The following is a 66,553-nucleotide window of genomic DNA, read 5'->3' on the forward strand; positions in this document are numbered from 1 at the left end:
CAATAATATGGCAACTTTGGTACCTAAGGTTGAGAATTGGGCATGTATCAATGGGTGCAATAATGACACAAGCAATTTTGATCACTCCCAAATAAATTGTGCCCTTTTCATGTCACTGCTTGACGACTCACAAGGCTCAAAGGATGTTGACCCCGAGCGTGATTAGATCCCTCGAGGCTGAAATTGATGGTCAACAACTACTCAACGGTCACGATTTGCTTTAAAATAGTCATCAAGGGAGTACCAACGGTGAAGATTGGCAATTGTGGCAATCTGATCAAAGTCAAGATTTTCTTGAATCGGATGGTCTTGATTTGAACTGGATGGATATAGAGATGGAGATTGCTCCTTCTTGTGATGACATGAACTTTTGGTACATGGACAAATGTTATGAATATGATCATGAAGCTCATGATGTGTATGAATATGGTTATGGTGCTTTTCCCGTAGAGAAAAATGATCAGAATTCTTGGGGTCAAGAACAAAATTCATCAGCTTTAACAACACAAGGATAAAACTTTTGCCAAAAATTTTTACTTCAATTTTAGCATGTACAAGAAAGATATTTTTTTTCACTTGTGAAATATTGATTAGCAAGAGGGTTAATTGCACCTGAATTTAGATGTATTAGTAAGGGGGAAAAAATCAATAAAATGATAACTTTAGTCATGCTCCTAATCTTTGGTTGCAATATTCATTATTCCGGCCTCCCTATATTTTATATGTCGCTATTTGGTTAGGTATAAATTTTTATTTTTATTTTTATTTTTTTGAAAGGACTTTCCGCACTATCAAAAATATCTAAGAACATATGTATGAGATCATGTAAGGTTTGACATTAGCTTGTAATTCTCAGATTTTTAAGAGGTGTGAATGAAAAATGAATAGGTATTTTTTTTCGAAAAGACATCAAGAGAAAGAATACAATTTAAATAGACACCTTTTCGACTAGGATGGTTATGACCTTTTCAATGGGTTGTAACTTTTTTAAAGAGTTGCACCTTTTTCGAATAGTTGCATCTTTTTTTAAGGGATGCACCTTTCTGAACCATTGCTTCTCTTCATGAAGCAATGCCTTGATGTCTATAAATACCTGAATTTTTTCTCAGGTACGACATGAAATTTTGAAGTAAAAGCACTTTTCTTTCTTGAAAAACTCTAGTGTAAATTGCTACCGTTGAGTGCGTTCATAGTTTAACAGAATTTGAGGTACCGCTATTTTATTTAAGTGATTCATTTTATCTTGGGAGGATATATTCCAGAACCTCGGGTATTTGCGGGAAATAATTTTCTTAATGATATACTGTGAATTTGGTGGACTTGAATCTTTCAATCTTCATCTCTTTCTAAATATTTGATTTTGCTATTTTCAAAAAATAGTTGAACTTCATATTGTTGATGTTTCAGAAGTTGGGTTGAACTTATTGTTAAAAGTTCAAAGTTGTAACTATAGAGTTACAACTTCATTTGATTGTTCATATGTTAGTTTGAACATGTGTTTGAAATTATTATTAAAGAATACGGATTTTATCAAACCCAAAGAATAATAATCTTAAGAAGATTATATAATGAAAAAAATATATTTAGTTTTTGTGCTTGTTTGGTGGAAAAAAAATTTCACCATTTACAAATCAAGTACTGGGTTAATCTATATTGAGTCTAATTTTGTGGAGACTAAAATCTTCTGATTTCTACTCCCTCGATTAGAAGAATATAAAAACTTCACTGAGAAATCAGTGTGAGAATTTGGTTTGAAGAATATAAAAACTTCACCGATTCATTAAAATATCTGTGTTGGTATCTGGAGTTTAAAACTCGTGGGATTTCACTTTGTTTGAATTTGATTCTGATTTGAAGTCATAAAAACTTTGTTAGGTTTCATACTTTATTCGGTTGATGATTTGAAGATATAAAAACTTCATCATTGACTAAAAACAAGTTGGTTAAATATTAAAGTTTTTATTGTTATTATTCTAAGATACTAAAGTGTATGTCAAAGTTTGGCAAAAAAATGATGAATAAAACTGAACAACAAATTGATTCGGTTGTGAACGTTATTGTCCAGAAGGCAACAATGTTGTGTCATTAAGTCATTCAGATATTGCTCTTGCAATGAAAAACGATAGAGAAATCAAAAAAATATTTTGGTGTAAACTTCAAAGAATGAAAACAAAATGATATCATTTTGGCTGATCAAACTTGAAATACAAATGTTCACAAGTAGAGATCGGCATGTTTCAAAAAAAAAAAATTGAAAATCAATTATCTAATTTGAAAGATATTATGAGGCGTCCCAAGATAGAAGAGGATAATGAGAAATCATCAATGGTGGTTGTAAATCCTATTAAGGATATGCTTCAAATAATAAAAAGCTAAAGAAATCTTCTAGATAAGAGATAGAGCAGATCAAGAAAACGTTCAAAGGCAAGTGCTGCAATTGTAGTGATATTGGCCATAAAGCTTTAAATAGTCAAGCTATGAATAGGAACAAGAAAAGAAATCAGATAAACATGTTGGAAACAATTGAAAAGATTGAAAATCTATGTGCTATGATCATTGAATGCAATCTAATTGGAAATTCAAATGAATGTTGGTTTGATTTAGCAGCCATTGGACATGTTTGTGCAGATAAATAAACTTTTACTACGTATGATACCACTGGTTATAAAGCAGTGATCTTCATGAAAAATAATGTAACATCCAACATTAAAGAAAGTGAGAAGATATTCCTAAAAATAACTTGTAACAACGTGTTGACTCTCAATAATATTCTCGAAGTTCCTACTATTAGGAAAACTTAGTGTTGACAACACTTTTTTGTTAAAAACGGGTTTAAGTGTGTGTTTATTTTGGAGAAAGTTTTAATAATAAAGAATAAAACATATGTAGGAAAGGAATACCTCAATAAGGTTCTTCTCAAACATGATGTAATGGCAGTTGAAATAAAGAAAGTTGAGTCTTCTCCTTACTTGCTAGATTCAATTAATTTGTCGCATAGTTGTTTAGGAGATGTCAATTATAAAACCTTGCAAAAACTGATTGGTTTGAAATTATTTTCTAACTTTGAGTGCAATGAATCAAAGTGTCAAATATATATGGAATCTAAGTATGCTAGGTATTTGTATAAGCCTGTTGCAAGAAATTCCAACCTCATAGACTTAATCCACACCGATATTTGTGATTCAAAGTCAACACCATCTCATGGTGGGAAAAAGTAGTTCATAACTTTTATTAATGATTGCACTAGACATTGTTATGTTTATTTGCTAAATGGTAAGAATGAAGCAAAAAATGCATTTAGGTAATATAAAACTGAAGTTGAAAATCAGTTGGATAAAAGGATCAAAATCATAAGAAGTGACAGCGGTGGAGAGTATGAATCTCATTTTATGGATATATGTTTGGAAAATAGAATTCTCCATCAAACTACTGCCTCATATTCACCTCAATCAAATGAAATTTTGGAAAGGTAAAATCGAACCTTGAAGAAAAAGATGAATGTCTTACTAATAGTTTAGGCTTACCGCAGAACTTGTGGAAGAAAGCTATCCTTACAGCAAATTGAATACTCAATAGAGTATCTTATATCAAGACATAATCTATTCCATATGAAAATTGGAAAGGAAGAAAACCAAACTTAAAATGTTTCAAAGTGCCTGGGTGTCTAGCCAAATTCCAAGTTCCTATACCTAAAAGAGTAAAAATAGAATTAAAAACTGTGGCCTGTGTTTTCATTGGATATGATAAAAATAGTAAATTATGTCAATTTTTGATTCATAAATTCAAACATCTAGATATTCATAAGAATATGGTAATTGAATTAGATAATGTTGAGTTCTTTTAACACATTTATTCATATAAAACTGGACATGAGATATCTAGTAGAGGGTTTAAACGACCTCGAGATGAATCAACGAAGAATTTACTCAATGATGAGAATACAAGGCATAGTACACATCAAAGAAAGTTGACTTTCTTTGGATCATATTTTGTAACATTTCTTCTTGAATATGAGCCTCAAATGTTTTAAATAGTGATGCCATCTTTGGACTCATCCTTTTGAAAAGAGGCAGCCAATAGTCAGATTTATTCAATAATGAGCAACCATACTTAGAAGTTGGTTGATCTTCCTCCAGAAAATAAAATTTTAGGTTCTAAATGAATCTTCAACATAAAGATGAAATGTAATACCCTAAGTTTCCAAGCTCTAAGTTCTCCAAGATAGGTCATAAAATTTTTGTTCCAATGCCACAAGTCTCACCTTAATCTAAAGTGGTGAAAAGAGTTATAGAAAATTTTTAAAGGACCTGTCTAACTATCGTGATAATGAATCTGGTAATGAGTTGTTACAACACGTGAAGATTCGTCATGTGTGAGTCGTAGTCACTCCAATAAAGGCCCCAGTTTCTATCTTAGTGATAACGAGTCTAGATCACGACTCGTTAAGGGACATAATGAGTCAAGGTGTGGACTCATTATCAAGATAGTGAAAGATACATATCCTCAGCCCAGAGAAAATGAGTCCAGCCTATAACTCTTTATAAGTCCTAGCGGGTCTTTAGGAGGACTCATTACCATAATAGTGATCAACACAGAAAACTAGTCTAAACTACGACTGCACCTCACGACTCGTGGTCAGCCCCAAAAAGTTGTAGGGAAGGAGTCTTGTCAGGACAGTGAAGGCTTAGATTCAAAGTATCAGGTTATGACGCAGACTATGACTCGTAACCACTCATGATGAGTCGTAATGAATGGGAACCCAAAATTCCTGTATGGTTTAAAAGGGGATATTTAATAATTTTCACCCCTTCTTAACCCAAACCCATGTTGTTTACCCTTCAAAAATATCAGCTATCAATTGTAAATATTACCTTAACCTCTCACAACTTCCGAAATTACTTTCCTTAGCAAAATAAAATGATTCTCTTCTTCGTCAAAGCAAACTAGGATTCATCAAGCAAGTTTAGGTTCCAAGAAAATCTCTTCAAAGGGTTGATTTAAGGTAAGTGAGATTTCATCAACAGGTCCATTCCACCCATTGTGTCCCAAAAAATTCCCTAAATTTACAAATATAAATCATGTTGTCTTTCTATTAGGTTTTCAAGTTGAATATGAATTTTATCAACTCTCTCTCAGTTTTTTTGGTTATGTACCATGAAAATATGTTCCCTCATGAGAATTGTGTTTCGATATGTTAGATAATCTCCATTGTCCATGTCATAATCACTTATTGGTATACTAAGTACTATTCATAAATTTCCCATACTATGGTCAATTTACCATTTTCATGATCAGTTGCATTAGTTTGTGTTGGTGGGTTATGAACACCCGATACATAGGTACTTATACATATATCATCTTACACATAATTGAGTATTATAAATTATACATGTATTGTATTTTTCTCAAAATTCTAAGACTTGAGCATATCAGTGATGAATATATGTTTTACTTATATTTTAGATTCATTCAGTTAGGAATAATATCTAGCACCGAGTGAACGCAGGGATAGCGGATACCCCATCAGTTAGGCTTGAGTCATTAGTAGCAGATCATAAGTTCCAAAACTACATTGCCACCATAGGTTATAAGGATTCCCTCATTAGTAGAGGCATGACACCCTAGTCCTTCGGGATATTAGAATTAGAGGATCCACGCCAACCAGTGTTGGTATCCTTGGCAAGGTATCGACACCCTTCCAACCGGGGTTACAGGTTGGACCTCAATATCTCAGATTGGGCTATGTTAGTTATAGTTAGCTCTCACAGTTTTTGGTTCAGTATTCAGATAATGTTTTGTTCAGGTTTGCTTGGACAAGTGTTTAGTATATTAGTTATTCAGATTATTTCAATCTATGTTTATACTTGGTCTTGCATTCAATTTTTATGTTCATGCATTCATGCTCAGTACCTCTATGTATATCAGCTATCTTCTATGTCATATACCAGTACATTCAAAGCACTAATTGCATACTTCTTTCACCCTCTGTTATCTTATAACATAGGTTCAGACTTAATTTCTAGATCGTACTTAGTTCGTTCCTGTACCACTCAGCTGCAACATTGGTGAGTCTTTATCAGTTGAGGACTAGTTATTATATTAGTTATTCATCCCAGTATTTTTACTTTATGCTATTTTAATTAGTAAAATTTGGTCGGGGACCTATCCCAATAACTCATCAGGTTTAAAGGCTTTCAGATAGTCAATCAGTTAGATATGTTTTAGTGATGTATTTAAGTTACCTTTGATACTATTTTTTATTATCATGCACTTTTAAATAACTCCTGTATAGTGTTTTGCTACCTTTTTTCAGTATTTACAACTTGTGCCAGATCATGGGTTAGCTTAGGGTCACTTATGAACTTAAGCATCGTGTTACGACTAAGGGGTAGTCTTGGGTCTTGAATAACTTGGTATCAGCGCACAAGGTTTAAAGTGTCCTGGGGTGTCTGAAAGCCATGTTAAGTAGAGTCTTGTTCATGGGTGTGAACCACGCCACACTTATGGGGGGAGGCTACAAAACATTTTTAGGAAAATCTCTTTTTTTAAGTATTCATGTCGTGCAATTAAGTGTAAGCTCTGTTAAACTTTTTATTTTAATTCATTCTCTACTATTTATAGAAAATGCCTCCCAGAAGGGCCAGTGAAAGAAGGAATGGGAACCAAGCCGCACCACCACCTATTCTCGAAGACTTTCTGAATGAGCAGGTCTCTCACGCCGAATTCAGGGCTTCTTTCACCGCCTTAGCCCAATCTATGGCTGCCTAGAATAATCAATAGGTTGTTTCCCCATCCAACCCTATGTTAAGCAAGACAGAAGCCAAAATTTAATATCTTACTTAGATGAATCCTCCAGCTTTCTCTAGATCCAAGTATGAGGAAGACCCACGGGAGTTTCTAGATGTGTATAGAAAGTGACTGATATCATGGGTGTTACTCCGACTGAGAATGCTGACTTAGTTACCAACCAATTACTAAGGTTAGCCCATACTTATTTGAAGTAGCAAAAGGAGGACAGGGGTGTTGAAGTAGGGCCTATAGAGTGGGATGAGTTTGCTACTACTTTCTTAGGTAGGTTCTTTCCATTCAAGTTGAAGGAGGCCAAGGTGCAAGAGTTCATTAATTTGAAGTAGGGAAACATGAGTGTGAAGGAGTATTCATATAAGTTTACTCAGTTGGTGAGGTATGCTCCAAATATGATAGCAGATTCTAAGGCTAGGATGAGTAAGTTTGTATCTGATATTTCAATATGTTGTTAAAGAGTACAGAATAACTATGTTAATTAAGGAGATGAACCTCTCCAAGTTGATGGTTCATGCTCATCAGATTGAGGAGGAGAAGCTCAAGGAAAAGGAAATGGGGAATAAGAGGGACAAAACTGGTAGCTTCAACTTTTCTTAGCAGAGGTCAAATAGTGGGAATCGTTCTTAGTTTTGCTAGAAATCTTTAGTCCCACCTCATTTTCTATCAGTGCTCCGATGCCTAAGTTTAGACAGGATAATTGGGATAAAGCACCAGGCTTTAAGTCTCAGGGAAGCATAAATAATGGTCCCACCAAACCAGTTTTTAGGAGGTATGGTAAGAACCACAAGGTGAGTGCTTGGCAGGCAGTGATGTGTGTTTTGAGTGTTGCAAGACAGGTTACAGGATAAGGGATTCTCCAGCAGGTATATGGAAGGGTAGGAATGATCATCAATGGGGATAGACTAATGATCATTAATGGGGATAGACTAACTCTTTATTAGTCCTAATAGGTCACCTAATTTAGCAGGGTGCCACTTTTAGCACCACCGGTGGACAGCGCTAGAACCGACTCTACGCCCTTCAGACTTGATAGGATCAGAAAGGTTCTCCTGATGTGGTTACTGTACATTACAAATCTTTCATATTCATGTATATGCATTGTTATCCCTCGGAGCCACACTTTTATTCGTGACTCTCTATATAGCAGTAGACTTTGGTGTCAGTTCCAAAATCTTAGCAGAACCCTTCTCAGTGTCTACCCAATTGGTAGTTCCATTATAGCCAGATCGGTGTACAAAAATTACCCAATCTTAGTATCTCATAAAATCACCTCATCCGATCTTATAGAATTAAAAATGACTAATTTTGATGTTATTCTTGGTATGGATTGACTTCACTCTTGTTATTCCTCAGTTGATTATAGAAAAAAAATAGTTCAATTGTAGTTACCTAATGAGCCATTCATAGAATTGAGGGGCATTACCTCAATGCCTATAGGTCGATTTCTTTCCTACCTGAGGGCGAGTAAGATAATATCTAAGGGTTGTATCTATCACCTTGGTCGAGTCAAGGAAGCAAGATCTAAAATTCCAATTCTTGATTCAGTTCCAGTAGTTAATGAGTTCCCGAAAGCATTTTCTGAAGACCTGACCGAAGTTCCTTCCAAGAGGGAAATTAACTTTAGAATAGAACTCCTTCCATACACCCAATTTATTTCAATTCCACCTTATAAAATGGCTCAAACTGAGCTTAAGGAATAGAAGGAATAGTTGAAAGATCTCTTAGATAAGGGCTTCATTAGGCCTAGTGTCTCTCCATGGGGTGCCCCAATTCTCTTCGTATGCAGGAATGATGGTTCCCTCAGAATGTGCATCGACTACCGTTAGCTGAACAAAGTCATAGTCAAGAATAAGTACCATCACCCCAGGATTAATGACTTGTTCGACCAACTTCAGGGTAAAAATTATTTCTCTAAGATAGACCTCAGATCTGGCTATTATCAACTTAGAGTCCGAGAATGTGACACCCCGAAGACAGTTTTTAAAAATTGGCATGGTCACTTCAAATTTGTAGTTATGGATTTTGGACTAACGAATTCTCCTACAGCTTTTATGGACTTGATGAATATGGTGTTCAAGAAGTATTTGTACATATTCATCATAGTCTTCATATATGACATTCTCGTCTATTCCCGTAGCAAGGGTGAACACGCAGACCACTTAAGGACTATTTTACAGACAATCAAAGATCACCAGTTATTCGCTAAGTTCATCAAGTATGAATTCTGGTTGAAATCAATAACTTTCCTTAGTCAAATCATTTCTGGTGATGGTATTCGAGTTGATCCTTAAAAGACCAAAGTAGTAAGAAACTATCCTAGACCTATCTCTCCATCAAATATCAAGAGTTTCTTGGGTTTAGTCAGTTAGTAGAGATGATTTAATGAGGGATTTTCTTCTATATCTTCTTCCATGTCCAGACTAACTCAGAAGAAAGTCAAATTTCAGTGGTCTAAAACCTGAAAGAAGAGTTTTTAGGATTTAAAGACTAGACTCACTTCCGCTTCAGTTTTAACTTTACCAGAAGACTCAGATGGTTTTATAATTTATTTTGATACTTCCAGAACTGGTCTTGGTTGTATTTTGATACAATGAGGCTATGTTATAGCGGATGCCTCTAGATAACTGAAACCTCATTAGAAGAACTACCCGACTCATGATCTTGAGATGGCAGCAATTGTCTTTGCCTTAAAGATTTAGAGGCACTACCTTTATAAGGTCCATGTTGATGTTTATACTAATCACAAGATTTACAGAATATGTTCACCTAAAAAGACCAAAATCTCTGTCAGAGAAGGTGGTTAGAATTATTGAAAGACTATGATATGAGTGTGCAATATTACCCAGGTAAGGCCAATATTATGGCTGATGCCCTTAGTAGATTTTCTATGGAGAGTGTTGCCCATGTTTGGGATAATAAGAAAGAGTTATTCCATGAGGTTTATCTGCTTTCTAGATTGGGTGTTCGGTTGGTTGATGAAACACTCCAGATTTTGGTCCTTGAAAATTTCTTGACCTGTGAGCTTACTGCCTAGACTACGACTCTCCCTATGAGTCGTAGGGTGTCTTAATGGGTCATAGGACCCATTCGTAAGGAGTCTAGTGAGATTTGTATGAGTTTCTTCCTTGGTGATGACTTGAGGTTATGATTTTTAATATCTGGGTATGAGTCATAAGGTACAACTCGTAACTAGACCAGTGTGGGTGCTCAAGATGTTCTATCTTGAGTACGACTAGAATGTAATGAGTCGTATGGACTCTTTATGAGTTGTAAGGTCCTTCTATAACCAGACTAGTGCTGATGTCCCTAGACAATGTCCATTCTACGACTAAGGGCTAACAAGCCGTAGGGTGACCCTACGAGTCGTAAGGTCACCCGTAGCAACTGGCGATAAATTTTTAATCTTTTATTTTAGGGAACTTTGGACATTTTCCTCTTTATCCACTTGGACCCCACATCCATAGCACACCTTTGGGGTAGTATTTTAACATTTTAACAAATTAAAAACCCTCTTTACTCACTCAATTTGTCTCAACCAAAGTAAGCTAGGGTTTCGTCAAGGTTGAGCATCTAGGGGTCAATTCAAGGTTTCTTCCCCATAATTGATAATCCTTCAAGCATGTTACTCTTCCCTAATTATTATTTTGTAAAAACATATTTTTTAAATAGTCGATCATATGATTTTTATGTTGATTTTGGAACATGGGTTGAGCATTTTGAATAATATTTTCCATGGTTTACATATAATTGTTCATGCTTTATTCATGGTTTTAAACTTGCAAGGTGCATGGGTATGGTGAATAAACTAGGGGATTGTGATTTCCCTCAAATTATGAATATTGACAATTGAAGTGGGAATTACCCCAACCCCATATTGTGAAATTAGTTTTGAATATGAAAAATATGCACATTGAACTATTCTTGAACTATTGCATAATATGAAAATCTTATGAAACATAGTGATTTTGAATTGAACCTTGTGGGATTGTGTAATTCCCTAAGCTAACGCATAATTAAACTGAGGGGATTGTAAATTCCCTCAAGTGATAATAATTGGTTTGGCATATTGATCTTATCTTGCAAGTGTAGTTGGTATGACAATATCGATGATGTATACCTAAATGTGTAATATGGTTCAATAAATGGGAACAGGTTATAAACGTTTTAATGGGGATTAAAGAGGTTTGTGCAGCTAGATCATGAAAGTGGCAGTCTCGAGGGACCAGAATTAGAAACTGTATTTGCTGGTGTGGAGGGCCAAAATGGACTAGGGTTCGAGTCCCTTCTCTTATGACAGGGTGGTTTAAGTCCACCTTAGTATATGATTGGGAGGTTCGAGTCCCCCATATTATATACATGATCGGGTGCTTAATTTACCTTAGTATATGATTGGGAGGTTTGATTCCCCCATGCATATATATAAGATTATTCTCAGGTCGTGCGACTACACATACTGGGCCTGACTAGGGGGAGAGCTGGGGCCCATATAGCCCATGGGTGCTGTTACATGATGGTTAAGCTACACAATCCAGGCTAAAGTTTTAAAGTGCATGTTAATCCTTGGTCCCTGTCCCAGCATTTTATATAAGTACATATGTATGCACACATGTATGTGAGCATGTACATTGAGTTGAACTAGAGTTTTAATTATTATTAATTTATCCTTATCCCTGAGTTACATTCTAGTGCTCAACCCACTAACTATCTCTGGATGATGTATCCCCACGTGATACAAGGTCGAAGGCAATCCTACTTTGATGTATCCCCACGTGATAAGGGTCAAAGGCAATCCTACTTTTCCTGCACAATGTTAGGTGGATCGGCTCAGTTTTGTCGATAGTTTCTGGTGAAGTGGTGAGCTTTTATTCTCCAAAAGGCTTGACTATTCCATAGGTTTCCCTTCCCTAAATTAGAAGTGAAGATTTCACGTTAACATTATCATTGTCATTATTATTGTCAGAGTCGGGGGCATATCCTAACGTAGGTTGCTTTTATGGTATAGAGGCTTTCTGGATTTCTGTGAATGGGTTTTGGTTTTTTAAATTCATGGACTTTTGAGTCACTATCTTTAACCGCTGCTAGGTGTGTTATGTTCTATTTGGTTAGGCAAAGGGAGTTGTCTTCGATCCTCGGTGGACTTGAGATACCCCGTTATGGTCAGGCACTTGTTTGGGTTATGACAGTTGATTTAGATAAAGGTAGTGTTTGGATTCAAAATGGTTCAAAATCTCCTTTGTCATCTGAGGTAAAGGTAACGAAATATAGATACCCTATTTTATTTAAGTTAAAAGAAATTGTTCGGGATGAGAAGGTTAAAGTTTTCTCCAACGGAGAGATGGTGTACTTCGTTGTCAAGGCAGGTTATGTGTTCAAAATATGGATAAGTTGAGACATCGAATATTAGCAGAGGCATATGGTTCATGATATTCTATTCACCCAGGAGACACTAAGATGCACCTCGATCTACGGGAAGTCTATTGGCGGAATGGTATGAAGAAGGATATAGCAGAATATATGACTAAGTATCCAAATTGCCTAAAAGTTAAGGTTGAGCATCAGACACCTAGTGGTACTCTTTACGAATTCAGCATCCCCACTTGGAAATAGGAAGTGGTGAATATGGACTTTGTTACAGGGTTACCTCGTACGCATCACCGGCATGATTTTATTTGGGTCATTGTTGACAGAATGACTAAGTCATCCGATTTCTTGCCAGTCAATACTTCAAATTCTATTGAGGATTATACTAGACTCTATCTCAGGGAGTTGGTAAAGTTATATGGAGTCCCGTTGACCATTATTTTAGATAGAGGAATTTTAGATAGAGGTACCTAGTTTACCTCTCATTTTTGGAACCCTTTCCAGAAGGGTCATAGTACCCAAGTTCATCTCAGTATGACTTTTCACCCCCAGAATAATAGTCAAGTGGAGAGGACCATTAAAACCTTAGATAAAATGTCGAAGGATTGTATTATCGAATTCAAGGGTAGTGGGATGACCACTTACCTTTGATTGAGTTTGCCTACAATAACAGCTATCACTTTAGTATTCAGATGGCCTCATTTGAGGCTCTTTATGGTAGGAAGTGCAAGCCTCCTATTGGTTGGTTTGAAGTTGGTGAAGCTGCCTTGATAGGGCCAGATTCAGTATATAAGGCAATGAAAAAAGTTTAATTAATCCTAGAAAGGTTAATGACCACTCAGATTCGATACAAATCCTATACAAATGTAAGGAGAAGAGAGCTTGAGTTTGATGTTAGTGACTTGGTGTATTTGAAAATTTCATAAATGAAAGGGGTAAAGAGATTTGGGAAGAAAGGGAAGTTCGGTCGCCAATATGCTCGCCCATATAGGATTTTGAGTTGTTTTGGGAAGGTAGATTATGAGTTAAAGTTGCATGCAGAGTTAGCATCAGCGCATTTAATATTCCATGTCTCATTACTAAAGAAAGGAATTGGAAAACCAGCTCCAGTAGTTCCTTTAGAGAGTGTGGGCGTGGAAGATAGACTCTCCTATGAAGAAGTCCTAGTTGAAATCTTTGACCATCTGATTTGTAGGTTAAGGAATAAAGAAGTTTCCTTAGTAAACGTTTTGTGGAGAAATCAGTTAATTGAGGGAGCTACTAGAGAAGCAGAAGTTGATATGTGAGTCAAGTACCCCTATCTTTTCTCTAAGAACCCAGTTTCAACATGAGGTAATAGTTTCCCTAACTAATTAATTCTCTTATTTTCTATCTCAGTCCATTAAGCTAAATCCTCATGTCATAGCATGCATTCAAAAATTTAGTCTAGTTTATGTATTAGTTGCAGGTTTAGGTGTAAAGCTCATAAGTGTTCAGTGCATGATCTCAATTTTTCCATATTATTCCAGTATAAACAATTTCATTTGGGGATGAATGATACCAATGGGGAGGAATTGTTATAGCCTAAGTTTTCAAGCTCTAAGTTCGCCAAGATAGGTTATAAAATTTGTGTTCCAATGCCATAAGTCTTACCTTAATCTTAAGTGGTGACAAAGAGTTGAGTAAAATTTTCTAAGGACCTGTCTGACTGTCATGATAATGACTCTGGTAACGAGTCATTACCACACATGAAGAGTCATCACATGTGAGTCATAGTTACTCCACTGAAGGCCCTAGGTTTCTTCCTTCTGAAAATGAGTCTAGATCATGAATCTTTAAGGGAGATAACGAGTTTTGGTATGGACTTGTTATAAAGACAGTGAAGGATCCCCAGCCTCAGCCCAGAGAAAATAAGTCTAGCCTACAACTCGTTATCAGTCCTAACGGTTCATTAGAAGGACCCTTTACTATAACAGTGATCAACACAAAAATGTAGTCTCAGACTACGACTTCTCCTCATGACTCATGGTCAGCCCCGATGAGTAATAGGAAGGGGAGTCTTGGTCAGGACAGTGAAGGCTCAGACTCAAAGTGTCAGGTTACGACTCAGGCTATGATAACCACTCGTGATTGGTCGTAGGGTAAGTCATAATGACTAGGAACTCAAAATTCCAATACGATTTAAAATGTGATATTCAGTAATTTCCAACCCTTCTTAACCCAAACCCACGTTATTTACCCTTCCAAAACATCAGTTATTAGGGGTAAATTACCCTAACCTCTCATAACTTCAAAAATTACTTCCTTCATCAAACTAAAGAGATTCTCTTCTTCCTCAGAGCAAACTAGGGTTCATTAAGCAAGTTAAGGTTCCAAGAAAATCTCTTCAAGGGGTTGATTTCAGGTTTGTGGGATTTCATCAATGGATCCCTTCCACTCATTAATTCCCAAAGAATTCCCTAAATTTATAAATACAAATCCTTTTCTCTTTCTATTGGGGTTTCAAGTTGAACATGAATTTTATCAACTCTCTCTTAATTGTCTTGGTTATGTACCATGAAAATATATTCCCTCATGAGAATTGTGTTTCCATATGTTTGATAATTTCCATTGTCCATATCACATTCAGTTATTGGTATATTGAGTACTATTCATGAATTTCCCATACTATGGTCAGTTTACCCTTTTCACAAACAAATTCATTACTTTGTCTTGGTGGGTTATGAACACTCGATACTTAAGGATTCATGCCTATATCAGATCACACGTAATTAAGTATTTCAAGTTGTATATGTATTTTTTTTTCTCAGAATCCCATGACTTGAGAATATTTGTTATCAGTACATGTTTAGTTATATTTTAGATTCATTCAATTGGGAGTAATATTTAGCACCAAGTGAACGCAGGGATGGCGGTTACCCCATCTGTTAGGCTCTAGTCGTTAAAAGTTGTTCGTTAGTTCCAAAACTACATTGCCATCGTAGGTTATAAGGGGTCCCCTATTAGTAGAGGCATGACGTCCTAGTCTTTCAGTATATCAAAATTAGTGGATCCACGCCAGCCAGTTAGTACCCTTAGCAAGATACCAACACCTTTCTAACTGGGGTTATAGGTTGGACCTTGATTAGCTCAGATTGGGGTATGTTGGTTGTAGTTATCTCCTATAGTTTTTGGTTCAGTATCCAGATAATGTTCAATTCAGGTTCGCTTGACCAAGTGTTCAGTATATCAGTTATTCAGATTATTTCAGTACATGTTTATCCTTGGTCTTGCATTTAATTCTTATGTTCATGCATTCATTCTTAGTACCTTTACGTATATCAGCTAGGTTCCATCTTACAACTAGTACATTCAAAGTACTGATTGCATACTCTCTTTTGTGCTATGTTGTCTTATAAAATAAGTTTGGACTCTCAGTTTCCAGATCGTACTTAGTTCATCCGTGTTACACTCAGTTGCAGCATTGGTGAGTCCTCATTAATCAAGGACTAGTTACTATATTAGTTATTCATCCCAGTATTTTTAGTTCTTGCTATTTTAATTAGTCAGAGTTAGTTTGGGGCTTGTCTCAACAACTCATCAAGTTTAGAGGCTTTTAAATAGTCAATCAGTTACACATGTTTTTAATGATGTATTTCAGTATTTGCAACTTGTGCCAGATCATGGGTTAGGTTGAGATCACTTGTGACCTTAAGCACCATGTTACGACTAGAGGGTAGTCTCAGATCGTGGCATAAAGGCTGATGAACTATTGAAAATACAAGGCAAGACTTGTTGCGAAAGGATTTAGACAAAAAAAAAGTCCTTGATTATTTTGACATATACTTTCCAATAACAAGAATAATGTCCACTTGGATATTAGTTGCTTTACATAAGGTATATGGCTTTGAAATCCATTAAATGGAAGTGAAAACAGCTTTCTTAAATGGAGAATTGGAGAAAGAAATTAGCATGTTATAATCTGAGGGTTTTATGGTTCTTCTTAAAGAAAGAAAGTGTGCAAAGTTGGTAAGTGTCTTTATGGACTAAAACAAGCAACCCAAACAGTGGCATACAAAGTTTGATGAAACCATGTTGGCAAATGATTTCATAATAAACGAATATGATAAATGTGTTTTACATTATAGACACTCCAAATCACAAAGTCATTATTTTTTTATATGTGGATGACATATTGATCATCAATAGAGATATTTCTGACATAAATGCTACCAAATAAATGCTTGAGATCAAGTTTGATATGAAAGACCTTGGAGTTGTTCATGTAATCTTATGCATAAGAATTCATAGAACTCTATAAGGGTTTGAATTGTCATTGTCTCATTGCATTAAAAAGATACTTGACAAATTTAAGTATTTGGATTTCAATATTGCTAAGTCTTCGCTAGATGTGAACTTTGCACTGTAAAAGAATAAAGGTGAAAGTAACTTATAGTTGGACTACGTAAGAATGTTTGGAAGTTTGATGTAATCATGAATTGTACGCAGCCAGACATAGTATGTGACATTAGTAAATTGAGCTGGTATACAAGTAATCCCTCTTAAATTCATTGGATGGCTATGAAAAGAGTCATAGGGTATCTAAAACATACTCAAGTAAAACATCCTATGATTTGGCCCTTAGAATTTTTCCTAGAATTTAGTTCTCCGAACCTAATACGACTCATGGGTACGAGATGTATATTGGGGTACGAGTGGTATATACCTATCGTATACTAACCAATGTTGATTGGTGAGATGGATGGGCTACTGGAATGATATAACTTAAGGGATATGAGATGTATGGTTGGATACAAGTCGTATCTGGTACTCGTATAGGGGATAATATTCAAGTCTCTTGGTATTCCATTCTGCCAAGGGTATGGATGGGAGGTACGGATTATATGTTGTGGATACGACTTGGTTAGATGAGTCGTATAATAGACAGTGTTGGGTACAAGGGTTGAGGCTAGGATACGAGTGGTGGGTACCACTCATATAGGAAGGGTATGACTCGTAATGGTCAGTCGTATCCCTCTAATGAGATTTTTATGCAACTTAAGTGGGGGTATTCTGGACATTTTCCTACTTACCTTAATGAGACCCCATGACCTCTAACTAACTTCTAAGAGTATTTACCTATAATTCTATTCGTTAACACTTAGAAACTATTCCTAAACACTCTAAAATCTTCTCAAGAGCTTTAGGGCAAGAAAGCAAGGGTTTCATCTTGAGGACTAACTTGGGGCTTGCTTTGGTGATTTCTTTCAGTCAATTCCTTGGTATAAGGCATGTTCTCTTCCCTCATTGTTAGTTCCAACAAAAGTCATTATTATGTTATTGGTTTTTCATGATTTCATTATTGTATGGTTTGTGTTTTCAAATATGATTTGGGGGTTTTGTTTATAAATACTTGGTTATGGTTTCTCATGGTTTTAATTATGTTTTTATATGCATTAATGGTGGTTTTAGATAATTGGAATACATGGAATGGTTATTGGTAATTGGAATTGGTTTTGGTTATATACTATGCCCCCAATATGTTTGACAAAAAGCTTATAAAGATATGTTCATTGCATTGATTACCTATAAATGGAACTCTTACTTGTTTTAAACTTGGTAAAAAATTTATGCATGGTTTAAATGGTTTGGAAAGGCAAATGGATAAATGGTTATGCTTGTTGGGTACAGAATCCCCCAAGAGGTTTAACATGGTAAATGGAAGGCACTTGAAAGTCCCCTTAATCTATAAATGGTTGGCTATGGATTGTACTTGAAAGTATGGTTGGTATGATGATACCACTACTAAATGAACTTGGTTAATAAGTGGTAAATATATTGGTTGGTTATTTGGAAATGGTTTTTATTGGGCATTAAAGGGGGATGTGCAGCTAAGCCATGGAAGGTGGAGGTCCAGAGGGTACTGAAACTGGAAACTCATATTTATAGATATTAGGTTTGGTCTTGGTGATCGTGTACTTGATGTCACACCTTATATTGAGGATGTACAAGTCATCCCATGGGATAATTCACTGATCATGTGGCTATACGCACTGGGGCCCCTTCAGCAGGGGGAGCTGAACCCATATTGCCCATGGGTATCTAAGGACAGCAAAGCTACATAGCCCAGGTAAAGGTTTTAAATGTATGCTAAAATCAGATCCCTTTCCCAACACATACATATATATGTATGATTGTATGCTTTATGGATGGTTTTTCTTGGTTTATAAATGGCATTATTTTATCCCTATCTTGAATTCATGCTAGCGATCTCTCGCTAACCTGTCTACTAGAGGTTGTCTACCCATGCTATGCCAGAACCAGCTGTTCTCCTCCTCCTTTCTAGAATTAAGATTTTGGTATCAGTATTTGGACTAAAGTAGTGAGCATCCATCTTTTAAGAAGGCTCCATTTCATGTTATGGACATCTTTAGATACTTTTATTTTAATTTGGATATTGGTTTTGGCCATGGTTGGGGCCATGTCCCAATTGGATATTTTTACTCTTTTGGATAAAGGCTTTGTGGTACTTCTGAGGATTGGTATATGCGGGATCGATATTGGTGTCGACCTTGGCATTGGAAGAAGCTGGGAGGCTAGCATCATTGGATGATATTGTTGATTGTTCCATCTATTATATTTTGGGATTGATTATCATTATATGTTTTAAAATCTATTTGGTTATAGCCTAGTTTATATCATTTAGCTTGGTTTGGTATGGTTGGATGGTTGGCTTGTTATAGTGGTTAGGTTGGGTAACAGGGGGCGATCCCTGATCCTGGTTCGACTTAGGATGCCTATTATGACTAGGCCCTGGTTTGGGTCATGTCAAGTTGGTATCAGAGCCAGGTTCATGGTTTAATGGGAGTCCATAAATCCATGTCGAGTAGAGTTTCCTTTGGGGGGGTGTAGCGCACCACACTTATATAGGAGAGACTGCAAGACATTTAGAAATATTTTACTTTCTTGGTATTCTATTTTTAAGCTTGGAGTCTGAGTCTTGGAATTTTCTCTAATCCTTGTTTATTCATATTTCATATCATGCCTCGTAAATCTGGAAAACAAAGAAATTCTTTTGTTACGTCCGACGATAGGTGTATATCTTTAATCTCAGAGTCCTATTCTGGATGGTACTAGAGTTCCTCTTAATCCTACCAGTTCTCCTCAGGTCCCTCGGGGAAATGTGACAAATGCAAAATTTTGTTAATCTATTCATGTTATTACTAAGTTATTGCTCAAGCTGAGAGGGATATATCTGGTGGGTTATCGGTTGAGGCCATAAGGGTAGGCCAATTTATGAAGATGGGTCCTCCTACTTTTACTGGAGTGAAGGTGTAAAAGAATCCATAGGTTTTCTTGGATAAAATAAATAAGATATTTTGAGTTATGAAGGCTACTAATGTAGAGAGGGTAAACTTTGCAGCTTATAAGTTCAAAGATATTGCTTATCAATGGTATAAGGAGTGGGATAGAGATAGGGGTGATATAGATAAATTCGATTTGTGGGAGGCATTTTCTAATGCCTTCTTAGATTGTTTATTTCCTCAAGAGTTTGAGGGAAGCTAAGATGGAAGAGTTTGTGAATCTCAAGAAAGGGAGAATGACTGTCAAGGAATATGCCTTGAAGTTCCATCAGCTATCAAGGTATGCTCCTGATTTGGTGGCTGACATATGGGCGAGAATAAGGAAATTAGCTTTTGGGTTGAATAGAGATTTAATATTGGAAAGCAAAACTGCTTTGCTTATTAAGGATATAGATATTTCTCGGTTGACTATCCATATATAGTAGTAGAGGATGAGAAGAGGAGGCAGGTGGAGTTTAGGGATAGGCAGGGAAAGAGGAGTAGATTTTCTAATCAGAGAGGTGCAAGTCCCAGAGTGGTCAGAATAGGGGTAAGTGGCAGAAAAAGAAGTGGGAGAGTTCAGGCTACTTCTCTACTGCTAGTGCTCCTTACCCGAGGCAGTTGGAAGACAGGCTTCATTAAGGTGGTAATAATTTTGGGCACAGAGTGCCCAATCTCAATTGAGCGAAGGTCAGTCAATTTCTTTATTCCCTTCTTATCGATTTTGTAGTCAACCCCATTGGGGTTATTGTGAATAAAAGAGGGGCAAATGCTTCAAGTGTAGCTATCCAGGTCATCGGCTTAGGGATTAATCAATTAATAAGGTCACTACGAGCGCAAATAAGGTTCCTATAGCGTCATCTTTTGCTCTTACACCTGGTAGTATTTTGTCTGCTTCTTTTACTACTCCTGGCTCGAGTGTTGGTCAGAATAGGTTGTATGTTTGGTGACCCGACAAGAATCCAAGGCATCACCTGATGTCGTTACTGGTACGTTATAGCTCTTTTCTAATGATGTGTATTATTTTCTTGATTTGAGTTCCACTCATCCTTATATGACTCCTCATGTGATTGTATGTGGATTCTTTTATTTATTTTAACCCCAGTAAGACTCAGTTATTACTAGAAGGGTCTATAAGGGGTATGTGGTATCTGTTAGTGACAAGCAGACCCTGGTAAATCTGTTTGAATTGGAGATGGTGAATTTTGATGTTATCTTAGGTATGGATTGGTTACACTCCTGTTATGTGTTGTTAGATTGTCGAACCCAGAATGTTATCATTAAGCTTCCTGGTGAACCGGTTATAGAATGGGAGAATGGTTCTCTAGCTCCTAGGGGGAGATTTATTTCTTATATTAGAGCTTGGAGGTTAATCTCAAAGGGGTATCTTTATTACTTAGTTTGGGCTAAATATTCTAGCTCAAAAGGTCCTTCTTTACAGTCAGTTCAAGTGTTCAATGAGTTTCTAAAGGTCTTTTTGGATGATCTTCCTTGTGTTTCTCTGGATAGGGAAATAGAGTTTGGTATTGATTTGTTTCCAGACACTCGTCCAATATCTATTCCTCCTTATAGAATGGCTCCGGTTGAGTTGAGGAATCTCAAGAAGCAACTTAAGGATCTTCTGCATAAGCGGTTTATTCATCCTAGTATGTCTCTGTAGGGTACACGGGTGTTGTTTGTGCACAAGAAGGATAGTTCCCTTTGGATGTGAATTGACTCCAGGTAGTTGAATAAGGAAATGGTCAAGAACAAGTATCCTCTCCTAGGGATAGATAATTTGTTTGATCAGTTGCAAGGTCCCAAGTTTTTATCTAATATAGACCTTCGGTCTGGGTACCATCAGCTTAAATTTAGGGAGGTGGATATCCCTAAGATGGCTTTTCATACTCGGTATGGGCATTTTGAGTTCTTGGTGATGTCATTTGGATTGACTAATGACCCAGCGATGTTCATGGATCTGTATACTGAGTTTTTAGGCAGTATTTGGATATTTTTGTCATTGTATTTATTGATGACATTCTGGTTTATTCAAAGAGTGAGGTGGATCATGCTAATTACTCCCGTGTGGTGTTGTAGAATTTAAAAGAACAACGGTTGTATGACAAGTTCTCTAAGTATGAGTTTTGGTTGAACATTGTGACTTTTTTAAGTCATATTATTTTTAGTGAGGGGATAATGGTGGATCCTCAAAAGGTTGTTATGGTAAGGAGGTGGCCTAGACCCACGACTCCATCCGACATTTAGAGCTTCTTGGATTTAGCTGGGTATTATAGGCAGTTTGTGGCAAGCTTCTCGTTGATAGATAATTCTTTGACTAAGTTAACTCAAAAGAAGGTCAAGTTTTCTTGGTCAGATGCTTGTGAGGGTAATTTTCAGAAGTTGAAGGATAGTTAACCTTGGCTCCAATTCTGACTTTTCTGGAAGGCAATAATGGGTTTGGTTTTTATTGTGATGCATCTCGGGTTGGGCTTGGTTATTTTTTATGCAGCATGGGAAGGTGATTCCCTATGCTTCCAAGCAGTTGAAGGTGCATGAGAGGAACTATCCTACTCATGATTTGGAGCTATTGGAGGTTGTGTTTTCTTTAAAAACCTGGCGGCATTACTTGTATGGTGTTCCATGCATATCTTTTCTGATCATAAGAGTCTATAGTACGTGTTCACAATGAAGGAGCTTAATCTTAGGCAGAGTAGATAGTTTGAGCTTCTCAAGGACTATGATATGAGTCTTTACTACCACCCAGGTAAGGCATGCGTGGTTGTTGATACTCTTAGCAGGTTATCCATGGGGGGTTTGGCTCATATGGAAGAACAAAAGTGGGAATTGGTGAAGGATATTCACCACTTAGCTAATCTTAGAGTTTGCCTCTTGGACTCTAAGGATGGTGGTGTGGTGGAGCAAGAGGTGGTTTAATCGTCTCTTGGTGCAGAGATTAAGGAGAAGCAAGTGTTGGATATTGTCTTAATAAAAATCAAGAGTGATGTTGATGGGAAAAGGTGGTGGTGTTTGACATCAGTGGTAATGGTACTTTACGATACCAAGGGAGGTTGTGTTCTTAATGTCGACTGTTTGCGACAAAGGATTTTGGCTAAGGCACATGAGTCGCGCTATATTGTTCTTCCCGGCTTGACTAAGATGTATCATGATCTCAAGGAGATCTATTGGTGGAATGGTATGAAAGGGAAGTGACTAATTTCGTAGCCAATTGCATAGTATGTCAACAAGTTAAGGTTGAGCATATGAGGCTTGGTGGGTTGTATCAAGAGATTGAATTGCCCAAATATAAGTGGAAGGTGAACAATATGGATTTCGTTACAGGTCTTCCTCGGACTCGGAACCAATTTGATTCAAGTTGGGTTATCGTGGATAGGATGACAAAGTCTTCTCACTTTCTATTGGTGAGGACTACCTTTTCAGTGGAGGATTATGTGAAACTATATCTTTAGGAGATAGTGAAGCTGCATGGGGTGACTGTTTTTGATTATTTCTGACCATGGAACGCATTTACTTTTCACTTCTGGCAATCTTTCCAGAGAGGGTTGGGGACTAAGGTTAGTCTAAGTACGACTTTTCATCCGCAGTTAGATGGGCAAGCAGAGAGAACTATTCAGACATTGAAGGATATATTTCGGGTGTGCATGATTGATTATGGTGGAAATTAGGTTGAGCATCTACCTTTGGTGGAGTTTGATTACAACAATAGCTATCATTCTAGTATTGGCGTGACCCCTTTTAAGGTGTTGTATGGTACAAGGTGTAGATCTCCTATTGATTGGTTTGATCTTAGTGAGGCAAATTGTTTCTCTTGAGTCTGGTTTATTAAGCTATAGAGAAGGTGAAATTGATTTGGGATAGGCTTAAGGTTGCCGAGAGTCACCAAAAGCCCTATGCTGATGTTAGACGTAGAGACATAGAGTTTGAGGTTGGGGATAAGGTTTTTCTAAAGTTGTCACCCATGAAGGGAGTAGTGAGGTTTGACAAGAAGGGAAAACTCAGTCCTCGTTTTACTGGACCTTATGTGATATTGGAAAAGGTTGGTAATATTGCTTATGAATTAGAGTTGCCTACTATATAGGGCTTAGTTCATCCGGTCTTTCATGTTTCCATGTTGAGGAAATGCATTGGTGATCCTTCTTTGGTTGTTCCCTTGGAAGGGTTGGGTATCTCAGATTCTTTGTCTTATGAAGAGGTCCCAATTGAGATATTGGATAGGCAGGTTCGTCAGTTGTGGACCAAGGATGTGGCTTTGGTTAAGGTTTTATGGTGAAACCACAGGGTGGAAGAGGCTACTTAGGAAGCGTAAGAGGACATTAAGTCCAAATATCCGCTCTTGTTTTGTGCTTCTGGGATTCATGCGAAAGGTATTTGTTCTTGAACACATCTTTATTTTGTGAGTTTGTTAAAGGAAATATTAATATCTTTGCCTCTTTGTTTTTGAACTTTGATAAAGATTGGGAATATATAAGATAATTCAAATGACTCAATGTGTGGTTACCCCTACGTTGTCCATCATTTGGGGATAAATGTTCCTAGTGGGGGAGACTGAAACATCCTATGTTTTGGACCTTAGAATTTTTCCTCGAATTTCATTATTCGGACCTAATACGACTCATGGGTACGAGCTGTATGTTAAGGTACGAGCGGTATAGACCTATTATATACTGACCAGTGTTGATTGGTGGGATGGATGGGTTACTGAAATGGATACAACTTAGGGGATATGAGTCATATGGTTGGATATAAGTCATATCTTGTACTTGTATAGAGACAGTGCTCAGTCTCTTGGTATTCCATTCTACCAGGGATACCGTTCTCCTCCTCCCGTCTAGCATTTGGATTTCGGTATTAGCATTTGGACTGAAATGGTGAGCTTCCATCTTTTCGGAAGGCTCTATTATGGATATCTTTTGACAATTTTATTTTATTTTAGATATTGGTTATGGCCATGGTTGGGGGAATATCCTAACCAGAATTTTTACTCTTTTGGATAGAGGATTTGTGATGCTTCTAAGAGTTGGTGCGGGCGGGATCGGTATTGGTGTCTACCTTAGCATTGGAATAAGTTGGGAGGCTGGCATCATTGGACGATATTGTTGGTTGTTCCATCATATTATATTTTGGGATTGATTATCATTATAGCTTTCAGAATCCATTTCGTTATGGCCTAGTGTATGGTCTTTGGCTTAGTTTGGTTTGGTATGGTTGGATGATTGGCTTGGTACGGTTGGACTCAATTGGGTCGGTCACGGTCGTGACCCTATCTCAAAGTTTTCATGAGAGCATTTACACTATCTTGTTATATGCTCAATATTTAGCCCATCAAAGGCTTTATAAGATAGTTGGGTTGGGTAACAGGGGGTGGTCCCAGGTCCTGGTTGGACTTGGGATTCCCATTACAACTAGACCCTGGCTTGGGTCATGCCATCAAGACTATACCTTGCATTATAACAAATATCCAGCAGTTATTGAAGGATATAATGATGCAAATTGGATCGTCGAATCGAATGAAGTAAAATCCACAAGTGGATATGTATTTTCTTTAGGTGGAGGAAAAATCTCTTGGAAATCATTCAAACATACATGTATGGTCCGCTCTATAATGGAGTCTAAATTTATTACATTAGATAAAGCCGGTTAAGAAGCTGAATGACTCCGAAATTTCTTGAAAGATAGTCCTTATTATCCCAAACCTTTGGCACTAGTATGCATACACTGTGATAGTCAAGCGACAATAGGTAGGGATGGAATCATGATGTATAATGGTATATCTCTTCATATAAGACAAAGACATAATACCGTTAAAGACCTACTCTGTAGTGTAATTATCACGATTGATTATGTGAGGTCAAAGGATAATGTGTCGGATCCATTACAAAAGGCCTTTCTAGAGAGGGAATTGAGAGATCATCTAAGGAAATGGATTTACGGTCTAGGACAACTCATCACGGCGGTAACTATACCTAGCAGACTGGAGATCCCAAGAGCTAGGTTTAAGATAATCAGATAAATTTGTGTCAATAGTTCAACATTGTCAATATACTCAACCCATTCTCATGATAAAAACAATATTCAAGAAACAAGGATAAGACTAATGGTTTGAAGCTTTTTAATTTTTTCTAAGTTTGGCAAGTTTAACTAAATAGTTTGATTTATAGGATTAAACGTTTAGGAATCACCTATGTGAGACTAAAGTAGATGTTACTTCAAGGAGAATAATAGTAAAGGACTATTCTCTAAGCTCTCATGAAGCCAGGCATGTTCATGGCTGAAACAAACAAAATCATGAGAATCATAAATGGTATAGGCTGGTCGTGTGACTTGTGTTGCCTAAGCGTACAGTAAAGTTTGATGGTTCAAATATATCACATATACCTATTTTGACCAAGTGAAATTTAAATTAATCTAGGAGTCTCATTAAACAACCACTATTTTGAATAGACCAAGCAAAAATCTCATTATTTTAGATTCGAAATAAGCCTTCATAATTCATAATTTTTTCGAATTAAATTAAGGGTTTATTCATTGTTTATTTGAGGCAAATTCAAAATTATTTGAATTGTGTAATCATCAATTAATGACATTGGTAAGCGACCCAAAGGATTTGATTATAATTTAATTCATGACGATCATTAGTAGAAAGTTCATATTCTTCGGTCATTGATAAACAATTTATTGGGCAATGTCAACACAATTACCACCCAATATACAGATTCCAAAATCAATACTGTATTAAGAAATTATTTCTTTCGAATATCAATTTCCAACTTCTAATCAATAATGGGTAAATCTATAGGACATACACACACATATAATTCACAAGTAATGTATTTATTAAATTCAAAGTGTATTCGGTAGAATAGGTCGACAATTCAACATTAGAGAAAGGGGGTAAAATTCTTATTTTTATAATTTATAATAAGCGACTAAAATTATTTCTCAATATGAGTATCCTATAGAGATAAAATATTATTTTGAAACCACCTCTATATTAACATAGTGGTCAGAAAGAGTACCATGCTGCATTTAGACTTCAAATAATTTGTTTTAACCATGCTAATAGTTTCATATAATTATTTAATAGAGAACCAAAATTGATTTACCAATGAATCGCAAAATGTTAGGGTTCTTATCTATAATTTCTAAATTTATACAGAAGTAATTTGCGAAATCATGCACCTCTATTTACTACTTATAATGGAAAAAGATACAACTAGTTGGTCCATCTTATCCTTAAAATAAACAACTCGCACACACTCTTTTTACAAAAAAAAAAATCAATACACCAAACACTACCCTTATATTTATAGGATTTGTTGCTAAAATATCAGTATTAAACTCAAAATTCCCAGCAGATGGCTAGTGGCACACAGAAATAAAAGAACCGATTATGTTTTTCATATGATATCCTCTTATAGATAGACTAAACTGATACAAGTCCACTACAAAAATTTTAATGGTTGGACTAAACCGATACAAATTCACTTAAAAATTAATGAAAAACCTACTTATCCAGATGTAATTAGTCTTTTCTTGTAGATTACACACTTGTCTGTAAAGTTTTTATAAAATAGATATTCCCCATTCATGTGGGGGATTGTTAGGTTTTTAAGAGGTAGAATGAAAAATGAATAGATGTTTTTTTTTAAAAGACACCAAGAGAAAGGATGCAATTTGAATAGACATCTTTTCGATTTGGATGGCTATGACCTTTTCAATGGATTGTGACTTTTTCAAAGAGATGAACCTTTTTCGAAGAGTTGCACCTTTATGAAGGTGTGCACCTTTCTAAACCATTGCTTATCTTCGTGAATCAACACCTTCAAGGCTATAAATAGCTAACTTTTTTCTCAGGTACGACATAAAGTTTTGAAGTTAAAACACTCCTCTTTTTTGAAAAACTCTTGTGTGATTTGCTACCATTGAGTGTGTTCATAGTTTGACATAATTTGAGGTACCGTTATTCTGTTGAAGTGATTCACTTTATCCTGGGAGGATATATTTCATAACCTCAGGTACTTGAGGGGAAATAATTTTCTTAAAAACACACCATGAATTCGATGGACTTGAATCTTTCAATCTTCATCTCTTTCAAAATTTTTGATTCTTCTATTTTCAAGAAAATAGTTTGAACTTCACTTTGTTAATGTTTATAATTTAGGTGAAACTTATTGTTACAAGTTTAAAGTTGTAAATACAAAGTTACAACTTCATTTGATTGTTCATATATTAGTTTGAACATGTGTTTAAAGTTATTGTTGAAAAATATAGATTTTACTTAACCCGAGTAACAACAGTAATATAGGTTTAGGGATGGGTAAGGTATCCATTGGGATGAAAATGACTAGTCCCTCCTTCAGCGTTGCACAATTTTGTGCTTTTAACGATTGTAATACAATAATTCGGCCAGTCAAAGATAATTAACTAGTTTATTTCTGAGCTAAGCAGGCTTATAATAAGGAATATCTTGAGCTTGGGAATCAAGTCCCAGTGATCCTTTATTTGTATCGACATCTTGACTTGTCTAGTTTTCTATTCACAACTGAATGTTTCAATTTGGTTCTATTCATGATCGCACCTGCAAACTTTAAGCTTGACAATAAATGAAATGATCGTTAATTCATTGCAAAAAAATGTTGAGTATCTGAAAAGACAAGTAGGGGTTCTTAATTATGAAGATAATGTTTATATATTAATTTATTTTGAAAAGTCGTCTTTCTACTATATATAAGTGAAGGTTTCAAGTACTACAAAAGGCATTTATGCAAATAAAGATAAATATAAGGGTATATTCTACTAATGAATAAGTGAAACCTCTTGTACTACGAAGGGTATTTATGTCAATACATAATGCTTTATCGCTTTATATTTTTATATCCACAAGCCATTTTATTCTTTACACTTTAAATTTCTGAGAGTACCATATTTGTCACATATACATTCAACTTCTCTCTGAAGGGTACATGCATTTCTATGCATGTAGGTGGATAAAGGAAAAAATGTGCCACTTTTTTAATTTACTTTTGCTTCAACATCTGGAACCCTCTGTTGAAACTTGAAGGGCATTTTTTTCCTTTTTTAAATCAAGATGTGCTAAAAGGAATTTGATAATGTCTCTTTTTCTTCGTTTTTCCGTCTTTATTTTTTTAAATATTTTTGGTAGAGTCTTTGTGGTTCTTTTTAGATGTTTTCAGTGGATTTTACTGGTCACTATTTCTCAGTTTCAAAATTTGGCTATAATTTAGGAGTTTAGTTTTCTTTTTGACTGCATTTTTAATTTTGCATGATTTGCCGTTTTAGTTATTGCGCTATTTCGGTTCTAAATGTCGATGGAAAAACTTCACTTAGCGTGCATTTTGCACAAAAAGGTGCAAGAGAAGGACACATGGTCTGTCCAAATCTTACTAGTTATTTGTTAAGGCCTTATAGCCCCCAAAACTAAAGTGAGAAACAACTAAAGAGATAGAGAAAATTCATCTTCAACTTATAGTAGTCAAATTGGAGGCAAGTTAGTTTACAAAACTTTGTTGTAAGGGTCAAAGGTACCATTTTGATAAATGAATATTAGAAGAACAAAGAAGATGATAAAACATAGTTTCTATCTATGGAGAGAATGTGATAATCGGGTAAATTCAGTATAGGAAGTTAGATAGACAATATACGTTATATATGTATATGAAATATCTAAAGGAGAGTTTTGTAACTTGTGCAGAGAAATTCAATTTGTATCATCCACAGAAGATTGGGCATAAAACAGAAGAAAAGGATGACTGGTCATATAAAACACAGCTAAAAAGATTTATATTTGTCGCATGTTTTTTCACCTATCGAGTAGAGCATCAAGTATTTATATTGTTGGCTTTCATTATTCAGTGCGAATTATAGGAAGATGAAGAGATTATTTTATGTTACTAATAATAGTTTATTTTTAATTGCTGCCACATATAGAATCTAAAATGAATTTCTAGAATAGCGAGTTTTGAGATTAAGGCTTTGATCCAGAGAACTTCTTGAATAAAATCTGACAAGCAGTGATATTCAGCCTCCGTTGTGGATTCAGATACTGCATGTTATTTCTTAGAGCTCACGCTACCAGATTTCCTCCCAAAACATATAGTAGCTCACAGTTGATCTGCAATCATGTATTGAACTACCTCAATCTGCATCTGAAAATCCTGTTAGCATTTGATGTCCTGGATCAGTGTAGGGTAAACCATAGTCCAGCATGCCTCTCAAGTAGAGTTAGTGTCTTGGTGTTGTATCATAATTTTAGGGTCTGGTTTTCATTATATTATTATCTATACTTGCATGTGTTAACTAAGGCTTTCGATTATTTGTGAAAGTTATGGCATCACTCTAATAATCGTGGTAAGTCCATTACTACTCTTTTCCACCTCTAATTTTCTTAATGTTCCATTGTGAAATTCATATTTGGAAGAAAATTATTGCATCACTTAAGTCTGTGACCCTAACTGTATGAATTTTTAATTAATTATAAATGTAAGGAGTCTTAATCATATAGACTGAAGCTTTAAGCAGTTTGAAATTTCCTTCAAGGTTCTTCTTAAGTAATGTATTCACGTCTGAATTACAAAATTTTGTTAACTTTATTTTTAATCTGAAAGATTTTGTGTTCTCATGTTCTAGATCTACTAAATTAAATATTAAAAAAGAGAATTTGCAATCTTCTTAGGATAACAATAGTAAAATGCTTAGCCTAAGCCTTTTTGTTTTTGCACCTTACAATGCTTTTCCACAAATCAGGAATTACGAGATCGAGAGTTACTTGTTCAGGAATTTCGCAGAAAAAATGGTAGAAACATGTCTCTATTCATGTTTGGAGACATGGTCACTTTAATTTGATTATTGGAATATTCATTTTTATTATATATATAACAAGAATATGTTTAAAATTTCTACAATTGCAGATTTATTTCATCATACTCCATCTTTAAGACTGAGCGGTGCCTTAATACATGCATATGATCTCACATGTATAATGGTATATATATTTTTGGGGAGGTAAGGTTTACTAATGATTGAGATGGTACTCTATGATGATTTTATCCTGACTTCATGTTCAACCAGTGTAATGATTAGCGGATATCTTTCACCTTATTTTGCAATGTGTGCATTTGTAATATGGGTCATGGGTTATGGGAGCAAGTGACAAAGACTTACATTGAATAAGATAGGCTAATTTGTGGCATGGTTCAGACCTTTAAATTAAAAATGAAAGTGGATCGATTAACCATCTGTTGAACTTTAAAACACAATAAACAGAAAAAAGGAGAAACAAAATTTATTATAAAAGAATAAACTAATACTAATCACTGAGTATGTGGATAAATTCTTAGTGTGCCAGCTAGTTAAGGCTGAGAACCAAAGATTATTAGGATATTTACAGTCAGTTCAGATACCTCAGTAGAAGTGGGATGTGATAGCCATGGACTTTGTCGCAGGATAGCTGAAGACTGCAAGGCAACATGAGCAATTTGCCACTGCTGATAGGGAACGACCAACTGATTATTCCAAGTGAGTATAAATTTAATTTTACCATTTTCAGGGTATATTTAAAGAGTTACATACATTTAATTTCTATAATAACACATGATCAACAGGGCGAACCAGAACAGATTGAAGTGAAGGTTAGGACAACAAAGATGGAATGTTTTCTATGATATGATTCTTCCTAAATGGTTTGTTCTCTCCTCTTATCTCTGATTGGGAAGTACCCAATTTCCTTACTTTGATTTTCAATTTTGTTCGATTTCAAATGACTTAGTACAATGCTTATTTGGTTGTGGCATAGGTAAATTGATTACTTCCAAAGCATCTGATTGTTAATGAATTTTTCTAATTCTATTATTTTTTAAAAATTCAAATGGCATGTTTTATGGTCCAATCTATGGTGTTCCTGCTAAGATACTATTGCTGCAATTAATTTGGCAGGTGAGAAAAATCGATAGTTAAGCATTGAACTTATTTGCTGAAGTGAATAAATTTGGGAGCTCAAGTTAAGGAGAACTATTATGCTGCTAAAGATTATGTTGATCATGTGAGATAGAATTCTTTATTCATCCCATTACGTTTACTATCTTAACTCAATTTAGTTTGTTGATACTTCTCCCTTTTCATCTACAGTCTGTTATATATCATACTATTCTTCATTTTCTTTTAACTTTTCTCAGCATACCACTTTACTATTACTTGTCAGCCTATCTAATGTGATTTTCTTCTCCTCCCAAGTAGTGAATGACCTGTGAAGGTTGTTATATGTTGGTTGACCATAAAACTTTCGACAAGGTAGCTGTGGAAGTGGAGTAACTTAAAGCTCTATTTGCCAAACATTGTTATCGATTACTACATAACATAATATTATTATCTAACCTTTAATAACCTTTAACACTTTCCTTTTTTTCCTCAGTTAATGCAGATGCAACCTTATTTTCAATAATAATTGAATGGATTCACATTTTCAACTTTGGCAGTATAGAATGAAGAAGAAAAAGATTGTACCAGTTCCTTTATAGCACATTTGTAGATCTTAAAGAACCAGCACCGTACAGAGGATTGTAAATGCTTGAATAAATTGTTACGGTCTAAAAATAAGAGTCATGATGGTACTTGTCTCCGCGCACCTTGACAAGTAAGCCTATCACTCAAACTGATACAAAAAAGGAAGAGATAAAAATATCCCAAGATAAGGCTTCTAGAATGAAGCCTAACCATATAAGTAATCATAACAATGCGGAAAGAACTTATCCAAAATACCAATCATGCCCAAAACTAGGTGTCAATAGTTTAAGAACTACTAATGCAATCCAAGAGTCAAATACATCAGAAAAATAACCACAAAGGAATGATAACTGTCTCTGAATAGTAAGAAATATATAACTACTATAGAAAGATAGAGGTGCACTTCGAACGGATGAATGTCCAATCGCTACCTTGAAAGCTCTAACAATTACCCGTGTCAACACCAAAAGGGCATAGTAGGTATGAGAACGGTCCACTTGTACTTAATAGGTATTATAGGTCGACCAAGCAAAATAGTAAATAAAGCATACAAGATATACACTAAGGGCACATCACCTGCAATTAGAAAATATCCCAATACGGTAGCCCACACCGTTTACACTAACAGTTCTATAATATCCATATATAATACAACAACGCACAAGATAGGGATAAAAATATACACAATATCACATACAGGTAGAACAAAATAGGTACATGTATAATCAAGATCATCAAGTACAATTAAAGGAAGATATAACAATTAGACAATAACAAACCAAGATATAGAACGAATAGGTAGATATAAGTCAACATAACAATTCAAACACAACATAAACATAATAAAGAGGGTGCAATGTATATGATGATGATGATGATGATAATGCATGGTATCGGTTCATAGGCTCAAGTTTGGCACACAGCCTTAAGTTTGGCACATAGCCTCAAGTTTGACACACAACCTTAAGTTTAGCACATAGCCTCAAGTTTGGCACACAGCCTCAAGATCACCAATATTCGAAACTCTTCTCCGGCATGATCCTTTGGAGATGGTCTATAAAATCTAATATTTGATACCAATATCCAGTATTCCAGTGCTTCCTGTATTTTCAAAGAACATACATAACATAAGACATAAATCAAGTTCACATATATAACAAGTATATATAAAGCAGTATAACGAACAAGTGAAATAATGCGTATGATGACATGAGAATGACGATGCAATGTTCACAACCATTCAAAATGAGTATTTCCACAATCAATCCATGTGATGTATTTTCACACCCAATCTATATGATGTATTTCCGCAACAACCACAATGTTACAATTCCACAACCACGTGAGCCAATATCCACTCATTACTTCCGTTTCATCCATGAATTTCCACATGTCTCATATACCAGTAAGTATGGATATATCATAATATACCAATGAAACCACATTATGCATTTCAACAAAACAATACAATTATTCACATGTATTCAAGGATATCAACACCACATAGGACCCCCACACAGTCACACATATCACATCATATCTCAATTTCAATAATTACATCACATATAATCCCCCACAAGGGCACAAAAGATAGATATCCATTTTTCATAATTAGTTCTCACCCTTAACATGCATTTTGTACCATCATTTACTACCCAGTCTGAAAGAGTTAAGCCATAACCTACCTCGAATACCGAAATTGGTCTGTTACACTTTGAACCCACGATCTTACTTTTCATGAACAATACCAAACTCCACTAAAAATATCAAACATGAAATTTACACATCAAGAAAAAATCAAAGACACCCATATTGACTACTTTTGGTTCGGGGTCAAAGCAAACCCCCGAAACTGATTTTCAAGAAAGAAGGAAAAAATTTAAACTTTACTTCAAAAACATGTTTTCCATATTTTTAGGAATCTAAAGTTGAAAATCCAAGTCAAATTGAGTCAAAAACGAGGTTCAAATTGAAGAAAAATAATTTTTGAGCTTTACTGGGTAAAATCTTTGAAATCCGAGTTAAAATCAAGAATCGAGGTTGTTTTGAAGGTTAAATAGATGAAAAGTAGTAATTATAAGATAAAAACATTATTCAAGTGAAAAAGAGTGAAATTGTGGTTTGAAATCAAGCCCTAAGATTTTTGAGGTTTTGAAAATTTATCAAGAAATAACTAAGAAAATGTGAATTTTACCTTAAATACATAATAAAAGCAATAAATATATGTTAATCTAGCATCCCAAGCTCCCACAAGCTTCACTTTTAAGCTCCTACGCTATTTTAGGGTTTAACTCTCAAGGGACAAGATGAAAAATGATTAAAATAGGCTCAAAAACTGGTATAAATAGTGTAGATTTTTCTGCACATATTTTGCAAAACACCTATTTTTTTTGTCTAATTCGGACTTCGATGGGGTGTTCAAAATTCGTTTGGACTCCGATACATGCAAACGAACTATGCAACCATACTAAATTCAATGTTCTGGACGCGATGGCAATATCAAATTTTCAAAAAAAAATATTATTTTCATAAAGTTGACCCCAAAATCATATTTTTTCAAATCGAGGGTCGAAATGAGATTTAAAAGTTATAAAATCACACCAAACAAGCTAACATCCTAAAATCGATATTTTAGATCTGTTGGCGAAGTCAAATTTTCCATCCGAGCTCGTTTCAACCAAATGTGGGTCCCACACCCATATTTAATTTTTTATTTTTCTGACCAATAGGTCGAACTGAGCTCGGGTGCACCGGGACCCGAACCAAAGGTCTACCCAGATTAAAATTGATATTCCAGAGCTGCTGGCGCAATCCGTTCGGCTATCCATCACAGGGATCAAAAGATATTCACGTAAGTCCAAAATATGGCTCTTGAAGCCATAAAAACCCAAAATATAGCATAAATTATATCAAAATGCATCAAAAATCATGTCAATCACTCCCACACCCTAGAAATACCATAATGCAATTACAGGGAAGGGTAAAATAGTCTAATCATACAAAATCACAAATTTCAACAAATTTTTAAGCCGTTACATTATCCACCACTTAAAATCTAGTTTGTCCTCGAACTAAGGCAAAAAAATACCTGTCTATGAAAAGTTGAGGATAAAAACTACGCATATCAGACTCGACCTCCCAAGTAGCCTCATCTACAGGTCGACGTCGCTATTGGACCTTAACCACATGGTTCAATCTAGAGCGCAACCGCCTAACATCCTTTGCCAAAATAGAGACAGGATCCTTAACAAACGATAACCGCTCATCTAATTGAACTGACTCCGAACGAATGACATGAGACTTATCATGAATATAGCGGCCAAGCATAGAAACATGAATATCTGGATGAACAACTGATAGATCAGGGGAAAATCCAACTCATAATCCACATCACTAACTGTCCGAAGAATCACAAATGGACCAATATTCTTGGGGATAAGCTTGCTCCTTTTCCCAAACCACATCACACCCTTCATAGGTAAAACTCTAAGGAAAACACGATCACCAACATCAAATCTCAAGGCACGAAGTCTACGATCAGCATAGCACTTCTGCCTACTCTGAGCCGTTCTAAGTCTATCCTGAATGACCCAGACTCTATCCAAAGACTTATGAAGCAAGTTCGTACCCTGAGGTCTCACCTCTGAAACATCAAACCAACCTACCGAGGAATGACAATGTCTACCATACAATGCCTCGAAAGGAGCCATGTCAATACTGGAATGGTAGCTATTATTATATGCAAACTCTACTAAAGCCAAATGTTGCTCCCGCTAGCCACCAAAATCCACCACAAAAGTGCGGAGTGTATCCTCTAAAACCTGAATAGAATAATCTGACTGACCATTAGTCTGAGGGTGAAACGCCGTGCTAAGATTCAACTCGAGTACCCAAATCATCCTGAAAAGTCTTCCAAAAGTGAGGTATGAACATAAAACCTCGATATGATATAATGGACACTTGCACACCATGAAGACGCACAATCTTACGAATGCAGATACGAGTCAACCTCTCAGCACTGAATGAGACTTGAACCAGAATAAAATAAACTAACTTGGTCAATCGATCCATGATGACCCAAACACTGTCAGAATCATGAGATGTACGAGGCAAACCAGCCACAAAGTCCAGGGTGATCCATTCCTACTTCTACTTGGGAATGAGTAACCTCTGAAGCAATCCACCAGGACTTATATGATCGGCCTCCACCTACTGACAACATAGGCAACAAGCCACAAAATATGCCATATCTCGCCTCATACCACCCCACTAGTAGTGTTGCCTCAAATCATGATACATCTTAGCCACACCTGAAGGGATAGAATATCTGGAACAATGGGCCTCCTCTAAGGTCAACCTAATGCAATCACCCACTCTCGGCAGACAAACTAAGCCCCCGATTCTTAAATCTCCATCTGAATCAAATGAGGTTTCCTTAGCCTCCCCGCTCAACATCTTATCTTAAATCAACCTCAATCCAACATCGGAACCTCTAACGCCAAAGGCTTTTCCTGGGTCAAAAGATGTGCCAAGCTACTCATGCTAGTCGATTTTTAGCTCAAGGCATCCGTAACTACATTAGCCTTGCCCGGATGGTAGAGAATAGTTAAATTATAATCCTTAAGCAACTAAAGCCAATGACGATGCCTTATATTAAGATCTCACTGGGTGAAGAAGTACTGAAAACTATGATGATCTGAGAAGATCTCACAACGAACTCAATACAAGTAGTTCCTCCAGAACTTCAAGGCAAACACAATTGCACACAACTCCAAATCATGCATAGGATAATTCCTCTCATGAAGCTTCAATTAATGGGATGCATATGCAATCATCTTGCCCTCCTGCATCAACACGACACCTAATCCAATACCTGAAGCATCACAAAAGACGGTAAACCCACACCCTCCTTAGGCAAAGTCAAGATAAGAGCTGAAGTTAACAAATTTTTGAGCTTTTGAAAGCTCGCCTCACCAGCATCGGACCACCAAAAAGAAATCTTCTTCTGGGTTAACTTAATCAATGGAGCTGCAATGGATGAAAAACAGTCAACAAAACACTAATAATAACCAACCAAGCTAATAGAACTTCGAATCTCGGTGGGTGAAGTAGGTCTATCCCAATCATGAACCGCGACAATCTCGGTTGGATCAACCATAATACCTTCCTTAGTCACCACATGACCTAAGAAAGAAATAGACTCTAACAAAAACTCACACTTAGAGAACTTCACATACAACTTCTCATCCCTCAATCTTTAAAGCACAATCCACAAATGCTCCTCATGCTCAACCTCACTCTTATAATAAATCAAGATATCATCTATAAATACAATAATAAAGAAGTCAAGATATGATCGAAACACCCAGTTCATCAACTCCATAAATGCGGCAGGGGCGTTGGTCAACCCACAAGACATAACCAATGACTCATAATGACCATATCAAGTCTGAAATCAATACTGAAATCAATATCTCGATCCAGAGGCATACCAGGCAAGTCTGTACCAAACACATCCATAAACTCATAGAAACACGGACAGAATCAGAGGAAGAAGGCAAAAAAACACTGGTGTTACAAATATGAGTCAAGAGCGATAAACATCCCTTCTCAATCAATTTACAAGCCTAAACAAAAAGATATAGTTCTCTTAGGACCCGAATGAAGTGCACCCTTCCAAGCTATTCTTGGTACACCTAGTGAAGCTAAAGTCACGGCCTTGGCATAACAATCTAAGGCATCAGGATACGGAGCCAACCAATCCATACCCAAAATAACATCGAAATCAACCATATCTAACACAACAAAATCTACCAAAGTCCCATGTCCAGCAAAATTTATAACACAAGATCGGTGCTCCTGATCCACCACTAATGAATCACCTAACGGGGTAAATATACCAATAGACATAGCAAGAGGCTCACTAACAGAATCAAAACTCAAAAAAATACATAGACACATAGGAGAAAGTCGATCCGAGATCAAATAATATAGATGCAGGTCTGAAATAAATGGGGACTATGTTTGTAATCACAGCATCAGAAGCCTCTGCCTCAGGTTTGGCTGGTATAGAATAACACTGACTACGACCACTAACTGCTTAAGTGGCCCCACGGCCACCCCCACAGCTCTACTACCTCTGCCCCTCACACCTCTGGTAGCACCCCTACCTCTCACAGCTAAAATAGAAGTAGCCCGAACCACCTAGCGGGGATAGTCCCTAACCACATGACCAATCTTATCACACACAAAGCAACCTCTACAACCAGTCTCAATAGGAAAAGGTACAATTGGGCCCGAACGGCTACCCTGAATCGCTGAACTAGAAGATCCACCACCTGAACTCTGTAAAGCCACCTGCACTGACCTACCATAGTATCCATGAGAACCTCTAAAATCTCTGCCTCAAGTGTCTGACTCCTAAACTCACCAAAACATAGCGCCTTCCTAGCACCTCCCTGAGATGCATAAAGAATTCCTATGCCATCTTAGCATGATCCACTATACTGTGGAAAGAAGCCCTAAACATAACCATCTGAGATGTAGCCAACTGAAGAGAGATACCTAAATCCTTCATAAACTTCTAAATCTTCTCAGACTCGATAAAATGCTATCATAGGAATATCTAGACAAGGCATGGAAGTGTACCTCTTATTCAGCAATTGTCATGGAACCCTGCTCCAAATGATCAAACTCGTCTCTCATACGGTCTCTCAAACTAAACAATATAAATCTCTCTAAAAAAGCCTCAGGGAACTGATCCCAAGTCATCTTAGGAGAATCACGGGGTATACAACTAACAAGCAACCTTCACCAATCTCTCGCTACATCTCTCAACTAATAAGATATAGTATAAGCCACACTATCCACGCAGAAATAGTGAAACCCAACTCAGAACATAAGGTGTGGAAGAACTTCACATGATAAAGAATAAAATGAGGGAAGTTTCTTAAAGTCGTCCTATAGCCTCTCAAAAATAGATATGGACGTCTACATACCGATCCGCAAGACTCTATAAGACATCCCGTTCTTACACTGTTGAGACCAATAAAACTTGGCTGCTCTGATACCAATTTGTCATGACCCAAAAATGAGGGTCATGATGGCACTTGTCGCGACGCACCTTGACAAGTAAGCCTATCACCCAAACTAATACGAAAAGAGGAAAAGAAAGAAATATCCTAAGATAAGGCTACTAGAATAAAGCCAAACCATATAAGTAATCATAGTAATACGAAAAGAACTTATCCAAAATACCAATCATGCTCAAAACTAGGTGTCAATAGTTAAGAACTACTAATACAATTCAAGAGTCAAATACATCAAAAAAATAACCACAAAGGAATAATATCTTTCTCTAAATACTAATAAAGACATAACTATTATAAAAAGATAGAGGTGAACTTCAGACGCATAAATGTCCAACTGCTATCTTGAAAGCTCCAATAATCATCTGAGTCAATCAAGATGAGTCGTACTTGACCTAGGTACTGCACCGAAAGGGCACAGTTGGCATGAGTACGGTCCACTTGTACTCAATAGGTATTATAGGCCGACCAAGAAAAGTAGTAAATAAAGCTTACAAAATATACACTAAGGGCACGTCACTTGCAATCAGAAAATATCCCACAATAGTAGCCCGCACCACTTGTACTAACAGTTCTATAATATCCATATATAATACAACAACATACGAGATAGGGATACAAATATACACAATATCACATACAGGTAAAACAAAAGAAGGACATGTAAAATCAAGATCATCAAGTATAATTAAAGGAAAATAGATTAATTAGATGTTAACAAGTCAAGATATAGAAAAAATAGGTAAATGACAAGTCAATATGGAAATTCAAATACAACATAAACATAATAAAGTAGGTGCAATGTATATAATATATGATAATGATGATAATGCATGATATTGGCACACGACCTCAAGTTTGGCACACAGCCTTAAGTTTGGCACACAACCTCAAGTTTGACACACATCCTTAAGTTTAGTACACGGCCTCAAGTTTGGCACGCAACCTCAAGATAATCAATATTCGCAACTCTTCTCCCGCATGATCCTTCGGAGATGGTCCATAAAGTCTAATATCTGATACCAATATCCAGTATTTCTAGTATTTTTAAAGCACATACATAACATAAGACATAAATCAAGTACACATATATAACAACAAGTATATATAAAGCAGTATAATGAATAAGTGAAATGATGTGTATGATGACATGAGAATGACGATGCAATGTTCACAACCATTCAAAATGAGTATTTTCGTAACCAATCAATGTGCTGTATCTTCACACCCAATCCACATGATGTATTTTCACAACCAACCACAATGTTACAATTCCACAACCACATGAGCAAATATCCACTCATTACTTTTGTTTCATCCATGAATTTCCACATGTCTCATATACCGATAAGTATGGATATATCACAATATACCAATGAAAACACATTAGGCATTTCAAAAAATAATACAATTATTCGTATGTATTCAAGGCTATCAATACCATATAGGACCCCCACACGGTCACACATTCACATCATATCTCAATTTCAATAATTATATCACATATAATCCCCCAAAAGGGCATAAAACATAGATAGCCATTTTTCATAATTAGTTCCCACCCTTAACATGCATTTTATACCATCATTTACTACCCAGTCTGGAAAAGCTAAGCCATAACCTACCTCGAATACCGAAACTGGTCTGTTACACTTTGAACCCATGATCTTACTTTTCACGAATAATACCAAACTCCACTAAAAATATCAAATAGGAAATTTATGCATCAAGACAAAACCAATGACACCCATATTGACTACTTTTGGTTCGGGATCAAAGCGGACCCCCAAAATAGATTTTCAAGAAAGAAGGACAAAATCAAAACTTTACTTCAAAAACATGTTTCCCATATTTTTAGGAATCTATAGCTAAAAATTCAAGTCAAATCGAGTAAAAAAAAATAAGGTTCAAATTAAAGAAAATCCATTTTTGAACTTTAGTGGGTAAAATCTTTGAAATCTGCGTTAAAATCAAGAACCAGGGTTGTTTTGAAGGTTAAATTGATGGAAAACTAGTAATTATAAGATAAAAACATTATTCAAGTGAAAATGAGTGAAATTGGGGTTTAAAATCAAGCCCTAAGATTTTTTAGGTTAGGGGCTAGGGGTAGTAAGGTTAGGCGGGATAAGGGAGCTTCTACGTTGCGAGTTAGGTCTTGGAACATCGGTACTTTGCAGGGTAAGTCTATAGAGCTGGTGAATATTCTTAGAAAGAGGAGGGTTAGTGTTGCGTGTGTCTAGGAAACTAAATGGGTAGGCACTAAAGCGAGAGATGTGGATGGATATAAGTTGTGGTACTCGGGTAGCGTAAGGCATAGAAATGGGGTAGGTATCTTAGTAGATGAAGATCTTAGGGAGCAGGTGGTAGAGGTAAAGAGAGATAGTGATAGACTGATTTCTATTAAGTTGGCCATGGGAGGGTCTAAGGTGAACGTTATTAGTGCCTACGCCTCGTAAGTAGGTTTGGACAAAGAGGAGAAGAAGGAATTTTGGGAGGTTTTAGATGAGCTGGTAAGGAGCATCCCGACCACTGCGAAGGTTTTTATGGGAGGGAATTTCAATGGGCATATTGGGTCTTTGTCAAGAGGGTACGATGATGTGCATAGTAGTTTCGATTTTGGTGAGCGGAATGAAGGAGAAACTTCTCTGTTGGATTTTTCTAGGGCTTTTGGGTTGTGGATAGAAAATTCAATCTTTCCAAAGAAGGAGGATCACCTTATTACGTTTCGTAGTTCAGTGACCAAGACTCAGATAGACTTTTTACTTCTTAGAAAAGGGGATAAAGCTCTATATAAAGCCTGTAAATTCATACCTAGCGAGAATCTCTCATCTCAACATAGGTTGTTGGTGATGGACTTGGTTATCAATAAGGGCAAAAAAAAAAGTGGGGAGGCACAACCCAGGATTAAGTAAGGTAGCTTGACTTTGGCTAGTACTTTGGAGATGAAAGATAAGTTAAAGAGTAGGGGGCGTGGGAGAGTGGAGGGGGTGTGGATAATATGTGGGAGATGACTGCCAGTTGCATTAGGAAGATCGCTAGAGAGGTGTTCGGTGTCTCGAAAGGCCGATCTGGAAAATATCAAGGAGAATGGTGATGGAACGAAAAGGTCAAGAGAAAGGTGGAGTCTAAGAAGGTGGCTTATGCTAAGTTGGTTGGGAGCAAAGATTATAAGGATAGGTATAAGAATAAGGAGGAGTATAAGGTAGCTAGAAGAAAGGCTAAGTTAGCGGTTACAACGTCTAAGACGGCAGTTTTTGAGAGTTTGTATGCGACTTTAGAGGAGAAATGCGGAGATAAAAAGTTTTATAGGATGTCCAAGGCCAGGGAGCGGAGGGCTCGTGACCTTGACCAAGTGAAGTGCATCAAAGGAGAGGATGGTATAGTGTTGGTTGAGGATGCCCTCATTAGGGAGATGTGGCAGTCCTATTTTCATAAATTTTTTAACGACAAGGGGGACAAAGATTTCATGTTGGGAGACTTTGAGATATATGAGAAAGGTCGCTATTATAGTTATTGTAGGCATATCGAGGTTGAGGAGGTCAAGGGGTTTATTCATACGATGCAGCGGGGTAGGGCGACAGGGCCAGATGAGATTCCAGTAGATTTTTGGAAGAGCACTAGCGGGGCAGGTCTGAAGTGGTTGACAAGGTTGTTTAACATTATTTTTAGAGCTGCTAAGATACCTGAAGCATGGAGGTGGAGCACGATGATTCCAGTGTATAAGAACAAGGGAGACATTCAGAGTTGTAACAACTATTAAGGTATTAAGTTGTTGAGTCATACTATAAAGGTTTGGAAAAGGGTGGTAGAGTTGAGGATGAGGAGGATCATGACGATCTCTGAGAATCAGTTCTGTTTCATACCTGGTCGGTCAACCACTGAGGCCATTCACCTTGTGAGGAGATTAGTGGAGCAGTTTCGAGAGAGGAAGAAGGACTTGCACATGGTGTTTATTGATCTAGAGAAGGCTTATGACAGAGTTCCCAGGGAGATCTTATGGAGGTTCTTGGAGGCTAGAGGGGTGCCCGTGGTATACACTAGGTCGATACAGGATATGTATGATGGTGCAAAGACTCGTGTGAGGACTATAAGGGGAGATTCGGAGCACTTCACAATTTTGATAGGGTTGCACCAGGGATCGACTCTTATCCCATTTCTATTTGCTTTGGTGATGGATGTTTTGATGCCACATATTCAAGGGAAGGTGCCTTGGTGTATGTTATTTACAGATGATGTAGTTCTGATCGACGAGACTCGGGGTGGAGTTAATGATAAGTTGGAAATTTGGAGACAAACGCTTGAATCTAAAGGTTATTGGTTAAGTAGAACCAAGATGGAGTACTTGGAGTATAAGTTCAGTGATATGTCACAAGAATATGGAGTGGTTGTGAAGCTAGACTCTCAGGCCATCCAGAAGAGGGACAGTTTCAAGTATCTGGGGTCTATAATTCAGGGTAATAGTGAGATTGATGAGGATGTCGCATATCGTATTGGGGTAGAGTGGTTGAAGTGGAGGCTCACTTCGGGAGTCCTTTGTGATAAGAAGGTGACCCCGAAGCTTAAAGGTAAGTTCTACAGAGTGGTAGTCCGGACAGCTATGTTGTATGGAGAAGAGTGTTGGCCATTTAAGAACTCCCACATCCAAAAAGTGAAGGTGGCAGAGATGTGAATGTTGCGATGTATATATGGACATACCAGGAAAGATAGGGCGAGGAATGAGATTATTCAGGAGAAGACGGGAGTTGCCTCGGGGGAGAATAAGTTGCGAGAAGTGAGGCTACGTTGGTTCGGCATGTGATGAGGAGGGGCCCTGATGCTCTAGTGCGGAGGTGTGAGACTCTGGCTAGGGATGGTTTTAGGCGGGCTAGAGGTTAACCGAAGAAATATTAGAGGGAGGTGATTAGGCATGATATGGAGCAATTACAACTTACAGAGGACATGACTCTTGATAGAAAGGTGTGGAGGACGCGGATTAGGGTAGAGGGTTAAGGGGTGGGAGCGCGGAGGTAGTAATAGGGGAGTGCTCCTTTGGGTCTGGAGTTTCTAGTTCGCAGTGTTGTGGCTGTAGTTTAGGGCTAGTGGTGTTGGCTTTTTTGCATCTCGTACTAGTTTATTATACACTTATTTTGTGTTTTTTATACTGTTAGTTTGTTTTGTGTACCATACTAATTTATATGCACTTACTTTTTATATTTGTTATATTGTTATTGGTCCTAAGCCGGGGGTCTATCGAAAACAACCTCTCTACTTCTCTTAAGGTAGTGGTATGGTCTGTGTACACTCTACCCTCCCCAGACCCCACGAGGTGAGAATACACTGGGTATGTTGTTGTTGTTGTTTTTGAAAAAAATTATCAAGAAATAACTAACAAAATGTGAATTTTTACCTTAAATCCGTAATAAAATCAATAAATATATGTTAATCTAGCATCCCAAGCTCCCACAAGCTTCACTTTTAAGCTCCCACACTATTTCAGGGCTTAACTCTCAAGATACAAGATGAAAAATGAGCAAAATAGGCTCAAAAACTGGTATAAATAGTGTAGATTTTTCTGCACAGCTTTTGCAAAAAAAAGCTATTTTTTTTGTCTAATCCGGACTTTGATGGGGTGTTCAAAATTCGTTTAGAGTTCGATACATGCAAACGAACTATGAAACCATACTAAATTCGACGTTTCGAACGTGATGACGATATCAGATTTTCAAAAAAAATATCATTTTCACAAAGTTGACCCACGAAACTCGAATCACAGTTTTCCAAATCGATGTCGAAATGAGATTTAAAAGCCGTAAAATCACACCAAACAAGCTAACACCCTAAAATTGACATTTCAGATCTGTTGGCGAAGTCGAATTTTTCATCCGAGGTTGTTTCGATCAAATGTGGGTCCCACACCCATATTTTTTATTTTTCAACTTTCTGACCAATAGGTCGAAATGAGCCCCGGTGCACCGGGACCTGAATCCAAGGTATACCTAACCTAAAATCGATATTCCAAAGTTGTTAGCACAGTTTGTTCGATAATACGTCGCACGGATCAAAAGATATCTACATAAGTCCAAAATAAGACTTTCGAAATCATAAAAAACCACAATATCGCATAAATGATACCAAAATGCATCAAAAATCATGTCAATCACTCCCACACCCCAGAAATACCATAATGCAACTATGGAAGGGGTAAAACAGTCAAATCACACAAAATCACAAATTTCATCAAATTTTTAGATCGTTACAATATTGTTCCACATAATATGCATCATAACTTATAACAGTGTATGACGTTACTATTTTACTTAACGATATTACTTTTTTTAACATTACAAAATTGCTTGTTCAGTGCACGGGCACGGGTCATGTACTTTCATGGATAATTAGTAGTTGGACTTCTTGTTGTCCCTGATATGTGATGAAAAAGATTAATTGGTTGGTTTTAACTTGCACATGCAATAATATTTTTTTAATGACTATAAAAGTACGTAATTAAGAGTAAATGAAAAAAATAAAAAATATACCATTGTTTACATAACATATAAATAAAAAATAAATAAGACTCCTGTAAGAATATATTTTCTGAAAATTAAGTTTCTTAAAAATGAAAAAAATGCCTTCCTTGCTGATAGTAGAAAAAATAAGCTCTGTAAGTGATATTTCATATTGATTATGTCCTTCTCACCCTCCAATACACCTCATCTTCACCCACAGCCCTATACAACCATCCCCACCACCACCCCACTCAACCACCCAGTATCCGCGGAGAAAGGGGAAGATAGATTTAGGAAACCCTTACATTGGTTTATATGTAAGAATAGATGGGAATGGGCCGGGTTTTTTCAGAATGGGTTGGCCTATGTTTTTTTTTTTAAATTACACAAATACACAACTTATGTTTTCAATATTATAAAAAATCTCAACTCCCTAAACATATTACAAAAATCTCACATATACACAGAGTGCTATGTATATGTCGGTTATATTATGTATATTAATAGGAAGATAGAGTAAAGTAATTAAAAAAGTGGAAAAGAATGTAATTACTTTTAAATGGTTGGTATTTATGTTATTTATACTTTTTTCTATTTGTAATAAAAGTGGGTTGGGCCACTTGATGTAAATATTTCTGTGGTTATTAATAAAAACATATTAAACCAAAAAAACAAAAAAAAAAAAACACCCCACTCATCCGCCCTTATCGATTATATACAATATTTTTTGCTTAGTCTCTAAATACAAAAAAGAACAAATTAAATAAAAAATTCATTTATTTTCATAGAATTGAAAAATATTTTCATACGTATGATCACATTCCTTATTGATTTCATTTCTTTTTAACTAATATATGTCTTTCGTGTGTCGGCATGAAAAGGAAACTTTTTAATATGTAGGAGATACGTCATGTCATACTTGTATGATGGTCTCATTAATTGACAAATATTCTTGTGGGTCCCATGCCATTTAACTTCTCCTTTCTCCCTCCACCCCTCCTACCATAACCTCCTACTCTCACCACAAATATAATTACACCAAAAACCCTTACTACCTTCATTTGTTTCTTTAACATTAACATACTTTTTACTTTGTTAAAGTTTAAATGACACGGTAAGAAAAAAAGTAAAAAAAATTGATCAATTAAAGTCATTTACGATAGAGAAGGATAATGATGAAAATAGTGCGTTGAATTTTTTAACTTTAAAATAAAGCCGAATCATTGGATAAATTTTTAAATGGATAAAATAATCATATAATTATTAAAAAAAATTCACCTAAGTCACATAATTATTCTTTATAATGAAAAATCATAAAATTTTCACTTTATTTATAAAATCTTGAAATAATTTAACCATTTCGTGACTGATAATTTTTAAGAATATTTTGTTTGCACGAATAACTTTTGCACTAATATTGTATTTGTATTAAGAAATATAGTAAATATATAAAAATTATGAGTTGAAAAATCATAAAGAAAATTGTGTTGATCTAGTGCAACAACAACAACAATATACTCAGTATATTCCCATCAAGTAGGGTCTGGGGAGGGCAAGTGTACGCAATTCATACCACTACCTCAAAGGTGAGATAGAGAGGTTGTTTCCGATAAACTCCCGGCTCAAAGTAAAACAATCTAACACAAGAAAAATCTTTTATTTTTAACGATAGTGGATGAAAATCCACAAAAGTTTTAAATTTTGAAAGCAAAATAAGGAAAGAAAATATAAATTGTACCTCACGAGTTTAAATTTATGAAGTGAATACTGGGAGAGATTTCTAAAATCATCTCAAATGTAATTAATTTATTTTGATGCGTCATATACTTTTTATGCATAATTTATGTAAAATTTACTTTTAATTAATTTGTTACTGTTAAATGCCTATTATGTGACAATTATTTTGAAAAAAATGAGTTTTGTATTATAATTTTAGAGTTGAGCTGAATGATTGAAAATATTAAGATAAGAAAGAATCAAATTTATTTGAGATTTTGAGTAAATAAACTCAAATAAATAGGTCTATTTAAATCAAAAAGTAGCTAGACTAAAAAAATAATGTAAGAAGGGAAAGAAATAAGGAGAGAGAATAGTAGGGATAATAGGGACTTTGACCCACTTATACGAAAGTGGGACTCGGATTTTACTTGACAAAATGTGAGAGGCATCTCAGACAAGTTTTGTCTGCCAACTAATAATTGAGTCTCGCACAAAATAAAATTTTTCGTATGACAAGTACATACTAATTAAAGTTCTCCAAAAAAATAAATGGGTCAAGGTGTTTGAAAAAAGGTGCGAGCAAGGGCGGGTCAAGTATGTTAGTGGTCTAAGCCTTAAGGTCAAATTAAATGGAGGTCTTAAATTTTAAAAAAATATATATATATTTTTTTGCTAAAGTCTATTTTAAAAATTATATACTCATTTTTTTTCTAATAATTCTCTTTTAATTAGTAATATAATCAATGTATTTAATTTTTATTGAGATATAATACTTCAAATATATCAAACTTCTTCTAATAATACTTTTATTATATATAAAAAAATCTTTTTTACACATAATAAATATATTAGTACTTGAAAAAATGAAATCCTTAAATTTGAAGGCCCAAGGTCTTTGCCTTTGTTCCAAAATTGCAGGTTCGGCTGTCAATTAACTAACAAATTCATTATTTTGATGTAATGTTTATTTATTGTTTTCCTCTTGCTTAGCGAATTATGAAATGCATTTATTATTTCGTTGGTTTGGCCAATCAGCTTGTACTACTGTTGTTTCAGGCTTGACACGTTCCCAGCTGCTTCTTGTTGGTATTATTAACCTTTTATGGGTAATTAAGATAAAATGGTTTTAAAATCACCATACAAGTTGTGTATAGGGGTTTGATATGTTAAGAAAATGTGGGTTGAAATTCATATTATGGCTTCTATCTTTATCGAGTTAGATAAAAGAGGATCAAATTCATCATTTTTCAAGACTTTGTACTTTTTAATCTATATTTATATCTATATGTATAATTTATAATTTATATTTATATCTATATCTATAATAATAATATTATAATAAGAATAATATCTATTAAAAGTGTGAGCGGTTTTAGAAATGTTGTTTGAACTTTTTGCCCTTTATTAAAAGTCTTTGCTTTAGACAATATCGTCTTTTCACTATTTTTTTCTAATATTTAAGAGTGAAAAATTAGTTAAATATATTTATAATAAAACCTTTCTTTATTAGAAGTCATCAAAATTAATGACAACTATGTTTTTTCCTATTAGTTTAAGAATTTTAAATCAACTAAATTTGATTTTAAGAAGATTTGAAAAATCTAAAAATAAATATAAAAATGTTAGAATAAAAAAGATTTAGAAAGGTATCAGATTTACATTATTATACTTGTGTTAAAAATCTTTGAAAAGTGATTTTGAACTTTTTACACTTCATAAAATCTCCACAATAGACAAAATTATTTAATTTTAAATAATCAAACGTTATACGTGCGGTTAAACTAGTACATACTTAAATAATCTAGTGCATTAAATCTCCTATTATGCGTGAGAGTTGAGGAGTGACTGAATTACAAAGATTTATTTTATGCAATTTTACCTTGCATTTTTGCAAATGACATTCCACGTATATAAAAAAAGATATAAGAAATAAGTTAAGCAATGTTATTACTTAACTTTGTTGATAAGAAAACAAAGTTAACAAGTTAAGAAGTTAAGCAAGTAATTTAAGATATTTTATATGATGCAATTAAAATTGAATAACATGTGTAATGCACTTGTTCTAAAATTAGTATCTTAAAATTTGTGCACTATTGGCACTAAAGTTAAACTATTTATAAAATTACTTGATTTTTATCTCTAAACATCACCCAAACTATACTTTTCAGTAGCTATTTCTACTATTAATATATAAGCGGTGATAACAACACAGGTGATGGACGACATGGCAGGTTCACCACCTAGGGGCATTTTTATCTTTTCAATTGATTATACTTTGTGGCATCCCTTTAGCCGTACACGTGCACTACATTTTCGGATTTCTTAGATGTTCTTGTTTTCAGATCAAAACTCCAGGAAGAAAAATATTTCATGTTATTTCCTCCGATGAATCTACTCAACTTTCTTTTCATGTACGTATGTCCTTCATTTTTTGGATTTTCTATTTGAGTTCTACTCAATTTTTGTTTTGCTTTGGTCTAATGGTTTTATTTGGAGTTTCCTTTATGTATTTTTTTTGTTATGATGTATTTGTTCTGTGTAATCTGGTCTTGAGAGGTGTTAGAGTTGAATTCAAGTAATGTAGTCTCAAGTTTGTTGCTTTGTGAGGGTCTTTTTCATTTTTGTTTTTTTTTTTTACTGAAAATCTCCATCCTTTCTTCTCTCTGCATGATCTCTCAATTTTGTTGATTTTTTATGTGCAATTCAAGAAAAACTAAATTCAGAAGTTTTTTTGAGTCATATTGGGAAATTGATGTTGCATCTCTCTGTGTGATTTTAAAATTCATTATTTGGGTCAACTTTTACTTGCTAGCTGTAATTCTCCAGCGAGGCAGCCTCTTTCAACTACAATTTATTGTGTAGCGACTTTTTAACTATAACATTGATAAAAATGGCTTCTTTTACAACCTTCTTATCATTAAACTAGTGAATCCACCCGCGCTTTGCGCAGTTGTAAAATAAATTTTATTAAATTCTTTTAAAAAATCTTTTGTGATTTAAGTCAGTAAAAGATACAATTTTCACATGTAAGCATACGAAATTCATGTTTGTGTAGTTTATGTATAAGTCAACCAATATTTTTATTTTTCTTAAAAGAAAGAAAGAAAATATATATGACAAACTAAAATGCAATTATTTCTTCGTACATTTATGTATGTATATATGTGTCTAATTTTATGATTTTTAAATAATTTTTTATATTTGCAATTCCGCCTTTTAAACCTTTCTATCTTTTAATTTTATTCCTTAGCTTTAGTATCTACACAATCGCTCGTTTTCTTTAAAGAAATGTTTTAAAAAATTCTTGCTTCTTTAACTTTCTGATAATATAAAGGGATAATAAGTACGCAAATACCTGAAGTTTGACCGGATTATCAGTTGAGCATACTGAACTTTGCAGGGGTTCTATTACCCCCAGACTTTTTTCTTCTTATTTTAATGGTATATATCTGTCACTTGGCACACTGCGTATAATTCACGCGCACTGAGCGCGTGAGCAGTATTAAAAAAGTTTTAAACTCTTTTTTTTTTGCCAAACAGCCCCTTAATTTTATAATTATTTAAAGTTTTATATTTTTATTTATTTTTTCATTTTTCTTTCTTCTTTCTTCTTTCTTTCTTTTCTTCAACAATGGTTGCTCCATTGTTGAATTGAAATTTAATGGAACTCAATGGTTATAATTTAATGGAACCCGCTAATTAAAACTCAATGGATGATTCGAAAGATTCAAACTCGAAAACTCGCTAATTTAATTCCGAGTTCCATTAATGGAAATTGAATCTTCCTAGTTTCATTAACGGAAGATTGAATAACTTCATACATGAAATTAAATTTTCTGAATCTTCCGAGTTCCATTAATGAATTTTTTGAATCTTTCGAGTTCAATATGCGGAAGATTGAATAGCTTCATACATGAAATTAAATTTTTTGAATCTTCCGAGTTCCATTAATGAATTTTTCAAATCTTTCGAGTTTCATTAATGGAAATTAAATCATGAAGTTAAATTTTTCAAATCTTTTGAGTTCCATTAATTAGCGAGTTCCATTCAATTAGTGAGTGTCATTGAATCTTCCATTAATGGAACTCGCTAATTGAATCTTTCGAGTTTCAATGGAAAATTAATGGAAGATTCCATTTAATTATTTGAAAAAACTTTCTTCATAAACTCAATGGAATCATTTGAAATATTTAATATGGTTGTAATTGTGAAAAAATGTTGAAAAGTGATAAAATAGAGAAGAAACGGCTCATACACCGCACTTTTCACCGAAAAAATTGGGTATACGTTTTGATGGGGGGTTGATTCCACTTTAAAAAGGTTCGGGGAGGGGGAATTAATTTCAATTTAAAAAGAGTATAGGGGGTAATAGGACCCCCGTAAAGTTCAATATGCTCCACTGAAAATTTGATTAAACTTCAGGTATTTTCGTGGGTATTATCCCTAATATAAAAGATAAGTAACCAAAGATAATATTTTCAAAGCTCAACATAAATTATAAAAGAAGAATTTTGAGAATTAGAGCATAAAAACACACTATATAATATGAAGAATCATAAAGATAGTATTCCACAATATTTATTCAATTTAATATGAAAATAACTCATCAGTTAGGAACAATAACAAATAATTAGGAATAATGAGGAAAGAACCAACAAAATACTATAAATTATTTTAATAATTTTTATTTTTTGACCATTAAAAATGTAATTTAATAAATTCTTCTTCGTGTTGGCAATAAGTGCTTTCGCAGTCTATTTCAATTTTTATTTTATCACTTTTTATTATTTTAATTGCTCTATATATTGTGAGTTATATTTAGCTGAAAATTGTTAAGTGCAAAAATGAATACAAATTATTTAACAACTTTAATTTTACATTAAATGTTAAGAAAATGATCATATCTCATAAAGAAGTTAGATTTTGCTTCTATTTCAACATACTAAGTATCAAAAGATCTTCTAAAATTACATTGTGATAATTTCACAACAAATCTAATTGGAAAAAATTATACTTGATAAAAAAAAGCCTAAACAAATTAAGAATTAAGGAAAAAGCTTATATGAATTTGGAGAGGGTATAAATATTTTAGGAGCAATGTATCTAACATTGAGGTATATATTACATGCATACCATACTCCTCGATGTAGCCACAAAATATCAAAATTTAATACTTATAATAAAATTAATTATGAAATTCAAAATTAATTATGAAATTCAAAAGTGTAAAGTTTTTAACCAAAATGTTTGTTAATAACGTTATGTAAAAAAAAGATCCATTTGCAAAGTGAAGCTCAACATACTTTCCTTTGATTTCACTGTCTTCCTACACATAATACGTAATCCTATTTCTGTCTAATATAAAATAATTGAAAATAAATCAAATTGCGTATACCTTAATTGATTTCACGGGATATTTGCCACCTTAACATCAGGTCATGTTTTATTTGCAAAGTGAAGCTCAACATTCTTTACTTTGACTTCACTGTCTTTCTACACATAATACATAATCCTATTTTTGTTTAATATAAAATAGTTAAAAATAATTAAAACATGACCTGATTTTAAGGCGGCAAATATCCTGTGAAATTAATCAAGGTGTACGCAAGTTGATTCGAATAGATAATAAAAAATAAATCTACACATAATTCTCACACAAATTCTTTCATTAACTGCTTCTCTCCTTTCCACATATAACACATAATACTACTCCCTATTAAACCTACAACTACGAAAAATAAATTAAGCAACTTATAAACAATTAACATATGCTTTGCAGTTTACATACATAATAAACAAAAGCTTGCAATATGAACTTACAACTACATAGGTAGAAATTAGGCTTTTAAATAAGCTTACAACTACAAAACTGAATTTCAATATGATATATATGGGAAAATATTTAAGCAAAACCAACGAATGTGGAAGGAAATTATAAGGCATTATTATTAATGTTTATTAATTGCTAGTCTTAATTAGAGAGTTGTTACGGATGAAGAAGATGAAAAATCATAACTATTTTATGTCAATAAATTAGTTCATGAATAAGAAGAGAGTATTAATAATAGTCATTTATTATTATAATAACAAAAGACATTAAATAAAAATAAGATATAAAATTCAAAAAGGTAGGAAAAAACTCAAAAAAATGAGAAAAAAAATAAATATAAACGGAGGGCATAGAGAGGTACCACATCACCTTATCTATGGCCTTCATTTATATTATATATAGATTGCAGTGTATTTGAGCAAAGAGAGTTGATCCTCATTCACCAATATTAGATGTACATAAAATCATTCTTTATGAGATTAACATTATTATAACTATTAATTTCGTGCACCTATGTAATTTTAATGTATCATAATTTGCGCTATCGTAAAACATATCTACATATTTTATATTACATGTATAAAAATAAAAAAATAGATACTACACGTGCAAAAGAGAAACTTGTTATTGTGATTAAGTGAAATAGCTTAAAATTTTGTAGAACAAAAAATTGACAAATTATATGTGTAAAAAGTAGAAGATGCGTGACTACAGATTAACTGAAAAAAAAAAAGTATCGAGAAAAAAATTATAAAGAAATAAAAGCATGTCACTGATTTTTCGATTTTGAGACTCTCTTTGTGTAAATCGACTTCATGGCTAGGAATTTGACCTTGCTCTTGCAAGTTAAAAAAATAAAATTCAAAACGTTATTTCAATAATAAGCAAAATGTAAAAGAAAATTGGGAAGATAAAATGTGATATAACTCATATGAACAATTACATACATGTAGAAGTATATGGTGAATAGAAGCATAAATCTCAAGCTTATGGATTCTATTAAAATTCATAACATAAAATCTTCTTAAAGAATAGGTCCACCTTCTTTTTCTTCTTCTCTATGTTTCCTCATCCTGTTTCTTTCTTCTTGTGCCCCTTTCGCTTCTACTTTTCCTCCGCCTCTGCCTCCGCCGCTTCTCCTTGAAATGCTTAGTAAACGTCTCATACTATTCTACTTTTGTAAATTCATAGTGTATAGCCTAAAAATCATCAAACTGGTTATTTACAATATGAAATTATAAACAAAATATTGAATGAGAAGTAGGGAAAAAGAGACGTTTGGTAAATACTATCCATTTCTCTATTGTTTGCTATCCATATACTATCAGAAAATCTATACTTTCACATTAAATCAATAAATCTTAGAGAAATAGATTGCGAAACAATTGTTTCTTATCATATACTATTTGTAAGTTAATCAAACAACACATAAATAAAAGAAAAAAAAAGGAAAAGAAGATTACAGACTATAGTTTTATTCGTCGGAATACTTAAGCCATATATAAGAGATTACAATTTACAACGAGTTAAATAGAGTTTTTAATAATTATGAGGTTTAATGAGTTTAAATTTAAATGAAATGTAAGTTACTACATTTGAAAGAATATGTAATGGATTATTATCATGCCGTAAATGTTGAGCCATAAACATTGAACTTTAATATCAATAATAGCCATTATTGGCAATGTTTTTTTATTAATTATGAAATTTATGTTTAATTATAGCTCACTAAAATAATTAAAATAAAAGAAAAATCTCTAAAATGGAAGAAAAGGCTCAAAAAATCAACAAAAAGGATAAATGAGAATAGCTTTAGAAGCATGCCACATAAGCAATCTCATATTCTTCCTTTATATATATATATATAGATAGATAGTGTACACACCCAATAATTTATTTTTGGACTGAATGAAGCATATTATGTCTTACTTATAACTTGAACAAGTAAAAGTATACATCTATTTTAATATAGATATAGTATAAAAGTAAAAGCATTCATATTGATTTAATTATCACTTGGAGATGCTCGAAATCATTGATTCCAAAATAATTTTTAACCTCAACCAATATAATCTTTTTCAAACAACCAGTAGCATAAATCTACGGTAGAAAGGCACTAATGAAGGAGCACATGTTGGAAATCTACTCTGTTGATCTAGAAGAAAATGTAAAAGTTCTGTTTCTCCGTGTATATCTCTCAATTTTGCTTGATTGTTTTCGATCATTGTTACCGCTTATTAGTTTGGGATTATAGCATCCACTTTTGATTACACTTTTTGCTGCAATTTTTCTTTCATTTCAGTGATTTACATATTTTTGGTTGCCTTCAGTTTTCTCGGCCAGCTTTATGCTATTGTCGTTGTGTTGTTAGACTTTGATTTTTAATTTTTTGCTTCTACTTTGTCGAGTCCTTGTGAAAATTATTTCCCCCCGCATAGAAATAGTATTTTACATATCGACCCTTTCTTTACTCAACTGAGGCCAAACTAGATAAACGTCATCGAAAAATAGCAAACTAGATACTTTATCAGGATATGACTATTGCGCAATTTCTTGTCGCAGATATCAATAATAATGGGCTCATAAGGTAAAGTTTTTCTAAATTCTTTTGCAATTATTCTATTTATCTTAAATACTTCCATTAACTTTTACTCTATTCGCTGACACTTGTCATAGTTAAACTCAAGAAATCTATCGATGACACCTATGCTTGCGCTTCACATTTAAATTTCTATTAAAATGGTCATGAAAAGATATAGGATGGAGGAGACGAGACTTCTTGTTAATATCATCCACTCGAAATGTGACTCTCTTACTAAAAAAATGATTATACATTTATTTTTAGTATAGTATACAAGTAAGTTTTCGTATTGATTTAATTATCATTTGGAGATTACTTGATATTACATGCTCTTAACTTGAGTTACATTGACTATTTATGTGCAGAAAATCTGATGAACTTTGATGATTCAACCAGAGCGGATAGTGACTAAACACATGGATCGCTTTGTCTCCTACTCCTCTATTAAAGGTTCTAATACAAATTTTTACCAGTTGTGCAATCAAGTTGTTGCTTGTCAGATTTGGTTATAACAAACCTAAAGCTGGCTATGATAAGCACCATCTGTATTCTAAATCAATTTCTGCTTCTAATAAAGTAAATCTTAATCATGCTTTTGTACTTGATTTGAAACTTTTGTACATTTTTGTGCGTTTAATGTAGCTTCTGATCTATCCTGTTTGCAGCAAATAGCTATTTACAAAGTTGTCGAGGTGTTCCTTAACAAGATTTTGTATTAATAAAGTCTTGTAGATTCAGTAGAATCTTAAATAACTAAATATAAAATCTTGTTTGAAATTTATATGGTCATGTTATCTGAATATATATAGAGAGCTCAGTGGGTGCTGCCTGAAAATCTGCAGCTAGCCGCGACAGGGACCAAAGAAAATTTAGACACGAGATTAGAGAAAATGCACTTATGTATATTTTGGGCAGTTCGAATAGGAAAAAGATAACAGATATTTCAAGGGAAAAAAGTGAACCCATATTATATGTAAAGCTTAGGTATTATTAAAAATTATTCTTCTGGACTAAAGAATGGGTGATAGTTGCCATAGATTGACATCTGTGTAAACATAGTGATATTTTAAGAAATACTCATAATAATGATGTGTCGGGCCATGTTCGTTTGGTCACACACCCTAATTCCTTTAAAAAAAAAAAAATTATTGAGTATGACATGATATGGCCCTAAATAGAGCTCAATGAATAAATCTCATATAGCGTGAGAATGGGGCGTAATTATTATTGTTGTTATTGTTGTTGTGTAGGATGCTAGGATGAATATTATTGTTGTTGTTATGTAGGATGCTAGGATGAATATTATAAATGATATAAGATTGCATTCTGAAAACAGACTTATGTGCATTTTTAGTGCCTCCTTGGTGTTGCTTTGTGTATTGTAAGATTATCTAATTGTCTTGTAAAATTTAATATATGAAGAATGTGAATGATTAAAATAAAGCATCTACCACGATTAAAGTAAAGCATCTACCAAATGAGCATCCACATTCAACATATGCACTGAATAGCTTATTGAATGGAGGATTCACCTACTGAATATGTGAGCATATCCATATACCTGGTAACTATGCTTACGCGTGATAGTTTCAGGTTGTGAAATGTGCAGAGTAATTTTTTAAAAATTGTTGATTTGGTCAGCAAATCTAAGAGCTGAAAGTGTTGTGCCACTGATATCATTCTTCCTGATGAAATTAAATGTTCATTCTTTTGTCAAATTTCTAGCTCACATATATTCTAAACATTCAGCTTGCTGCTCTGTCTGAAACTGATTTCCATTATCAAGACAAGGGTTCTCCCATTGGCTATGTGGTATATGTTTCATCGAACATGCAGGTACATTCACAATCATATTTTTTAATTTAATGTTGATTCTTTGAATAGATATGAAATTTCAAAATGCAACTAATTCAATATCCTCAATTAACATGTGCTCTATCTTGGCCATTGTTTGTTGGAAATTACTTAATTATATTTGTACCTATAAAAATAGCATTTATTTTGAAGTAGCAACCACAGAGGAAAGTGATTGTTGTGTATAAATTTTACGTGCAAAATTCAGGTGGCGCATAAATTCCACCCGCGAGAGAGCAGAGACCAAGCTATGCACTTTTAAATTGTAATTTCGCAAGATGAAAATCAATTCTTGATCTCAACGATACTTTGAGTTTGATGATGTAGCGGCATTTCATGCTTTACTCTATTAGCATTTCATGCTTAACTCAACAAGATATTTCAGTTATTTTTATGTAGCTACTATCAGCAAAATGTTTCATTGAATAAATGTTTCACATTTCACTTGTGAAGGGGCGCACACACACTCTAGTCTATTACTTATATATAAGTGTGATAAGTATGAAAGAAGTAGCTGAAGCAGGCAGCTTGTGGACGACATGTCTGTTTCCGTCGTGATTTTGCTATATTATTTTTAACTAATTATTATAAGTTATTTATGTCTTAGAAAATTAATATTATTTAATTAGAAAAGTAAAATAAAAATATATGACATGCCTGCTTCAGCTGCTTCAACCGTGATTTTACTATATCATCCCTAATTAATTATTATAAGTCATTTATGTATTAAAAAATTAATACTATTTAATTAAAAAATAAAAATAAAAATTTATTTAATTAAAAAATAAAAATAAAAATAGATATTTATGACATCTCTGCTTCAGCTGCTTCAACCGTGATTTTACTATATCATTCCTAATTAATTATTATAAGTCATTTACGTATTAAAAAACTAATAATATTTAATTGAAAAAAGGTACAATAGATATTTATGACGTGTCTATTTCAGCTACTTCAATCGTGATTTTATTATATCATCTTTAATTAATTATTACAGTCATTTAAGCATTAGAGAACTGATAATATTTCATAAAAAAAAATAGAAAAAAAATTATAAGTTAACTCTTAATATTTTAAATTAACTTGACGACTTATATGGAGTCCACTTAAATTTTTTTCCACAAGTACTTTTTATAATAATTTTATTACTTATATATAAGTGTGAAAGAAACCACTGAAGCAGGCAGCTTGTGGACGACATCCCTGCTTTAGCCGTGATTTTACTATATCATCCCTAATTAATTACTATAAGTTATTTATGTATTAGAAAATTAATATTATTTAATTAAAAAGAGTAAAATAAAAATTTATGACATGCCTATTTCAGCTGCTCCAACCATGATTTTACTATATCATCCCTAATTAATTACTATAAGTAATTTATATATTAGAAAATTAATGTTATTTAATTAAAAAAGTAAAAGAAAAATTTATGACATGTCTGCTTCAGCTGCTTCAATAGTGATTTTACGATATCATCCCTAATTAATTATATAAGTCATTTACGTATTAGAAAATTAATAATATATAATTAACATGTCTGTTTCATCTACTTCAACCGTAATTTTACTATATCATTCCTAATTAATTATTATAAGTCATTAACGTATTAGAAAATTAATAATATTTAATTAAAAAAAGTACAATAGATATTTATGGCGTGTCTATTTCAGCTACTTCAATCGTGATTTTATTATATCATCTTTAATTAATTATAATAGATCATTTAAGCATTAGAGAATTGATAATATTTCATAAAAAAAAAAAGATAAAATAGGTAAAAGATTATAAGTTAACTCTTGATATTTTAAATTAACTCGACGACTTATATAGAATCCACTTAAATTTTTTTCCACAAGTACTTCTTATAGTAATTTTATTATATCACTTCTAATTAGCTAACCATTCATGTTATAAAATAAGTTGTCGACTTATATGGGTTTCATTTAAAAAAATTTCACAAGTAACTTTTATAGTAATTTTATTATATCACTTCTAAATAGTTATTATAAGTCATTTAAGTATTAGATTATAAATAATATTTAATAACAAGGATAAAATTGAAAAAAAAATTATAAATAAAAAATGATCGAATGAAGTACTTTATAATAGTAATATTTGTGTCAAAAAAAGGTATGAAAGTAATACACCTATTGAGATCTAAATGATTAGATTTAAATTAAAAAAATTAAATACATAGTTACGATACTAGATCTGAGTGATCAAATATTAATTTTTATTAGGTACAACTAATGAAACATTAAATACGTAAATAAGAAAATTAAATTTCAATTTTTTAACAACTTTTCCATCTCGGTGATCGACATGCTTGCTGACCACTGTTTGCTCCATAATTTTACTATATCACCTCTAATTAATTATTATATGTCATTTACGTATTAAAAAATTAATAATAATTAATAAAAATAAATAAGTAAAATAGACATTTATGACATGTCTACTTCAGTTGCTTCAACTGTAATTTACTACATCGCCTCTAATTAATTATTATAAATTATTTAAGTATTAAAAAATTAATAAATTTGATAAAAAGGGCAAAATCGACTAAAATGATAAATTAACTCTTTATGTCTTAACGTAACTTGACATCTTATATGAGGCTCACCTAAATTATTTTCACAAGTATTTTTTATAGCAATTTTGTTATATCACTTCTGATTATTTATTATAAGTCATTTAGACATGTTTGCTTAGCTACTTCAAATATCATGATATTTGCTTAACTCTCAAAATTATACCGGTGTCACTTAAATTGAAATAGAAGAAAAAATATTATATATTAAAATAATTAAAAACTTAAATTATTTAAAACTATTTAATAACGATAATTTATTTCATTGCTTTCATAATAATTTTTAAAATTGAAGCTTAGCATGTTACGTACGGGCCTATCGCCACTAGTACTAGTATATAAGCCACAATCAAGCTGCTGAAGCAGGCAGTTTGTGGATGACATGCCTGCTTCAGCAGCTTCAATTGTGATTTTACCATATTATCCCTAATTAATTATTATAAGTCATTTACGTATTGAAAAATTTATAATATTTAATTTAAAAAATAAAATAGATATTTATGACATGTTTGTTTCAGCTGCTTCAATCGTTATTTTACAATATCATCCCTAATTAATTATTATAACAACTTGTAGACGACATGCTTGCTTCAACTGCTTCAATCGTGATTTTATCATATTATTCCTAATTAATTATTATAAGTCATTTACGTATTAATAATATTTAATTAAAAAATAAAATAGATATTTATGACATGTTTGCTTCAGCTGCTTCAATCGTTATTTTACTATATCATCCTAACTAATTATTATAAGTCATTTATGTATTAGAAAATTAATAATATTTAATTTAAAAATAAAATAGATATTTATGACATTACTGTTTCAGTTGCTTCAACCATGATTTTACTATAGCTACAATGAAGCTGCTGAAGCAGACAGCTTGTGGACGATATGTATACTTCATCTGCTTCAACCCTGATTTTACTATTTTGTCCTTAATTAATTATTATAAGTCATTTATGTAATAAAAAATTAATAATATTTAATTAAAAATAAAATAGATATTTATGACATGTTTCTTCAGTTGTTTTAACCGTGATTTTACTATATCATCTCTAATTAATTATTATAAGTCATTTATATATTAAAAAAATATATAATATTTAATTAAAAATAAAATAAATATTTATGTCATGTCTGCTTCAGCTGCTTCAACGGTGATTTTACTATATCATCTCTAATTAATTATTATAAGTCATTTACGTATTAAAAAATTAATAATATTTAATTAAAAAATACAATAGACATGATGCTTCAATCGTGATTTTACTATATCATCCCTGATTAATTATTATAAGCCCTTTATGTATTAAAAAATTAATAATATTTAATTAAAAAATAAAATAGATATCTATGACATATCTGCTTCAACTGCTTCAATCATGATTTTACTATATCATCCCTAATTAATTATTATAAGTCATTTATGTATTATAAAATTAATAATATTTAATTTAAAAAAGTATAATAGACATTTATGACATGTCCGCTTCAACTGCTTCGATTGTAATTTTATTATATCACCCCTAACTAATTATTATAGATCATCTATGCATTAAAAAATTGATAATTCATAAAAGGGGTAAAATAAACACAAAATTATATGTAAACTCTTGATGTTTAAAATTAACTTGACGACTTATATGGGGTCCACTTAAATTTTTCTCACAAGTATTTTTTATAGTAATTTTATTATGTCACTTCTAAACAGTTTTTATAAGTTATTTAAGTATTAGATTATAAATAATATTTAATAACAAGGCTAAAATAGATTAAAAAAATTATAAATTAAAAATGTTTGGATGAAGTACTTTACAATAGTAATATCTGTGTCAAAAAGAAAGTATGAAAATAGTGCACCTATTGAGATCTAAATGATTAGATTCAAACAAAAATTAAATATATAGTTACAAGATAAGATCTGAATGATAAAATATCAATTTTTATTATGTACAACTAAATGAAGCATAAAATATGTAAACAAGGAAATTAAATTTTAATTTTTTAAACTACTTTTTCGTTTTGGTGGTCAACATGCTTGCTGATCACTTCTTGCTTCATGATTTTACTATATCACTCCTGATTAATTATTATATGTCATTTACGTATTAGAAAATTAATAATATTTAATTTAAAAAATTAAATAGACATATTTGTTTTAGCTTCTTCAATCGTAATTTTACTATATCAGCTCTAATTATAAGTTATCTAAGTATTACAAAATTAATAATATTTAATAAAAACGGTAAAACATGCATAAAATGATAAATTAACTTGACATCTTATATGATGCCCCGCTTTGATTATTTTCACAAGTATTTTTTATAACAATTTTACTATATCACTTCTAATTAGTTATTATGAATTGTTCAAGACATGTACGTTTCGCTACTTCAATTATGACGTTTGTTTGACTCTCGAAATTATATCAACGTCACTTAAATTGAAATAGAAGAAAAAATATTATAAATTAGAATAATTAAAAACTTAAGTTATTCAAAAATATTTAATTTTTTAGGCCACTTTATACATAAATATATTTCCTTAACACTTAATGAAAGATCTAAACTTTAGGTAATAAAATTACCGTAAGAATATAAACTGCGGTTGAATTTCTAAATACACTCATATTACATATAAATATATCAATACTTAATTGTGACGATTTATTTCATTACTTTCATTACAATTTCAAAAATTTAATCTTAGCATGTTGAACCCGTGCTCGACACGGGCTTATTGCCACTAGTATATATAGAAGCCAACAACATTCAGTTTCACTACACTTCTCAGTAGGGGTGTACATAGGTCGGGTTGGTTCAGTTTTTATTAAAAAAAATTCAAACCAATCATGTCAGTTTATTAAAACTATAAACCAAATCAAACCAACATAAAATTGGTTTTTTCAATTTAGGTTTTAGTCGATTTTTTTGGGTTTTTTGTTTTTTTATAACCTTTAGTTTTTACAATTATATTGTGATTGAAGACTGGATCAAATATGATTTCACTCATGTGCTAATGAAAAATCATAATTATGAAAAATGAGGAGCGGAAAACTCTCTTGAAACTAAAAAGTGAGATGAAGAGTGAAAAGTTTAAGTTTTAAGTTTATATTGGGTTTTTGATCATTTAATTAGCGATTAATAGACAAATATTACAACTTAAAGACCCAAATCTAAAAATATATCTACATCTACTTTCAAATTATTGAAATTACTAAAACTAGTTGAAAAAATATTTAAAAAGTAGATTATAATTAATATTTTATGTATAAAAAAGTTTGAATATTATATATATATATATATATATTATGTCGGTTTGATTCGGGTTCGATTTGACTTTTTTTTTGTTAACACCAAACCAAACCAAGAATGGTCGGTTTTTTTTTCTAATGTCAAACCAATCAAACCAACAATAAGTCGAATTTTTTTCTCGGTTTGGTTTGATTTATCGGTTCGATTTGACTTGATGGTTTGGTCTGTACACCCTACTTCTCAGATATAGAAGCCAACAACATTCATTTTCAAAAAAAAAATTCACTCACTTACACTCCTCTTTTTTTTTTCATCTCCCTCCCCCCTCTGAAGTGAAAGTAACTTTATAGCAGGAGTAATTGAACTCTTTTTTTTTTTCATAGTATTTGCAAACAAAAAATAAGTGCTATTGCTTTCATCATCGTGTTGATAATCGAAGTTAAGGGGCTAAGCGAGTAATTTAAGATATTTTGCATGTTGTGATTAAAATTGGATAGTATATGTAAGGTATGTATCCCAAAATTAATATCTTAAAATCATGTAATATTAACATTAAAATTAAACAATTTATAAAATACTTCATTTTTATCTCTATTCACAGAAAACTCATTCACTTGCACTTTTTCTCTTTTTGCTTTTCATCTCTCTCACTCTTTCTCTCTAAAGATAAAGTAACTTAGGCGTAATTGAACTTTCCTTTCCTTTTTTTCTTCTTTATAGTGTTTATAAACAAAATTGATTATTGTTGCTTGCAATATCATCATGTAGATAAGAAAATAAAGTTAAGAAGTAAAGAAAGCTATTTAATATATTTGAAATGATGCAATTAAAATTGAATACCATGTTCAACACACGTGTTCCAAGACTAGTAGCTTAAAATCTGTGAATTATTAATGTTAATGTTAAACTAAGATATTTGTAAAATTATTCCATCTTCATCTCTAATCGTCACCCAAGCTCCATTTCTTAATACACTATAGAAGCTAATAACAAGTGGTTTCACAGAAAACTCATTCACTTGTACACACACTCCTTCTCTTGTTTGCTTTTCGTCTCTCACTCTCTTAAAAGAGAGAGTAACTTCATAGCAGAAGTAACTTTATTTTTTTATTTTTTTTATTCATCGTATTTATAAAAAAATAATATTTACTATTGATTTCACCATCATTTAATGACAAGAAAATGAATATAAGAAGCTAATCAGTAATTTAAGATATTTTGCACAATGCGGTTAAAATTGAATAACATGTGTAATTCACGTATTCCATAATTAGTATCTTAAAACCTATGCATTGTTAACATTAAAATTAAGTTATTTGTAAAATAATTTCATCTTTATCCCTATTCTCTTTTTTTAGTTTCTCATCCGATGATCGGTGCCCGCATTGGAGCTCCGATTAATCTGCATCGCGCGTTGCAGGGTCCATTAAGGTGGCGACGCTCCCAACAAAGTTTTTTCCATACCCAAGATCGAACCCTTGACCTCTAGTTAAAAGTGAAGCAGCTCCATCCATTACTGCACCACAACCCATCTTTATCTCTATTCTCACCCAAACTTCACTTCTCATTATATGTATAGAAACCAATAATAATCGATCATAGAAAACTTATTCACATGCATTTTTTCTCTTTTTATTTTTCATCTCTCACTCTCTCTCTCTAAAGAGAAAGTAACTTCATAATAGGAGTACCCAAACTTTTTTTTTAATTCTTTATAATGTTTATAAATAAAAAATAATTATTATTGCTTTCAATCATCACGTAAATAAAAAAACAAAGTTAAGAAGTTATAATATTGGATAACACGTGCAACGCATATTCCAAAACTAGTGTATCTTAAAATATGTGGAGCATTAACATTTAAGTTAAACTATCTAGAAAATTACTCTATCTTTATTTCTAATCATCAGCAAATTCCACTCCTCAGTTGATTTTAGAAGACAACAATAATCGATTTCACAAAAAATTCATTCACTTGCAGTCTTTCTCTTTTTGCTTTTCATCTCTAACTATCTCTCTTTCTACCTAAAGAGAAAGTAACTTCATAACATAAGTAACTGTATTTTCCTAATTATTTTCATAGTATTTATAAACAAAAATGCTTACTATTGCATTTATCACCGTTTCGATAAGAAAATGAAGTAAAGAAGCTAAACAAACAATTTAAGATGTTTTGCATGATGCCATTAAAATTGGATAACATTTGTAACACACGTGTTCCAAAATTAATAGATTAAAATCTATGTATTATTAACATTAAAATTAAACCATTTATAAAATTACTCAATCTTCATTTCTATTCGTCACCCAAACTCCACTTTTCAATATATATATAAAAGCCAACAAAAATCGATCACAGAAACTCATTCACTTGCATTTTTTCTCTTTTTGCTTTTTGATCACTCACTCTAGATCTCTCTCTAAAGAATAAGTAACTTCATTGTAGGAGTAACTAGACTTTTCATTTTTATTCTTCATAGTTTTTATAAACAAAAATAATTACTATTGCTTTCAATCATCATATTGATAAAAAAAAAAAAAAAAACAAAGTTAAGAAGTTACTCAAGTAATTTAAGATATTTTAAATAATGCAATTAAAATTAGATAACACGTGCAACAAACATGTCGAAAAATTATTAATCTTAAAATTTGTACACTATTAATATTAAAGTTAAATTATTTGTAAAATTACTCCATCTTTATCTTTATTCAACCAAATTACACTTTTCAGTACATTTATAGAAGCCAACAACAATCGATTTCACAGAAAAATCATTCACCTGCACTCTTTCTTTTTTTGCTTTTCATCTCTCTCTCAAGAGAAAGTAACTCCATTGCACAGGAGTAACTGAACTTTCCTTCTTTTTTTTCATAATATTTATAAACAAAAAACAATTATTATTGCTTCTAATCAACGTGCTGATAAAAAATAAAGTTAAACAACTAATTGAAGATATTTTGCATGATGTAATTAATATTGGTTCCAGGTGTCACAAAATTAGTATCTTAAATCTGTGCACTATTAACATTAAAGTTTATCTGCTTGTAAAATCATTCCGTCCTTATCTCTATTCGTCACCAAACTTCACTTTTCAGTACTCCTATATATTTAGAATGAGATAATATATCAAAACTTCCTGAATTTATTTAATAATTTACTTTAA

General features: G+C 33.4%; 1 long non-coding RNA gene across 3 annotated transcripts; it reads left to right on the plus strand.

The window, feature by feature from the left end:
- Positions 1 to 49,493: 49,493 nt before the first annotated feature.
- LOC107866318 lies at positions 49,494 to 57,987 on the plus strand. 3 transcript variants are annotated; one of them, XR_001672869.2, is made up of 4 exons: positions 49,494 to 49,685; positions 56,051 to 56,135; positions 57,435 to 57,521; positions 57,748 to 57,987. It is a non-coding gene; the product is annotated as an uncharacterized LOC107866318 (long non-coding RNA). The 3 variants fall into 3 exon arrangements; XR_001672870.2 differs by lacking the exon at positions 49,494 to 49,685 and adding an exon at positions 55,026 to 55,271; XR_001672871.2 differs by lacking the exon at positions 49,494 to 49,685 and adding an exon at positions 55,283 to 55,691.
- The last annotated feature ends 8,566 nt before the right edge of the window (positions 57,988 to 66,553 follow it).

The sequence above is a fragment of the Capsicum annuum genome, chromosome 3 (assembly GCF_002878395.1).
Source record: "Capsicum annuum cultivar UCD-10X-F1 chromosome 3, UCD10Xv1.1, whole genome shotgun sequence".
Taxonomy (NCBI): domain Eukaryota; kingdom Viridiplantae; phylum Streptophyta; class Magnoliopsida; order Solanales; family Solanaceae; genus Capsicum; species Capsicum annuum.